General features: G+C 40.2%; 2 protein-coding genes across 2 annotated transcripts; one reads left to right on the top strand and one right to left on the bottom strand.

Annotated features, from left to right (window-relative positions):
* Nucleotides 1-3,521: 3,521 nt before the first annotated feature.
* LOC134795355 (ras-related protein Rab-10) lies at nt 3,522-13,542 on the bottom strand. The gene is made up of 5 exons (XM_063767183.1): nt 13,335-13,542; nt 12,929-13,128; nt 11,081-11,170; nt 7,605-7,729; nt 3,522-7,443 (listed from the first exon to the last, which is right to left on the bottom strand). Exons 1-5 carry the CDS (start codon nt 13,459-13,461, stop codon nt 7,374-7,376), a joined length of 612 nt encoding a protein of 203 aa, XP_063623253.1. The 5' UTR covers nt 13,462-13,542; the 3' UTR covers nt 3,522-7,373.
* A 539-nt stretch (nt 13,543-14,081) lies between these two features.
* On the top strand, nt 14,082-56,183 carry LOC134795385 (cohesin subunit SA-1). Its single transcript, XM_063767219.1, has 22 exons — nt 14,082-14,762; nt 16,475-16,645; nt 17,165-17,369; nt 17,796-17,923; nt 18,161-18,258; nt 19,082-19,205; nt 23,385-23,563; nt 24,917-25,139; nt 25,643-25,826; nt 27,020-27,240; nt 27,536-27,754; nt 28,279-28,437; nt 36,240-36,458; nt 37,014-37,173; nt 40,357-40,487; nt 40,967-41,137; nt 45,408-45,593; nt 46,124-46,262; nt 46,671-46,731; nt 51,179-53,269; nt 54,539-54,595; nt 54,875-56,183. Exons 1-22 carry the CDS (start codon nt 14,277-14,279, stop codon nt 54,939-54,941), a joined length of 5,679 nt encoding a protein of 1,892 aa, XP_063623289.1. The 5' UTR covers nt 14,082-14,276; the 3' UTR covers nt 54,942-56,183.
* The last annotated feature ends 988 nt before the right edge of the window (nt 56,184-57,171 follow it).

Below are 57,171 nucleotides of genomic sequence, written 5' to 3'. Positions count from 1 at the left end.
GATAGTACTCAGGGTCTGATGTTGGAGCCGGAAGGTGGTCACCGGTACCAATCAACCATGCAACTAAACCATTTCGTGTTTAGGCACGTTTTATTCATCTCAACAAGATCTTTGACACAAGGTAGTACTCAGGGTCAAACACGAAGTGGTTTAGTTGCATGGTTGATTGGTACCGGTGACCACCTTCCGGATCCATCATCAGACCCTGAGTACTATCTTGTGTCAAAGATCTTGTTGCGACAAATCAAACGAGCCCAAACACGAAGTGGTTCAGTTACATGGAAGACTGGTACCCGTGGCCACAGTCCAGCTCCATCATCAGACCCTGAGTACTAACTTGTGTCAAAGATCTTGTTGCGACGAATCGAACGAAGCCAAACACGAAGTGGTTTAGTTGCATGGTTGATTGGTACCGGTCACCACCTTCCGGATCCATCATCAGACCCTCAGTACTACCTTGTGTCAAAGATCTTGTTGCGACAAATCACACGAGCCCAAACACGAAGTGGTTCAGTTACATGGTAGACTGGTACCCGTGGCCACCTTCCAGCTCCATCATCAGATCCTGAGTACTATCTTTTGTCCAAGGTCTTGTTGAGACGAATCAAACGAGCCTAAACACGAAGTGGTTTAGTTGCATGGTTGATTGGTACCGGTGACCACCTTCCGGCTCCAACATCAGACCCTGAGTACTATCTTGTGTCAAAGATCTTATAGAAACGAATAAAACGAGCCTAAACACGAAGTGGTTTAGTGGCATGGTTGATTGGTACCGGTGACCACCTGCCGGCTCCATCATCAGACCCTGAGTACTATCTTGTGTCAAAGATCTTGTTGAGACGAATCAAACGAGCCTAAACACGAAGTGGTTTAGTTGCATGGTTGATTGGTACCGGTGACCACCTGCCGGCTCTATCATCAGACCCTGAGTACTATCTTGTGTCAAAGATCTTGTTGAGACGAATCAAACGAGCCTAAACACGAAGTGGTTTAGTTGCATGGTTGATTGGTACCGGTGACCACCTTCCGGCTCCATCATCAGACCCTGAGTACTATCTTAAGTCAAAGATCTTGTTGAGACGAATAAAACGAGCCTAAACACGTAGTGGTTTAGTTGCATTGTTGATTGGTACTGGTGACCATCTTCCGGCTCCATCATCAGACCCTGAGTACTATCTTAAGTCAAAGATCTTGTTGAGCCGAATCAAACGAGCCCAAACACGAAGTGGTTTATTTGCATGGTTGATTGGTACCGGTGACCACCTTCCGGCTCCATCATCAGACCCTGAGTACTATCTTGTGTCAAAGATCTTGTTGAGATGAATAAAACGAGCCTAAACACGAAGTGGTTTAGTTGCATGGTTGATTGGTACCGGTGACCACCTTCCGGCTCCATCATCAGACCCTGAGTACTATCTTGAGTCAAATAAATACATATAGAATGTCAGGTCGTTTCAAATATTTTTAATCCTGTCCGGTAGTTTATTAAACTGTACCATTATAAATTATAATACTATAAAAACAGTGCTAGGATCAAAGTCTCTCGTTGCGGTTTACACGCACACAGTATAGCGTTTTACACGGCGCCCGCCACACACAATGATAAAAAACCTCGTCGTCGCCGTTGAAAATGTGCGGAGCCGACCGACACACGTCCTGCCTCTACAAGCTCTGCCGGGGCACTGAGCTGGCGCAGCGCGCGTCATCGGTAATATAGAGTAGTTTTCAAAAAATTGCCAAAAAATTATAGTAGAATTTCATAAACACTAATGTATACCAACAGTATAAGCAAACGTTGCAGATTGCTTGAGTATGAAAATGACTTCGATATTAAGTAGATTTTCGTAGGAATTGACACTTGTTTCGGAGAGAAAATCGAGTTCGTTTTACTTTGATTTTCTCTTTCTCAAAGGTATGTAGGAAAAATATAGTTTGATATGCCTAAAGTACAGGGTATTAGTAATACAAAATAGCCAGGTTTAGCAGAGTAAAATTCTCAACATTTCCAAATAAGAGCTCGCCATTCAGTGCTTCACGGGGTTTTTCGGAAACGACCATCAGAAAAAAAATCATTACTAATTTAATAAGTCCTTTTTCTAATATTCACAACGATATTTATAAAGATAAGAAGACGCTTTTACTGGAACAAGTACTCATTGTTTCTAATAATGAGCGCAAAGTCCTGAATTTCGTCGACTAGTATCATCAATTTTGCATTATTTCGACTTTTCTTGTAAGAGCGCTCTTAAGACCCACCATGATATAGTATTGTTTGCAGACGACACCTCACTTATTTTCAAAGTCAAACGACAGCAACAAGCTTACAATGATGTAAACAATGCTATTTCAAAAGTAGTAAATTGGTTCAATGTTAATAATTTACTGTTAAATGAGAAAAAGACTAAATGTATTAAGTTTGTCACTAGTAGTAACGTAAGGCATGTGCATACAAGTGTCATTGTGAAGGATGAGGAATTGGAATTAGTTGATAGTACAGTTTTTCTTGGTATAACTTTAGATTCTAAACTCCAGTGGGGTCCCCATATTGCTACTCTTTCGAATAGACTGAGCTCTGCAGCTTTTGCAGTGAGCAAAATCCGTCAGTTAACTGATGTGAAAACAGCTCGATTAGTATATTTTAGTTACTTCCATAGCATTATGGCATATGGTATTTTACTGTGGGGCGGTGCTTCAGAGATAAATACCATTTTTGTTCTGCAGAAGAGGGCTATTCGAGCAATATACAAAATGAACCATAGAGACTCACTTAGAGATAAATTTAAGGAAATTGACATAATGACAGTGCACTGTCAATACATTTATGACAATATTCTGTATGTACATAAAAATATTGTAAATTTTAGGAAAAATTGTGAAATTCATAATATTAATACTAGAAATAAACATAAGCTCGCAGTGCCCTTCACTCGGCTCCATAAAATTAAAAAATCATTCATGGGTAATTGTGTAAGATTTTATAATAAACTTCCAAACCATATTACTGAATTATCTATTAATAAATTTAAGAATTATGTAAAGCGTAAACTTATTTCTAAAGCTTATTATACCACACAAGACTACATGAATGATATTACAACGTGGGATTAATTGTTATTCGAAATGATTATTTATTTATTAGGTATATTTGATTATTGATGAGGAAATGGATATTCCGATGTAATACTATCTACTTCTTTTGTTACTTGTGTTTTTTTTTTGACATTTAGATTTTATTCTAGAAATTCTAGACTAGTATTTTTTTATACAATCTTTTTAATGTTTGACGATCCTTTTGTGAAATTTTTAGTGTTAAATTTGATATGTATAATAATCCAATTTTATTATGGAATAATATTAACATCAATAAATTGCTCTGATAATTAGATTAAGATTAATTACGATTCATAAGAGCTTGTTGCTAGGCCTACATGAATAAAGTAAATTTTGTTTGTTTGTTTGTTTGTGTTTGTCATCTTGGCTAGGTTCCCAGGGATGAAGATCGATAGAAATAATACAACGAATTACGATAGGTAGTTTAATATGAACATAATATACAATGCTGATGTTTATTTATAAAAGCAGGTAAAAACCGACGACACATACACCGTACGATAAAATAGGAATTAAGGTGCGATGGGCCGACGCCGATATGTCAAATTTTCCATTCGATTTTTTATCGAGCGCATTTTAAGTTTACGTATATTTTGCAATAGCTGAAAGTTCTGAATTGTTACATAAAGTTCGCACGATAGAAAATAAAATCAATTATTTGACACTTCACCCTAATGCATAGCACGCATTTTTAACGGTATAACAGCAAAAGTAACTCAAAATAACATTATTAATATGATAAGATTGATAAGCGAAAATCATAGTCTACGTGCAGAATTTTCTACACTTAATTTGTTACTTTTGCTGTTGACAGAATATTTCGAGGTTGGGGTATGGTAAGACAAATTGAATAATACGCTATTGAATAATAATTTACATCAACGACAATATTGAAATTAATTTATGAATAATAATTCCATAAACAACTCGTCAGACAGACCGTACTTACAAAATTACTTTACTGACCGATCTAAAAGCTTTTTCGTGCAGATATATTATAGAAAAGTAGTCAGAAAAAGCGTTGCTATGTATACGTAAACCTTATACAATCTTGAGATAAATATATACAGCCGGGTAATAACATTCATAATAAATCAATGCTATAAAGCATATTGTCAGTCATAAGTGTCATAACCTTGACATTCAAATGATGACGTAAAGACGTTGTAATAAGCCATAATTTTAAATAGCAGTGCCGACGTCAGTTGTCCCTGATCTAAAGCTAACTCACGCGCAGTGTATTGCTTCTGAGATATGTTACGGTTACTCTATGAGTGGCCAGACACTAGACATTAATAAATAGGTACCTACCGATAATATACACGGAGTACCCAATATTTATGTCCATGAAACGTTCCATGTCGGCATCTCCTAATCTCATTGCTAAAATCAGCTTGAAAATTGTCAGTAAAGGTATCTTCGTATGTAAAATCGATAAGAATATGGGAGTCACTATTAAAATGATCGTCGCCACGTTGGTACTTTAAGTTACAATCCACGTCTATTTTAACGTAGGTATCTACTGTTTGTAAAAATATAAAACGTGTATTGATTTCAGTCTAGTGTCTTCCACTTTCACATGTTTCATGAATGACTTCGCAAAATGCATTAAGTAACAAGCAAGACCAGTCTTGGTCCGTTACTAACATAAATTAAGTAAAACGTGCATGAAATCTCATCATTTTATTGACAATATTGATATTGACCGCCACAGTCGGCCATGGCTGACACAGGATACAGTATAAAATTAACCTTAATACATTCTAATATAGTATACTATTGCATGTTATGTAAAATAGTTGTAGCGGTAAAAAAATTGGTCAGAAATAGACAGTGTCTTACCTTGTCACAGTGACAAACAATATGAAAGTCGATAGGGACCTCATACTAGTCACTGTGACAAAGTAAGAAATGGTACTGAAAATTTAATCGTTGCCCGTCCTTACATTACCAAACGTATGTGACAATTTCAACATCATATCAATGAAATAAGTCGTTGAAGTATTTTGCTGTTTGTACCAGTTAAGTCTTTGATGTAGCATTTTACATTTGCGTTACAATAACCCACATAAGCTTATCCGATCCAAAACTTGGTTAAAACGATTCTTTTTTTACATTATACACATGTCTGAATAACCAAAACAAACAGAAATTAGATTATTAGCCAATCAAAAAAGTCAACGTGATTGATATTAATTTTCGAGATTCTTGGCTCGGATTTGCCCAGCTAGTAAAAACTAAAATCCAAGTCGATTTTCTAGATGTTCTTTTTATTTTCTTACAAAGCAGTTTAAATAATTCTACGCATTATAGATACATAAATGCCTTAAAAACCGTTTTAAATGTATTTGTTTACCAAAGCGGACTTGATCTGCGTTTCATGAGTAGTTTTCAGACAATTTATAAAAGTATTAGGCGCGTTTACATTGGCAAGTTTATAAGTACAGTCAACTGAAGTTATATCATGTAGCTACTTTAGTAGCTGACAGTACTCCCGCTTTACGTTTTATTCAAACTAATAGCTCAATGTAAACGTACCCTTATAAATCTTATAATAGTGCATCCCTTGTTCAACTTTTCAATCAAAATACATGATATTGATTTTCTGGAGATACAGTATCTTTCAAGCTATTGATTATAGCGATTATTTATTGCACAATATACACATTTTCGTTACTGTAATAACCAAATAAATCTTAACATTATGAGTCTGTCCAGGTAAAAAAGGCTTTAAGAAGCAGTATGTAGAACCCTTTTTTATCTGCACGAAAGCCGAAAACGCTAGCAATATTCACATTCTCTCGCTTGACATACACATAGTATACACAACAATAAGTAGAATTTAAGACTAATAATTGATAGCATAGAAAAATCTAAAACTATGCGTGTTATTCTTATACAATCGTTTCGCCTCCGATATGAACCTTAAACGATTGACACAAAGTGCATTTTCCAGCGATTATGTACAGACAGATCGTCTTGTTGTAGAATACCTTAACCGTTTAACACCGTACAATATTATGACATTTACTTTACAAAGCGGCGTGTTTGGGCTATGAGTACTAAAATAAATGTGCATTTTTTTGACAACCTAACTCAAACCCAAAAAAATTAAGCACAAAACGCAAGCTAGTACGACACTATTTTGACAAAAAAAAACGCTTTTGATTTTTTCACCAACACACTTAACACATTCAACACCAAGAACCCGACTGTCGGGTACACTGTTCGTAGCGACTACGCGCTACATACGACGAAACCGTGGCTACGCGCTACGAGCGTAACCCGTAGCACTTAGTGGTATTGAATGTGTTAATTGACGATATATATGCACACCGAAGGGTGGTATTCCATCTGTCCAATATATGATCAAATTTGTATTTGCGTCTCACAATTTGCTTAATGAGAGAGTGAGACGCGATGCACATTTGATCAAATATTGGACAGGTGGAATACCACCCTAAGGCATGAACATTATCCAAACGTGACTTTTAGATAAGATTTTTTTTTGGTAGTAGTCATTTAAATGTGTCGCTCTAAGTAAAATTCATATTTCAGACCATTTGCATATATAACTTTAAAAACATGACAAACCTAACACCAAACCAAGCGACCGCTTCCAAGTAAGCCCGGCACCGAAGTGCGACTAGACGTCCACTCGCTGTACGCAAGCTCTAACGTAGGGATGGCCAACCTTTTAAATCTTGCTTTAAAAATATATGTGAACATTACCGGCCACCAAAATTATATGGATATAATAAATTGATTAAATTTGAACTAGGTTGGCCATCTCTACTTTAACATAACAAAGCATTACCTATACAGTTACATATAAATATTATCGAAAGCTACTGTCTGACCGCCCTCTGCACTTCTTACTAATTTAAAGTGGCCTATAGTGTGTACAAAACTGTTTATCCTTTAAAAATAAATTGCTTGTTTTAGGTCTCATTTCAGGAACGGTACAAGTGTCCGGTAAAAATATTTGTAGACATTTCGTGCTCAAGCTCGATTTTCAACCATGAAAGAGTTCCTAATTGTTTATTACAGAAAACGAATGTCACAACTATACATTTACAACCTAAGACTTGTACTGTCCCTCAAACGAACTCAGTGTAGTAACGGCGATGTAGTTTTGGGGCCACCAAAATGTCGTTCATAACTATCCGGGTGCGCGGTCCGCGGCCACTTCACCACCCTCGGCCTCGCGGCCTCCCGGGGTGCCGGGGTGCGGGGCCGGCGGCGGCCTCGTGCGGGGAGGCCTACGTGCAGCAGGCGCGCTGCTGCGGCGCGCGCGACGGCCGGCGCTCCACTGCGATGCGGGCGGCGTCGCTGTTTAAATGAAACAAATCAAGATTTAAATAAAAATAACGTTTTAAATAAATATTAATCAGAAGCGGAATTTTTGGTTTATACGATAACAAGAAAGGTTTCCTTCAATGTTCGCCTTCTATTTTATCCGTCAACTCATGGAGCTATTTCAAAAAACTCACCTGTCAGTGCCGCGGCCGGCAGTTTTGTCGAGGATAGCCTCCGCCAGCTCGGAGAAGGCGCGCTCAATGTTGATGTTAGCTTTTGCCGAAGTCTCCATGAAGCGGATGCTGTGCTCGCGCGCTATCTGCAGGATTAGGTAAATAGGCTGATGAGCAAATTACATTCATCGTTCGATCACAGAATAAATAATAGTACTACCGTACAGAAAGGACACTTCCTACAAAACAAACCCGAAGTTTGACAGCAGTTCAGGGTAGAATCATGCTATCCCTTTCTAATATATGGCACTATCCCTTTCGGCTATTTAGGGTTGTCAAAATTCAAGTGATTATCGTATCTGTGGTCATGTACGCAAAAGGAAGTCAAGTGGTGTCAACCCTAATAATTGCTCGGAGCAATGTTGAGCCGAACGGAGCCGAGTTCGACCGAAGTGAGGAGTGTCTCCACACTGGTTCGATATACAAGCTGCCATAGCACCCGAAAGGTAGCTGCTGTGCTATCTATTGGCTAGCTGAAAGTCATCAATGATTGAGCGTATTTGAAAGGCACATTAGTTAACTTTGAACCTTTTACCGGACTGATAGGTAGTTCAATCAGGAAAATCCTAACGGTTGGGTTTATTACACCGCTGATAGCTTATCCTATGCCAAGACCAAAATAAATAATCAATTCTAAAAAAAATTTGTTATCTAACTAACCACGCCCAAGTTGTGTAGGTATAGGTACTTAATTGTTAAGTCCCCTCCAAATAACCTATACTAAATATAAGTTTTCATGTCCACATGATCACTTTATCACGCATACGTTTTTGAACATGCACGATCAATACAAAAAATGCCGCTGCACTATCGATATTCGATACAATCCAGCAACTGTATGAGAAAGCGTAATTAGGCAGATTATGACTGATCCGTCATGCATAGCGACTGACAATGAAGCAGGTAATACTTGAGCTAAAATTGTGCAAATCGTCGATCAACTTGTTCAATCGCATTGATATTATAAATGGGCCTGACACTAATCTATTAGATCTCGTACTGCTAAGTAAAAACGATCTTGAGACTTTTGCTACTTTTAGTCTATGAATAGTATGAATCGACTACTTTTAAACTTATTGATGCTCTTAACTTTAGGGGCCTATCTAATAGGAGTGTTGTAAGTAATCAGAGAGGTAAATCCATTATTAGGGCATCAATCAAAGTGCGGCATTGCTATGATGCTGATAAGTGGGACAATTAATTTGGCCTTCTCTAGCGCCCGCATACGTGAGGCATTATTGTTTATTACGGATACTGAGTAATAAGAATAGGCATGTCCTCTACGCCCTCTGTGGGCGGAATGAGGTAAGACGCTAAAGAAAGGTTGTAGGTTTTAGCATATAAATAGAGTCAAACGTGTTTAACCATGTATATCATATCATAGACACATATACCTACTACGAACTGTGATCTATAGCCTGTGTGATGAAAATGAATTCAAGCGATATGTATGTATGAATGTTTGGAAGACCCTAATCCTGCTTGTTTGACCTTGATTTTATTAACAACATTAGGCTATTAATATAACATCTAATGATGACTGAGCAGATTAGATTACGTCCTACGAGTATGATCCAAACGGAAACAAAACGTTTTGATTTAACCAAATATTTCATGCGTCATTCTCTGTCAGGATCAACCATGTCTAATACCTAAAACGGCCCCTATTCCGCATGGAAGAGAGTTAACTTTTCAATGCTACATCAAGATGAGATACGATTTAGTATAATTAACTGCGTTAATATAATATAGGTCGCTTCCGAAACGCGTTGTGCGGAACGCTAATTATTCTAGCTTTGCTTTGCCTATTAGTGTGGTTCATGCTACAACATTGTTGGGATGCCGGCAGATTGATGTGTTCCGAACGTATCACATTTGATTAAATTAGATAAAGTCATAAGATCTTCACAATTTTATTTACTCTAGCTTTTGGCTAGAAGCCGACAGTTTTATAACACCTAATAAAATATATTTTCTTTCCTAGTGACTCCTGTTTTTTCATTGTTATAAATAGTGTAAGCCTGTACTGATATAAAAGCTCAAAATCCCTAAAATTCGATACGAGATATTTTTGACATATTCAAGTCATAAGTACATTGAAATGTAAATTTTTGGGGATAATCTTTTCTCTAAACTGCGTCCTACTGCGCGATGTATTATAGATCAGTCAACACGCAGATTTTATACTTGTTGGCAGGAAAAATGTGTATAAAGGACTTGTTATCACATTATCAGCACTAGCTAGTATATTTGGAGTAGATTTAAAAAGCTATTTTTAGCATCCTTGGCTTCCACAACAAACAAATACTTAAGTATCAAAAGTTTCCTTTGCCTACATTAGAGATGGACCGAATATTCGGTAATTATTGAGAACTGCCGAATATTTACCGAATAAGTATTTTTTTTACGGGCGTCCGCTAGTTAGCGCGGATGCACTTCGCGATCAGGCGGCGTAGCACGGTCGCGTTTTTATCCCTTGTCACCATGCCTGTCACGTTCTAACAAGTATGTAAGTGCGAAAGGGACGCGCATAGTGATAGACGATAAAAATGGAACCGTGCTGCGCCCACAGGTATGAGACGTTTCGGTTACTTTTCATAAACAATCCCAGTCGCTCGGGAGAAGGGTCAAAACACGTTATGAGTGCAGACCGCGGACCTGAAAGAACTTGTTACCGAATATTCGGTAAACTCCTTATTCGGGCCGTCTCTCGCTATAGGTAAATATATTTAACATTTTCGCAACCAGGCAAAATTTCAAACAATACCCCAGAAACCGGCAGTACTCGCTAGTCGGGCAACGACGTGCAACTCAATGCCGCACGCCGCGAACCCGCTAGTCGGGCAGGCGGCGGACGCTCAGGGCTGTGCCAAGTAACTTTCGTATAAGTACGTGGATAAAATTAAATCTTCTGTCTCATCTGTTTAGGCTCCCCGTTTTGTACTTCTCCTAATTCTAACTCCTATTGATACATACCCGTGTATGCAATTTCACGTAACCAACTAATAAGAATTTTTATTTTGTAATCGCATTAGGTAAAGTAAATAAAAATACAAAGTGAAGTAATAAAATATAATAATCAACTGTACCAACTTTTCGACCACATAATAATCAGAAGACTTACAATTTTTTCTGTTAGTGGCAGTGGCAGCCCTGAGGTAGTGAAGATGCAATGCTTGCCCGTCTGTCGGGCACTTCGGCGTCGCGTGTAGGTTTATAGCTCTTGCGCGACTAGCGGGTATGCCGGCATCTCTGAGTAAAGTTTACGAGTGCCCGAGAGTCGGGTACGCGGTGTCGAATGTGTTAATAAAACTGTTAGCCACTCACTTGCTTTTGGTAACTGTAGCTACCAGCTGTCACCCTTATTTTATTATAATAATAGAGGTCACTGTAAAATATCAAGCATGTGAGTGGTTATTTTACAAAAGGGTACTTACCGCCTCTCCACGCTCCTTGCTGACAACACGCTTCTCCTCCATGTCGCATTTGTTACCGAGTATCATCTTCTCCACATCCTCGTTTGCATGCTGGAATCACATACACACATGTTAGATGTAGAGTGCACAATCATGGATAAACTCGGTTGAGGTGCATCAGTCCATATAGAAGCAGATGTGCCGCGAGTGCACGCGTATGTTTTTTTTAATACTACGTCAGTGGCAAACAAGCATCCGGCCCGCCTGATGGTAAGCAGTCAACGTAGGCTATGGACGCCTGTAACTACAGAGTCTAGTGTTATTTGGCTGCGGTTTTCTGCTGTGCCCAATCACACAAAGCTAGATGACATTCACAGTGCCCATACCTCTCTAGGTATGCATCTCTTCTCTGGCTCTCTTTTACTTTAGATGCAAGGCTCGTATAAAGCGCGAAATCCATATCAAACATGCATGTGCACAATCACTGCGTATATTGGCTAGATCTGGACGCAACTTTGGAAATTTCAGATATGGTGGGGTGCTCGGGTAAAAGAGAACAACAGCATGTTTTATGATGACATGATGAGAATAGCAGTTGATGGAGAAATATTGGAAAAGGCAATGGTTTCATTGACAAAGCAGAGTGGGAGAAATACCTCAACCTACTTTCAAAGTAGGTTAAAAATGTATCTGTAAATAATCAATTGATACTTTACGAAAATCAGCTGAGTAATTTGGTGCAGCAGAACAAATGACACAAAAACCCATAGAAAAATATACAGACTGCTAAAGTCGCACTTTTTATAGTCAGACAAAAAAATTTATCTGTAGAGAACATAAAAAAAAGTTTTTTTTATTAAATAAAAGTTCCTTTTTTATATTTTTTTTATAAAGTAGTACTAGAAAAGAAGCTAATAAGCTACTACTAGAAAATAATTAATAAGGATAAACAGAAGCAGTTGGCACTAAACAACAGATAATATTTATCTCATAGTGTATAGGTCAGCAGTAGGCGCCCATTCATTATCAAAGCAGCAAGCAGGAAAGATAACATAGTAGGCGACTACCAGAGAAGCAACTGTCTAGGAAAACCATTGACAAATGACTGCTTAGTCATCATCATGTTTAATCGTGACAATAATAGCAATTTGTGGTAATTTGAATCATATGATACTTGAGTGCTTATCTGATATGTAGAAATGTGTTGATTTAAGGAAAACTGTATATCTGTATCTTAACACATAATGGTGCTTGTTAGGTTTTGAAAGCAAGAACAAACAAAAAAACACATTAAATATTTACATGTACCAGTCTCAACACTCTCAACCAATAAAGCCTTTTTGTTACACAGAGTATTCATGGTGTAAATTCCTTGGGTAATACACAACTATTCTTTAATATCTCGCATCATTTTATTTTCCCAATAGCCAACCATCTTGGCTACCCTATCTCACCAATTTTCAAAGACATACTAAGTTCTAATACTCCAATCCAGCCGGTAAAGAATCCTTGAGATCCAGGGTTTTTTCACATAATTCTATCTGATTTATTTTTTCCAAATTTGGAGGCCATCCAGAATGATCTGGGTGGGGTTTTTCAACTATGTACAACTAGGACACTTGATATCTGAGTACGTAAATCTCAACACTAAATTAAATAAAACAACTAAATTTGAATTGTATTATTTACAGGCATCCCAGTATGAAATTCAATTTCACTATAATGACTGTAGGTTTCTAAGCTCAGTTTGGTGTCTACAATTTTGATGAGCCTTATATGGGCATTGGGCAACTTGATTGTTCAATCTACCTGAAGTTCAAGTTACCTGAAGGTCACTAACTTTAATAAAAAAGTAAATAAAAATATTACCTCGTCTATGTTTCTGAGCCACTTGACGATGTCATCAAATGTTTTCTCGTTGGTGATATCGTATACAAGCATAATGCCCATGGCACCACGGTAGTACGACGTGGTGATCGTGTGGAAGCGCTCCTGCCCCGCCGTGTCCCAGATCTGCAGCTTTATCTTCTTACCCCGCAGCTCCACTGTCTTTATTTTGAAGTCGATACCTGTGGAACGGAATACAGAATGAATCAGCAGCGATTTACTATTTTTCTTAAGAACACCAAGAAATGGATTTAAAATAACACAGATTTAATGTCTCTTAATCACTTCACTTTTAATGTGTTTGTTTAAGTTGCTACTAGATCGTAAGAAGCGATGAAAATTTATACAACACTTGGATATTTTTAGTAGATACAAAAATGGTTCATACCGATAGTGGAAATAAAAGTGGTCGTGAAATGGTTGTCCGAAAATCTAAATAAAATGCAAGTTTTTCCCACGCCGGAGTCGCCGATGAGGAGCAGTTTGAACAATAAATCGTAAGTCTTCTTGGCCATTTTTTGTTATTTTACGCTTATTTGTAGGAAAGATGAGCAAAAACCAAGAATCACCCGATCCGAACGGAAATGTGACAGCTCACTGATCGTGTTGCCAGAGAACAAAAATAGTGATGTTATTGAACTTGAAAATCAAAGCGAATCTTAAAGCCGCTACAGACGGGCGTGCAAGACGGCGACCTTAGTGCGCTCAAAATATCTCTTTCTCGGCTCTCCCTTATAGTAGTAACAGACTGTCGCACCGCACCAAGGTCATTGTGCGACGCACCGATAAGTAAGAGCGAGAAAGAGATATCGCTTTATAGCTGCATCCTTAACTTTAACGGAAGTACGGCGGACCACGATCGAACGTGCCCTGTAGTGCTACCGCCAATACCGAAAATCGTCAATTGCGGGCATTTTTCTCTGTCACTCTAATTACGCCTTCATTGGAGTAAAAGAGTAAGATCCCCGCAATTTGCGAATTTCGGTTTTCGTGGTAGCCCCTCTGAACCGGATCAATTTCGCGATCCGGTACGGCCGTCTGTAGGTACTTTTAGGAGCTCAGCCATAGTAGACAATAGGGCAAAGTTGCCGTTTAAAAAAATATCTGGAATGTTTATGACTTTTTGTCTATGATAATCAAGTTTGTTTTTTTGTTATGGCTGTCTTGTGTGAAAGCGTCTGCGTTTGCTGTTTCTTTCCAAAAATCAATAAAATTTTCAATACGGTCAATACCGCTTTATAAAGTGAGCAGTGTTCGGGTTTGCTGAGTAACATGTAGTGATTTCCACAAGTAATAAGAATTTTGGTTAGGCGTAACGCACAACATCACCATGCATCGCCGTGGCGGGAAACGTATCCGGATGGATGATCCTCCACCGGAGTACGTGAATCCCATGACCCCGGCTACTCCCATGACTGACTACGGGGGGCAGTCTGTACATGAACCGGAGACGCCCAATGTCAACTACTCAGGGTTCAACGTCGGGACGGTGGCGAACTCGACTGCCGTTGAGCCGCCGCGGGAGGAAGAAGATTCTCATCATGAGGAAGATGATATGCGGTCACCCTCCCCAGCTCCTACTAAGCGTGTCACAAGAAGCCGTGGGCGCGGTGGAGATGGAGGCTACGTAGGGCGGCTAGCGGAGTCGCCGCCGCCGCCGCCGCTGCGGCCCCGGCGCGGGCGCGGGGGCCGTGGTCGTGGCCGAGGGCGGGGCGCGCCGCCGCCGCCATCTTATTCACCTCCACCAATGTTACTTCCTGGAGATGATGAGAACAGCCTTTACAATATACTTCGCTTCAATAAGACTGCTATCAATGTAAGTTATTGTTTCTTATTATGCCTTGTCCAAAAAATACTCTAGTTTTCAGAATCTGACAAAGATAACTCCAGGTTTCCTGTTTGCTCTTTATTCTTTATTCTTTATTCAAACACTATGTATAAGTTTACAGCTCAAGCCAAGGCACTTATACTGTTAATTAGGTACATATATGTTGTCAGTATCAGTCAGTATCATAAAATTAGTAGGTACACTTATTGTATTACACACTTATCTTTATAATTGAACATACATATTATGTATTACTAAGTTACATAGAGATAAAAAAAAGAATCTGATATTAAATAACATAGGTAGAGTTTAAAAAAATCCTGATACTACGTTGTAGGGACGGCCACTTGTCTGCGAATATGTCTGCGTTTTGGACTGTAGCTATGAAGTTATTTAGTAATTCTATTGCTCGGTACGTGGGTGCGTTTGAACCGTGATAGGTGCGAACATTTGGATATGCAAAAAGGTTTCTGGCTCTACGTGCGCTACGCCCTACTGCAGCTATGTAGTTGTCTGGGGTAAAAATACGCATACGCTCCAGAACGGATGGGTTGTCAATACGATTTCTTAAAAGCAGACAATAGTGTAAGGCAAGCGTTTGCTTACGCCTTAGCTCGAGAGACTCTAACCCTACCATTCCCAATACAAAGGATGACGGAAATAAGTATGGGTAGTATCCGTAAAAACGTAAATTTTGTAGGCACTTTTGCAAATATTTATAATGTGTGAGTGCATGTTTAGCTTAGTGTCGAGTGTTAACCCTAGATCCTTTATTTCTGTTACTCGGTCAAGGGGAATGTTAGTAAGAGTATATGTCTGGAGGATATAATCTACAGACCGGCTAAAACTTATTACTTTGCACTTAGATTCATTTAGGTACAAGCGGTTTGTTTTACTCCAGCTGTCAACCATGTTGATTGTTTCTTAATAAATAAAATACATACACTTACAAGTACTTCCATTGTCTGTATATTTGTAAGTATATATGTTACTGTAAAAGCCCGAAGTACGGCAAAACCTAGGTTTTACCGGTAAATCCTAGTTTTTACCGATGCCGATCGGTAAAAGCCCGAAATGTTAAATCTTACTAGTTTACTTCGGGCTTCTACCAACACCGATATGGTAAATCCTAGGTCTTACCACGGCGACCGGTAAAGTTTGAATCATGCACTGATTCTTGAGATTATTAGATGATAATTTTTAAGAAAAAAAAACCGACTTCTATGGGGCCCGATGAAAGATTATGGTAGATGGTGCACTACGTAGAAAAGGAGGTAAAAACCACCCACTTTTCTAGTAGCATTTCGTTTCTGTAAGGGTCGCAGTTCTAACCTAACCTAACCCACTTTTGTTTGGTTCTGAGAGGATCACAGTTCAAACCTAACCTAACCCACTTAACGGCGCATGTGGTGCGGTGTACGGGGGTTTGAGCAGGAGGGGTTGAGAATCAGTGCATGATTCAAACTTTACCAGTCGCCGTGGTAAGACCTAGGATTTACCATATCAGTGTTGGTAAAAGCCCGAAGTAAACTAGTAAGATTTAACATTTCGGGCTTTTACTGAGCGGCATCAGTAAAACCTAGGTTTTACCGGTAAATCCTAGGTTTTGCCGTACTTCAGGCTTTTACAGTAACATATACAACAATACCTTTGGTACTAAGTTTGGGTTGAGATGTTCATATTATTTTTCGCTTTTGCAGCAAGTGGTGGACATGTGGATTGAGCAGTACAAGAGCAACCGTGAGCATGCACTGGTGCAGCTTATGCAGTTCTTTATCAACTCTTCCGGCTGTCGGGGGAAGGTGACTCCCGACATGGCTCAGATGGACCATACTCTCATCATCAAGAAGATGACCCAGGAGTTTGACGAGGTAATTATATTATTAACATTTATAGGATTATGCTCAAATGGTACTAATAGCTACCAAGCGGTGTGACACCAGTAAGAGAGCTTTTAACTCGATACAGAGAGTAACCCCTGTGGCTTACTGTCCTCAGTCTTGAGAGAACGGCAGAAGTGAAGAGAAGAAAATGGATTAATTTAATGTTTTTGTACAGTCTACAACAGCGGTCGGCAACCTTTTAGCAGCCAAGGGCCACATTAGTAATTAACGATGCGGGCCGCACTTTGTTAATATGCATGACTTTACCAGTCATTGTCGTTGGACAATATTACATACAAAATAGCCAGGGGGGCTTGCGGGCCGCAAGTGAGAGCTTTGCAGGCCGCCTGTTGTTGACTGCTAGTCTACAACATACCTGCATATGGTTATATAGGACTAAAAATACAAAAAGTTCCTAGTTCTGTATACAAAGTATTAAACCTTAAGCTAATAATATGTTATGTAACTACAGGTTTGTTATTTACTAATTCAACAATTTTTGTCCAGGAAAGTGGAGAATATCCCCTAATTATGTCAGGACAGACTTGGAAGAAGTTCCGGGCAAATTTCTGCGAGTTCATCCAGACACTGGTGAAGATGTGCCAATACTCCATCATCTATGACCAGTATCTCATGGATAACATCATCTCCTTGCTCACTGGCTTGTCTGATTCACAAGTCAGAGCGTTCAGACACACTGCTACACTTGCAGGTTAGTTTGATGATTTTTTTCCTAAACAAATAAACGAGCTTGTGTAATCTGTACTTTGAAAAATACTTAAATATGTAAGGTCAGGCTTTTAAGTTTTGCATTAGGAAAAGGAGGACTTTCTCTTGTCATAGCATAATCTGACTGCTTGTAAAGTTTTCTACATATACCTAACTGGTTCCAAAGGTTTTCTGCATACAGAAAAGTATCAATGTTGCCTTTAGGGTTCCCCCACATGTCGACGCAAAATCGACAAAATCCGATAGGAAAAATCCTTGTCTGCACAATAAGAGCCAAAAAGTCATCGTTCGGCTCGGCTTTTCCTATCGGCTTTCGTCGAATGCGAGTCACAAGCTAGATTTTTCAGGTTGGTCTAATTAAGAGAGTGTTATAAAGTAAAAAGAACCTTAATCATGAATATTGTTACAGTGATGAAGCTAATGACGGCACTTGTGGACGTGGCTTTACTAACATCTGTGAACTGCGACAACTGCTTACGCCAGTACGAGGCGGAGCGGCTCAAGGCGCGAGATAAGCGTGCGAGCGAGAGGCTTGAGGTTAGTGTCGCTTTTTATCTTCTTTTGATTGTTGTTTCTTTCATTTAAATACTGAAATGAGCGAAACAGATCAGCAGTTTCCCAAAACCCTCAAAATTTTTAGTACAGTTATGAAGACACGACAGGATGAATGGGAGACCTTTATCCAGTAGTACCTAGAAAAGTGACTTTTGTCTCTTGGCTGTAGCCGCTGTAGGTACATAAACTGCAAAATTATTATTTATTGTTGTTTTTTAGGTGCTTGTGGCAAAGCGACAGGAGTTAGAAGAAAACATGGAGGAGATCAAAAACATGCTGTCCTACATGTTCAAGTCCGTGTTCGTGCATCGATACAGGTAACATACTATTTTGTTATTTTCACAAAAGTTTCATTCATCCTTTCTGTCGTAGCATCATGTTGCGGTGAAAGAGGGTGCAGCCGGAAATAAACTGCCTTTTCATAAACGCGTAATGGGTATAGTGTGAATCAAGCGATCTGAGCTAGTTTACTCAAAGAGTCTCAAGAATACAATACCATTGAGTGGTAAACCACAAATTAGGATAATCCCCTCGTAGTAAAAGCAGATTATAACCGCCTTGAAATGTTAGTATAGATTAACGACTCTATTTCTTTAAACAATAGACTACAAAATACACTAACTAAATAATGGCTAACCCAACTTTTTTTGCATTTAACAACCATCGACACCTGTCGTGACTAAGGTGCATATGACTATCCAAAAGATTGAATATGATAATATATTTTTAGACCATTTTAACCCCATTCAACAAGAAATAAGGTTTAGAATTCAATATACATGCAATGTACTTCTAACTTATTTTGTAAGTAAATTGGTTGGTGCCTACGAGAACAAAAGCAGATAATAGGATTGTAATAGAACAATGCCATTGTTAGTACAGGTAAGTGAACAAGCTCAGTTGAAAGAATTTTATCTATATTACAAATGGATGTCTGTTAACTGTTTCTAACAAAAATAGTCAAAAAATACTAGAAGCTCACCTTGTATAGAAATAAAGCAATTTTTACGCACAAGTTACGTCTATAAAGAGTGCCATGGCATAAGATTTATGACGCATTTTTGAGAGAACCGAATGAACTACGATTTCTGTACTTTTAATTTTATTCCAAGTTATAATATAACAAAAATATTATTGCAGAGACACGCTGCCGGACATCAGAGCCATCACGATGGCTGAGATAGGCATCTGGATGGAGAAATTCCCAGCGCATTTCCTTGACGATCTCTATCTCAAGTACATTGGGTGGACTTTGCATGACAAGGTATGTCCATTACTGACATCAAAGTTAAGTTAAAATGTCCAGTGAGAAAACATTGCAAGTTAAGATATTGGTACGTATCAAAACGAGATTATTGCCAGGAAAATATGACTAAATTTGCTTATTATCTCAGCAAACTTAATTTTGACGAAATATATTTAGCGCCTACCGCAAACGATTCATTTAATCATTTCTTGGAAATTTATAAACTTTTTTATGATCTTTGTTTCCCTATATTACAAGTAAAAATTTACACAACAAAAAAGCCGAAATGGATCTCACGAGGAATAAAACTATGCTGCAGAAATAAGAGGAAAATGCTTTGGACATATAGGTCAACTAAAAATGAAACACACAAAACTAAATACAAAACTTACTCTAAAAAGCTAAAACAAATTATTCAACAAACTAAGAAGTGTCAAAACAATTACGAAATCTTAGCGGCCAAAAACAAATCTAAAGCAACCTGGAAAATTATAAACAACTCTAAGACTTACTTCCCAAAGGAAAATATTGCAGCCATTATAGCGGATGGCCAAAAGGTTTTTGATGCAAAAATAATAACTGAAAAATTTAACGAGTTTTTTGCAGATCAGGTTAAAGATAACCCTAATAAATCAGTTAAAACAACTTTATCGCGAACCTATAATAAACATAATTCCATATTCATGCAACCAACAGACGCAAATGAATTTTTTAACATAATTAATAACCTTAAAAACACAACAAGTACAGGCTATGATAACATCACAACTAGTGTAGTTAAATCAACAGCTTACATAATCTCTCCATTATTAAGTTTCATACTCAATAGGTGTATAGAAGAAGGAACTTTCCCTGACAATTTAAAAGTAACTATCATTAAACCACTCTTCAAAAAAGGCGACAAATTAGACATGAATTCTTATCGACCTATTGCTTTGTTGACAATATTTTCCAAAATTTTCGAAAAGGCAATATATGACCGACTATATAAATACTTAGAATTTAATAATATTTTATGTGATGAACAAAAAGGATTCAGGAAAAACTTATCAATAAACATGGCCATATATGACTTTTTACATAAAATATACACTAGAATGGATGATAGTCTCCCAGTCTATGCTGTTTTCATAGATATGACCAAGGCGTTTGATTATGTTGACCACAAGATACTACTAGACAAACTATATTTATACGGTGTAAGAGGCAATGTACACAATCTGATTAAATCTTACCTTTCTGGTCGTACTCAACAGACAAATATAACAAGAATATCACCTCAAACCAAAACTGAATCAGACTTTCTTTCTGATAAAAAATTAGTTACATATGGAGTGCCACAGGGTAGTATTTTAGGTCCCCTACTTTTTCTTGTGTACATAAATGACCTCCCAGGAGCTATCATACATCCAACAGTTTTGTATGCAGATGACTGTACGGTTGTGCTTACACACAAAAATCAAATAACTAGCAGCCTAGAATCAATAGTACAATGGCTAAATAAAAATAACTTAAAAATAAATTTACAAAAAACTACAATAATGAGTTTTAGCCAAAGAAAAACTGAGGATAGCACTGCTGTAGCTTTTAATGATACCTATATTGCTAGCACACATGTTACCAAATTCTTAGGACTATACATAGATGACAAAATGAATTGGACGACTCACACTGACAATCTCTGTAAAAAACTTATGACATATTCGTATACCTTATATATGCTAAGTAAAGTCGTAAATCGCACTGCTGTTATGTCTGCTTATCACGGCTACATATCTTCTGCTTTAAGATACGGAATTATCTTCTGGGGGAACTCTAGCCAAGCCAATGATGTTTTCAAAGCACAAAAACGGTGCGTAAGATCGATCTGTAAGTTGAGGTACAATGCCAGCTGCAAACCATATTTTAAGCAACTTCACTTACTAACCGTGCCCGATTTATATATTCTGGAGACTACAATGTTCGTCAAAAAAAATCTACATCTTTTTAAAAATGTTGTAAGTGCACGACATTGTGATAAACTTTACCCAGTTCCTGGCAAATCAGCTCTTTTCCAGAAGAGTATTTTTGCAATGGCGCCGAAAATCTATAATGGTTTGCCAAAATCACTGAGGTTGGTAGATGACGAGATAGTTTTTAAGAATCTATTGGTTAAGTTTTTGAATGAGCACTGTTTTTACTCAATGACTGAATTTTTCAATATTAAGCAATGACTTGTATAATTTCAATTATTTGACATATTTAACAATTACATCCTTTTAAAATAAATTATTTCTCTTGACATTTGATGTATTCCGTTAACCTTTTTCTTGCTAGCTTTTAAATTGACCACAAATAACTTAACCATAGATGATCATAGACATAGCCGTATTTTCGTTTTAGTTTTGGTTTGACATGTTCTAATTTCAATTTTAAGTTATTTGTATATCTGTAAATATGTTTTTGTAAATATTTGTAAATATGTCTTATATTTTCTGATTTGCATGCCTTCTGGCTAAATGCGCTGATACCCACATTCTATTGTATATGACAACATCTAATATGTACGTGCATTTTTAGGCAAATAAAATTTTGAATTTGAATTTGAAAAAAAAAAGTCATCAGGATTTATGTAGTATAGGTATTGCAATCGCACTATAGTGAGAGGCCACGCATTCAACAGAACGTCGGGTAATAGACATGAAACTCGGCGCCTTTTTTTTATTATGTTCCATAAATTTCCTTTCGAGTCTCGCGGACGTTATATCGCATCGGCAGGAAAGTTACGTTAAGAGTCCCACGGACATCGCACACACGATTTCATACAAAATGTTTGAAAAGTTGCCCCTGAGACGGAGGTTTTTAGCATTGTGGCTTGGAAACGAATGGTTAATGCATACATCATTTGTTCCATTACTGCCTATAACTAAAACTGAATTACATTGGTCTATGTCAGGGTTTCTTAAAGTGGGGTCCACGGACCCCTCAGGGCTCCGTAACATGTATATCAAGGGTCCGCAGTGGGTCAGTTACCTACTGTAAACAGGTACTTATAAGGAAATCTTGTAGTAAAGTTAACGAAACTTAATATTATAATAAAAGTAAATTTAAAAAAAATATGTACACCGTGTTTTTTTTGATTTCCGTTAATTTCAAGGGTGCATTCCTGAGCTTAAATCAAGTAACTTTCTCGAAGACACCGATATTCTAATTAAGTCCATTTCGGAGATAATCCATAATTTATTTTTTTCCTATAAGGCCTCTACAAGCGTGTACACTTGCCTTAGGGCCGGCTTACATATTGATTAGTGTTTAGAATGAGTTCATACATTTGCTACTAAACTTAAGTACAATCTCGGTCGATTGATGTACGAAATGACATTGATATGTCACAGATTTCAATTGTTTGGTTGAGTTAAATGTAATGCCCGTGTTACAACAACGCTATATGCTACATTTAATTACTTTTTAAACGAAAAAAAAAACAAAAAAGAAAACAAAAACAATTTTTTTTTTTGAAAATTAACTATGCCATTTAGTTCTTATAAACGTACTTAACTATACCTCGAAGTTAACGGAATTCAATAAAAACACGGTGTATATTATTTTCCGAAAATATTTTTTGACGGGGGTCCGTGGAATTGTTTAAATTGTGTAAATGGTCCGTGACTGCAAAAAGTTTAAGAAACCCTGGCCCCAATTTCACCACGGTGACAGGGGCGACAATTGTAAAATCACTGTTGCTGACGTCACAGGCATCCATGGGCTACGGTTACCACTTACCATCGGGCGGGCCGTATTCCTGTTTGCCACCATCATTGTATTATTTAAAAAAACTTTATTATATCGGAAAAAAACAGATATTTCTTTTGCGAAGTTTCTGACAATTGTCAAGATTAGAAGAATTGTAGGTAATTCTTGACAGGTAATGAGTGATATGTCGGAATTTCGTGACAATTGTAGTGTTTCTTGTGACAATTGTCATAAACTTAGCAAGAGAAATATCTGTTTTTTTCCGATATAATAAAGTTTTTTTTAATAAAACAATGATGGTGGCAAACAGGAATACGGTCCGCCCGATGGTAAGCGGTAACCGTAGCCCATGGATGCCTGTGACGTCAGCAATAGTGATGTTTTACAATTGTCGCACCTGTCACCGTGGTGAAATTGGAGCCAGGTCTATGTCGTTTATTTTGTTGTTTTTTTTTTGTATTGTAGGTGGGCGAAGTCCGTCTCCGCTGCCTCCAAGCGCTACAGCCCCTGTACGAGTGTGAAGAACTCAAGGGCAAGCTGGAGCTCTTCACGAGCAAGTTCAAAGACCGCATCGTCGCTATGTCGCTAGACAAAGAAACAGACGTGGCCGTGCACGCCGTGCGACTTGTTATAGCCATTCTCAAGTTAGTTTTTTGATTTTATTTTCTATAAATTTTATATGATAAATATTTTACTATCTGTTTCATCCTTATTTTAGCATTTTCCCGTTCACATCGTAAATGAGCCCGGATTGTTGTGTTACGATTTTTTTGTTACAAAAACGACTGCCAATCTTCCTTAAGAACTTAAAAGGCTCAAGCCTCCTGAAGGCTTCTGATTTTGCAAAACAACTTTTGTCATAGATAGATAGATAGACAAGTGAAACTATCGCCATCTAAACACTTCCAAAGCATGGAGATGGCAGTTCTTGACAATTTCGTAGGTTTTTTGGGTGGCTAGGTGCGTTAAAACCTGGAGAACGTGTCCGATCCGCGCTGTAAATGCGCCTGTTTGCGTTAGACTTGCTAATATAGCGTGTATTACAATTAGAGATGCCCCGAATAGTGAATTTGGCCGAATACCGAATATTCGGCCCCTCTCGGCCGAATACCGAATATTCGGCGTGACATGCGAACACTTTGAGTCGCAATTATTATGAAAACTGTTCGCACAACATTTGCTAGGATATATTTTTATGTTGAACAGAATTAATGAATTTAGTTAGAGTCAATCAAATCAGACCCATGATAAAAAAATATATATTTTGTAAAACACTGATTTAAACTTTCACGATTATTAAACATTATCAAACTGCACAACGGGACTTAATCGCGTATTTAAGTTTTAAGATTTACCTCCGACGTTTCGAGGACGGCGTTGTCCCCGTGGTCTCGGAGAAGACTGGCTCAAGTTGACATCAACATCTTCTAGCCGCGCGAGTTTTTCGAACTACCCGCACTTGGTCTTGTTTATCAGTTTGAACGTTTTGCGCACTGATAAACAAGACCAAGTGCGGGTAGTTCGAAAAACTCGCGCGGCTAGAAGATGTTGATGTCAACTTGAGCCAGTCTTCTCCGAGACCACGGGGACAACGCCGTCCTCGAAACGTCGGAGGTAAATCTTAAAACTTAAATACGCGATTAAGTCCCGTTGTGCAGTTTGATATATATTTTGTAATCAACAAATGCTCAAAAACGTGCCTTCCTATTTAACTACTTACCAAGAATACATTTTAAATATTAAATATACCTAGTTTTTGGCAATTTTTTTGTGAAGTTTTTCTTTTTAGGTAGGTGCAACAGATATTCAGGATTCGGCCGAATAGTAGGCAACATTCGGCCGAATACCGAATAGTTCCCGAATATTCGTGGCATCTCTAATTACAACGGTTGCAGCAGCCGAGTGGTCCGCAAATGGCGCATACGCCAGATCTCAATCTACTAATCATCCGTGTGTATTTTAAAAATGACGGGGTAAACTTGGAGGTATATTCTCAGGATGCACCCGGACGTGCTGACCGACAAAGACTGCGAGAACGTGTACGAGCTGGTGTACTCATCGAACCGCGCGGTGGCGGCGGCGGCGGGCGAGTTCCTGAACGTGCGGCTGTTCCGCGCCGAGCCGCCGCCCGCCACGCCGCCGCGCTCGCGCCGCGGCAAGGAGCGCCTGCCTAATACGCCGCTTATAAGGGATTTGGTGCAGTTCTTTATAGAGTCGGAGGTGAGTAGCCGACGTAAGATGCATGCTGTTAACTTTTATGTCTTTTGTGGAGCGACACTGTGCAGTACGGTAACATTAGGTAACTAACTTAAAAATGAAGTGTAACTATTATACCTCTAGCTAGCTCAGCAGTCGGCAGCCTTTTAGCAGCCAAGGGCCACATAGTAGTTTAAGAAGTTGCCGCGGGCCGCACGTTAATATTTATGACTATCAGACATTGTCGTTTGTCAATATTACATACAAAATAGCCAGGGAGGCTCGCGGGCCGCCTGTTACCGGCCGCTGCTAGCTGATGAGAATTGTAAATAAAAAACTTGAAATCATTGTGGTTTGTAAAATCTTCTTTCGATAACCCTGAATATGACTTCATCGTCACATTCATCATTATAACCACTCATCCACCAACCACCAACCAATTGAGACAAGTCTCTTAAAAACTTGACTACCAGAATGATCTTAACATTATATTCCCAAGTATTTAAAAAGTGAATATTTTTGTTTAGTTACACGAGCACGGCGCATACCTAGTGGACTCGTTGATCGAGTCTAACCCAATGATGAAGGACTGGGAATGCATGACGGACTTACTGCTAGAGGAGCCCGGGCCCGGAGAAGAAGCACTTGATAACCGGCAAGAATCCTCACTCATAGAACTGATGGTTTGCTGTGTACGCCAGGCTGCTTCAGGTGAGTGTTGTAAAATAGTGAATTCACTATGTAGAAAGCTAAAATAATCATTGGCTATATACAAGTTCATAGACAGAGGGTAAAATTCACGAGCCGAGACGATTTATTTATTTATTTATACGTGCTAGCGCGGTGCGGCGAGGGAAAGACACGCTGGAACGCATTTAGAAACCATTTAGCTATCACTATTTAGAAACTATAACAGGTAATAGGCCTGATGACAAATTTTGAAAACCCTTTTAATATCGTCGGTACACTTGTATTAGTTCCGAAAAACACTATATTTCAGTTATACTCATAAGATTTAACATAGATAATTGCATTTTATTATAGCTACTTTAAACTTCGCGCGAAAACGCCTCGCATGCCATTTGTGACGTCATCATTTAGTTGGTGGTAGGGTGGTAGATATTGTTTACATACTTACAGTTACGAATTTCCCTTGAATCCGAATGATATTGTTAATTCAGCACCATATATTACGATTAGGGATGATAAATACATTACAAAAATTTATCACAATAACTCATTTTACACAAAACCTCTCACACGGTTGCAGTTTAAGATAAATTATTTAGATACATGTAAATTTTGAGTGAAAATCACCGAACGCCGGTTTTACTTTTTAATTTTTCATTTTTTCTAGTTACGACAGCCAACACGGCAATGATAGTTCCATTCAGCCAAATAATTAAAAAACTTTGTTGTTGAAATATAGTATTATTTAGCATTTTATTTAAATAATAACAAATAGATATCTACTTTATATCGTGTAATCATATTTTTTGGACGTAATAAATGTTTAGTGGCGAAATAACATTTTTTTTGCACCTTTCGAACTCTTTGGTGCCCACGCATAGATTTCGGTCAATGAGGTTGTCTATGTTGCTCTAAGAAATATGTTATGGGTTGATGACACATTCACACGCTGTTTATCTCAGGCGTAACGTAAACACTCATTTATGGGTGGTAGGAATACCACCTCTAGTATTTAATAGGTGAAAACCTATCAAATCTTTTTGTCCAATGTGTATTGCGTCTCACATTTTGCTTTAATGAGAGAGTGAGACGCACTGACATTGGACAAAGAAATTGGACAGGTGGAAACCACCCAAAGCAATAGCAGAAAATGTGATCAGTGTAAAGTTAGCTGCATTGTTTGCGTCGATTGCTGACTAGTTATCTATCTACAGGCGAGCCTCCAGTCGGCCGCGGGGCGGCACGCAAGCACGTCGCAGCGCCCAGCAAGGAACAAGCCAAGGCCGTGGCGGACGACCGCGCGCGCCTCACGCAGCACTTCATCGCCGTGCTGCCCGCGCTGCTCGACAAGTTCGGCGCCGACGCGGAGAAGCTGGCCAACTTGGTCGCTATCCCTATGCACTTTGAGCGGTCGCTCTACTGTACGGCTAGACAGGTGAGACCTAGAGGTTGTTAGAGGAACTCGATTTGTCAGGATCCTTGTTTTTTACTCCCTGGACTTTTAAAGACGGTTTTTGATGCCTTTCCGATTGGATCCATTGTAATCAATCTGATGGTGGAACTCTTCAAAATGTCTCGAAAAGAACCGTTGGAAATGGAACTGCTGACGAAGATGAAGATGAGAGAAGATGATACTCATCTCATGAGATGAGATAGAGGAGACGAGTCACTTCATACTCTCAACCGTAACCAATCCATAATCGCTCTAAATACTCTCATCTTGTCAACAGGAAACGGCGCTCCGCGAGCTGCTCGCGCGTCTTAAAGACATCGTCGGGGCTCAGACCGAGGCCGAAGTCCTAGAGACCGCCGGCCGCACCCTCGAGTACCTCTGCGAGGCCGAAGGCGCCGCGGCCAGGCAATGCGCTGTCGCCAGAGCGACCATCACGGACATGTGCGTCAACAGATACAAGGAGGCTATCGACGAGTATCGCTCGTTACAGCAAGGGGTGAGTTACGCTGCTGGTTACTGTTAGCAATTGTGTAACAATCCTCAGACATTCGTACAATCAGATCGAGGCCAAAGTCCTCAAAGTCAAAGTCCTCCGTACAAGGGCCCAAATCTGGATACAAACCAGCGTCTTCAGCATTGACGGCTTACGCCATATCCCCTAGGCCACCCGTCTTAATTATCTGCCTGAGAACATTTAACGAAGCCTCTCACGTAAAGTATAATGAAGCTATGTGGACACTTCCCTCCTGTCTAAATCATTTAGGGGTCCTTGGAGCCATTCGTTACATTGTTTAGTATGACATGTTTCAGTTTAACGCCTCCTTCGCGGATAAAGTTGCGAGCCGAGGCTATTCCCTATACTTGCTGCAAAACTAAGTTTTTAAGCGGCGAGTCAGGTCATAATGCCATCTCTTTCACTCTTGGTTAATCTGAACAAGGGTAAAGGAGATAGCATTATGATCTCAGTCGCTAGTTGGTATTGCGGCAAGTATGATAAAATAACAAGTAACCTCTTTGCAGGGTGAAGAGCCAGATGCGGACGAGACATTCAACGTAGTGAATTCACTCCGCAAGGTGTCAATCATGTACATGTGCCACGATCTGAACAACACCAACATTTGGGACTCCCTCTTCGAAGATCTACCTAAGTGTCTTAAGCCCAATGAGATGCCAGCGCAGGTTTGTAGTTTATATTTAAAGTTACAAGGTATTCAGGTGTCAAGGGATCGTGTAAATTTATGATTCTTGCATGGGATCGAAAACCTGCAAAGATTTTCGAGTGTTTTTTTCTGGTCTCAAATATTGAGAAACTCGATAGGAAATTGATTCATATCATGTTTTTAGGGTAAAATTATGCTTTGCCTTCTCATATTCCTTTTCAATGCAGCTGTGATTTTGGGTCTTTGCTTCAGCTGATATAGTTAAGTAGAAAAGTAAGATTTAAATAAATCATTTATTCAGGTTTTTCATGCGTTTAAATTTTTTTAAAGACAAATTATAAAATTATGATATCTTACCTCAGATAACCGTGGGAACTTTGTAACAGTTTACAGTTACTTTATTTTTAATTAGTCTTGCCAATATTGATGTATAATATTAGCTTTACGCCTATCTTTTAAACGTTGCGATCAAGTACATCGAAAACTAAACTTGTAAAAAATGTTCATTTTCGTTTTTTTTTTGACATGAAGGTTTGGTATGTTTTCTATGGAAATAGGTTAGTGTTGACTTTTTAAACCAATTTTCATTTTTGAGCCCTTGGTACCGTTTATTATCGAATGATCCGTAAGCAATATAAAGTAGTACATACCTAAATTAAATAGAAAGTCCATGCATTGTTCCTGATCAGCAAGGCAGTTTTCGTCAAGTGGACACAAAATACATTTACATACACTTATTGTACATCATTGTACACGTCAAGTCTGTGGGTTAGATATACTCAACGAGCTTACAATGCCTTGCGCATTCAATACAATAATGCATTTAGGATGCTGTTGAGACTGCCGCGTTTCTGCAGCGCATCGTCCATGTTCGCCGAGGCGCGCACAGACGGTTTCGATGCAGTGTGGCGCAAGAAAACGGCCTCACTGCTTGACAGAGTGCGCGGGAGTACTAACAGCGTTCTAAACATGATAGCTAATAAACTAGATTGTCCTCTGTTATGGGCAATGCGTGTCAGCGGACAATGTCACTTTTGTTTATAAATAAATTATTAAATATTTTATTAGGTTACTGTTGTTACTAACATAAATTATAAGCAATAACTAACAACTGTATGGATCATATGTTGTCGCTAATAAAGAAATTTTAATTTAATTTAATTTAAAAGGAAATCGGCTACAGGCTTCGTGAAATAAATTTGGTTATGATATGAATTATAATTTTCACTTTATATCTGCTGCTAGAAAATTGACACAGGAGTAGTGATGTGCCGTGGGAATTTCCCGGGAACAAGGAATATTCCCATATGGGAAATTCCTGGGATATTTCCCGGTGTTCCCGGGAATATTCCCCAAACAGGGGAATATTAAAACAGATTAAGTGTATTACAATTTTAATTAAAGCTACGACAAGTAACTGCGTTTAGTAAAATAAAGTAGCCAAAAACAGTAAAATACCAAGTGGCTTCCCAAAAAAAACTTGGAAAGTGGATTTGCATACAACATTCGACACTTTGGATGTTTAAAAAAAAATATATGGCATCACTTTAAGCCCCTGATGTACCTAAATGCGAAGTCAGATCATTTCGAAATTTTCTCCATACAAAACATACTTATTATTTTAAATCAACACGGTTTCTTACAACGTAGGTCTACTGTTTCAAATCTTGTGTTATTTAATGAATATGTATCTAAGGCAATGGATGACGGCTTTCAAGTTGACGTTGTCTACACAGACTACAGTAAGGCCTTCGATAAAATTAACCACCGCTTATTAATTTCTAAACTTGAAAATATAGGAATCAATGGAGATCTACTGAGATGGTTCACATCCTATATTGATAATAGATCTCAGGCCGTAGTTGTCAACAATTACATGTCAGGGTGGGTAACGGTTCCAAGTGGAGTCCCCCAGGGATCTTTACTGGGTCCGTTACTTTTTAATATCTTTATTAATGACATTGGGAACTGTTTCACTTACTCTAACCTACTCTGCTTTGCTGATGATATGAAAATTTTTATAAAAGTAAAGTATCACCATGATTCAAGTCTCTTACAGTCTGATTTGTTACGTCTAGATGAGTACTGCCTGGCTAATGGGCTTGACCTGAATCCTTCCAAATGTTTCTCAATGTAATTTTCGCGCAAATATAACCCAATTGTTACTTCTTACAGGCTTAAGGGTCAACTTCTTGTCAAAATACCCTTTATGAAGGATCTTGGAATCATCCAAGACTCCAAATTGCTTTATGATAAGCATATTGATAGTATAGTAAGCAGTGCATATAGGTCATTAGGCTTCATAATGCGTAATTCCACTCACTTTAAGCAAGCTAAAACATTGAAAGTGCTATATTGCTCATTAGTCAGAAGCAAGCTGGAGTACGCATCTCAAATATGGAATCCCTGCTATTCTACATATACTGAAAGAATAGAACGTATTCAACGTAAATTCATTAAATTTCTGTGTTTCAAAATTAAATCTCCTTATAGCTCCTCTAACTATCTATCTATTTGTAAAATACATCACTTTGTACCACTTCAAAAACGGCGGGAAATAGCTGACATAAGTTATTTACTTAGTATCACTACTGGTTTGGTGGATAGTCCTGAACTACTTTCCAATCTCTCTTTTAATACTCCCACTCGTTGTAAAAGGTATTATCCTCCTATTTCCATTAAATTTTCATCGTCCAAATACAGACGGAATAGTTTCTTGTCGCGTGCGAGTAGAGCTTTAAACAACCTGGCAAACCAATTAGATATAGATATATTTAATTGTAAGATACCTTTGGTTAAACATTATTTGACGCTAAAATGTTTTGATTGAGCATGTGTAATCAATCTTTGTTTGCTACTTTTCTATTGTATTTCTGATTGTAGGTGTTTTAAAATATTGTCATTTTTGGATTGTACTTAATATGTAGGTACTGTAAAAAACTTTATGTTGTGTGTTGCTGTGTCCGAGCGTTGACACTTTTCATTTAAGTAAACTTAAGAGCGCTCTTACAAGAAAAGTCGAAATAATGCAAAATTGATGATACTAGTCGACGAAATTCAGGACTTTGCGCTCATTATTAGAAACAATGAGTGCTTGTTCCAGTAAAAGCGTCTTCTTATCTTTATAAATATCGTTGTAAATATTAGAAAAAGGACTTATTAAATTAGTAATGATTTTTTTTCTGATGGTCGTTTCCGAAAAACCCCGTGAAGCACTGAATGGCGAGCTCTTATTTGGAAATGTTGAGAATTTTACTCTGCTAAACCTGGCTATTTTGTATTACTAATACCCTGTACTTTAGGCATATCAAACTATATTTTTCCTACATACCTTTGAGAAAGAGAAAATCAAAGTAAAACGACCTCGATTTTCTCTCCGAAACAAGTGTCAATTCCTACGAAAATCTACTTAATATCGAAGTCATTTTCATACTCAAGCAATCTGCAACGTTTGCTTATACTGTTGGTATACATTAGTGTTTATGAAATTCTACTATAATTTTTTGGCAATTTTTTGAAAACTACTCTATATTACCGATGACGCGCGCTGCGCCAGCTCAGTGCCGCGGCAGAGCTTGTAGAGGCAGGACGTGTGTCGGTCGGCTCCGCACATTTTCAACGGCGACGACGAGGTTTTTTATCATTGTGTGCGGCGGGCGCCGTGTAAAACGCTATACTGTGTGCGTGTAAACCGCAACGAGAGACTTTGATCCTAGCACTGTTTTTATAGTATTATAATTTATAATGGTACAGTTTAATAAACTACCGGACAGGATTAAAAATATTTTAAACGACCTGACATTCTATATGTATTTATTTGACTCAAGATAGTACTCAGGGTCTGATGATGGAGCCGGAAGGTGGTCACCAGTACCAATCAACCATGCAACTAAACCACTTCGTGTTTAGGCTCGTTTTATTCATCTCAACAAGATCTTTGACACAAGATAGTACTCAGGGTCTGATGATGGAGCCGGAAGGTGGTCACCGGTACCAATCAACCATGCAACTAAACCACTTCGTGTTTGGGCTCGTTTGATTCGGCTCAACAAGATCTTTGACTTAAGATAGTACTCAGGGTCTGATGATGGAGCCGGAAGGTGGTCACCAGTACCAATCAACAATGCAACTAAACCACTTCGTGTTTAGGCTCGTTTTATTCGTCTCAACAAGATCTTTGACTTAAGATAGTACTCAGGGTCTGATGATGGAGCCGGAAGGTGGTCACCGGTACCAATCAACCATGCAACTAAACCACTTCGTGTTTGGGCTCGTTTGATTCGTCTCAACAAGATCTTTGGCACAAGATAATACTCAGGGTCTGATGATGGAGCCGGAAGGTGGTCACCGGTACCAATCAACCATGCAACTAAACCACTTCGTGTTTAGGCTCGTTTGATTCATCTCAACAAGATCTTTGACACAATATAGTACTCAGGGTCTGATGATGGAGCCGGAAGGTGGTCACCGGTACCAATCAACCATGCAACTAAACCACTTCGTGTTTGGGCTCGTTTGATTCGGCTCAACAAGATCTTTGACTTAAGATAGTACTCAGGGTCTGATGATGGAGCCGGAAGGTGGTCACCAGTACCAATCAACAATGCAACTAAACCACTTCGTGTTTAGGCTCGTTTTATTCGTCTCAACAAGATCTTTGACTTAAGATAGTACTCAGGGTCTGATGATGGAGCCGGAAGGTGGTCACCGGTACCAATCAACCATGCAACTAAACCACTTCGTGTTTGGGCTCGTTTGATTCGTCTCAACAAGATCTTTGGCACAAGATAATACTCAGGGTCTGATGATGGAGCCGGAAGGTGGTCACCGGTACCAATCAACCATGCAACTAAACCACTTCGTGTTTAGGCTCGTTTGATTCATCTCAACAAGATCTTTGACACAATATAGTACTCAGGGTCTGATGATGGAGCCGGAAGGTGGTCACCGGTACCAATCAACCATGCAACTAAACCACTTCGTGTTTGGGCTCGTTTGATTCGGCTCAACAAGATCTTTGACTTAAGATAGTACTCAGGGTCTGATGATGGAGCCGGCAGGTGGTCACCGGTACCAATCAACCATGCCACTAAACCACTTCGTGTTTAGGCTCGTTTGATTCGTCTCAACAAGACCTTGGACACAAGATAGTACTCAGGATCTGATGATGGAGCTGGAAGGTGGCCACGGGTACCAGTCTACCATGTAACTGAACCACTTCGTGTTTGGGCTCGTTTGGTTTGTCGCAACAAGATCTTTGACACAAGGTAGTACTGAGGGTCTGATGATGGATCCGGAAGGTGGTGACCGGTACCAATCAACCATGCAACTAAACCACTTCGTGTTTGGCTTCGTTCGATTCGTCGCAACGAGATCTTTGACACAAGTTAGTACTCAGGGTCTGATGATGGAGCTGGACTGTGGCCACGGGTACCAGTCTACCATGTAACTGAACCACTTCGTGTTTGGGCTCGTTTGATTTGTCGCAACAAGATCTTTGACACAAGGTAGTACTGAGGGTCTGATGATGGATCCGGAAGGTGGTCACCGGTACCAATCAACCATGCAACTAAACCACTTCGTGTTTGGCTTCGTTCGATTCGTCGCAACAAGATCTTTGACACAAGTTAGTACTCAGGGTCTGATGATGGAGCTGGACTGTGGCCACGGGTACCAGTCTACCATGTAACTGAACCACTTCGTGTTTGGGCTCGTTTGATTCGTCGCAATAAGATGTTTGACATAAGATACTACTCAGGGTCTGATGATGGAGCTGATGATGATAGACAGGTACCCGTCGCCACCTTCGCGCTCCATCATCAGACCCTGAGTACTACCTTGTGTCAAAGATCTTGTTGAGATGAATAAAACGTGCCTAAACACGAAGTGGTTTAGTTGAATGGTTGATTGGTACCGGTGACCACCTTCCGGCTCCAACATCAGACCCTGAGTACTATCTTGTGTCAAAGATCTTGTTGAAACGAATAAAACGAGCCTAAACACGAAGTGGTTTAGTTGCATGGTTGATTGGTACCGGTGACCACCTTCCAGCTCCATCATCAGACTCTGAGTATCACCTAGTGTCAAAGATCTTGTTGAGACGAATCAAACGATCCTAAACACGATGTGGTTTAGTTGCATGGTTGATTGGTAATGGTACCTTCCAGCTCCATCATCAGACCCTGAGTACTGTCTTGTGTCAAAGATCTTGTTGAGACGAATCAAACGAGCCCAAACACGAAGTTGTTTAGTTACATGATAGACTGGTACCCGTGGCCACCTTCCAGCTCCATCATCAGACCCTGTGTATCTTCAGTGTCAAAGATCTTGTTGAGACGAATCAAACGAGCCTAATCATGTTACTACATGGTTGATTGGTATCCGTGACCACCTTAATCATCATCAGATCCTCAGTACCAGTTCGTTTTTAAACCCTCGTTGATACAAACTTTACAACCTATAGGTACCAAATGCAATGACGAAACATGTAAATAAGCGAGTAGGTACCTATAATTTCTTTCGAGTAATATACGTACGAGTACGAGTAACATAAGTACGAGTATGGGGCTATTCATAAATTACGTCGTTTCAAATGGGAGGAGTGGGGGGGGGGGGTCTGGACATCGGATGATGGTAACATGACGTAGGAGGAAACAGATTCATCCGAAGCTTGATTTTTGGATGATTTGAGGGGTGGGGGGGTCAAAAATCGTCAAAAATAGATGACGTAATTTATGAACAGCCCCTATGTACATTTGCGCTGCATTTAGTATTTTCGTACTTACCAAATAACAGTTTTAGAACTTTAAAAGTTAAGTACAGTTAGTGTTGTTATGGTTGATTTCAATATGCTTCGCGAAGGATCAAGAATGTTTAATCCATCATTGTAGTGCGAGTGTGGTAGAAGGGATCGGCATACTGAGCTCGCACGGCCTGCCGCAGCGCGTAAAATACCTAAACTCGCTCAACGCCGAAATGTAATAGCGCTCTTAAATGTAATAATCTGTAGCTACATGTGTGATCCTGTAATTGGCTTTCCATCTCTTATTAATTTGGCATACTCTGTATAGATAGCTGTTGGATCTCCATAATAACAATCTCCAGTAAATTATGGCTACTGATTTTTTTGTATTGGATATTTTGATAATGTAATGCAAAAACATTCACAAGAACCCGTCCTTAACACTCGTATGTAGAAGAGTTTCTTGGTAAAAAGCTTACGGAACTCCACTATTCTTATTAGTAGGTACCTAACTTATTTTGACCCTGATTAAACTGTGATGATTTGTATCGACTTTGTTGAATAATGGCGTATTATTGTTAAAAAAATATATTTTGGCCGAGAAATCATTCCCAGCAACTATGGGAAAATTCCCAGGAAGAATGGGAAATTTCCCGGGAAGAATGGGACATTTCCCGGGAGTATAGGGAATTTACGTAGGCGGATGAGATACAGTTTATAATGTTTTTAAAAAAAGTTTAAGATGCTAAGTGTTGCCTGAATTTCTGATAATAAAATAGTATATCTATGCACCATTTCAAAATTCCCCGGGAACGGCACATCACTACTCATGACTTTTGTTAACCCGGCTGTTACTTTAACCACAGAATAAATAATAGGGTTAGGTACAGAAGACTCACTCTAACAAAACGCGTCTGTTACGATCTGGATAGATATGGCCGCTAGGTGGCGACAGCGCCACGCGCGGCTTACGGCAAGCCACCAAAATTGGCGTGGAACGGATGTACTTTTACCTACCTGCAAAGCGACGAAATCGCGGAGTGAGCCACGCCTGCTTTAACCCTGTAGTTGTTTATCAGGCGCTGGTGTACGTGGTGCGCTGCCTGTTCTACTCGGTGCTGTGGTCGCTGCACGCGCTGGAGGAGCGCGCGGGCGGGGCGGGCGGGGCGGGCGGCGCGGGGGGCGGCGGGGGCAGCGTGGAGGCGGGCGCGGCGGCGCTGCGCGAGCGCCTGCAGCAGTACGCCGCGCTCTGCAAGGACATCGTGGCCAGGGGTGTCGAGCCGCAGCTGAGGGAGGAGGTACGCTATACTACACGAGAACCAAACTGACTACGGGGGTCATGTCTCTATCTCTCTCACCCTACCTTCGACCACGATGCGAGCGTGAATGAGAAATTTTACGACTTAGCCTATAGGCTACATGCCGTACTCTATGCTGTGGTCGCTGCATGCGCCAGAGCAGCGCGTTTTTTTTAAACTAAAATGTCACGTTTCTTTCACCGATTAACCTTTCGAGACCCGTCGGCTGCCTCGGTAGAGCGGGTAGCCAGCATTTTGCATTAAAATAATATACAATATACTAAATTTAAAACTGCAATAATGCCAAGGGGGTCTCGAAAGGTAAAATACTCCTACACAAGGTGACTTTGTGCCTTGATCAGTCAAACCATTCAAATCACCAAGTTTTTCTTTGTGAACGCTAGGAACCGCTATTTCGATGACTTCAGAGTTTAGGGTATTATGACCACTATCCTCATACTAAGTAATCTAGCACCTAAAATTTATCATTTCTTATCTGCGAAAAATTATAAAATTACATCCACGATGAACACTTTATTAATTTGTACAACCTAGGCATACACATCACTCTGCGACCTGTTGATCTTCTTCGCGGAGCAACTGGGCTCGCGCGGCTCGCCGGCGCTGCGCCCGCTAGTCTTGGAGCCCGACCCGGAGCTCTGCGACCTGCTCAACGACTTCATACAGGAGTTCGTGTTCGTACAGCACAACTACGGTAATTAACACGGCTTGCATAAACACTTCCCACACTCTGCGCTTTTTTGATAATAGCTTAACGTCGCCGTCAAATCAGTGAATCGACTTTTTCTTGTTACAAGACGTGATTACGTGTATTGTGGATGTCGTTATTCATGACAGAGACAGTCACTGTCTAATGTCTATAGCCGTACTGGGTCTATTTTACACCATGAATTTATAGAATTATAATTGATGTCACAAGTGTTCCAATATTTTTTTCTGACAGTGTTACCGTTTCGGCTAACGTCACAGAATAATAACAAGAAATAGTTGATCTACTAAGACATTGGAGCGAACACATTCGCAAAGGATTAGGATGCGTGTTTAGATAATTTTGACCGAGCTGTGTCTTATTGTGGATGCAGATATTTTTTTATGGAAACTAACTCACTTATAGTGAACATGATTAATACATATATGGAGAAAAACAAACGTCAAAAGGATTTTTAATACGGAAAGTTGTTTGAGTCAAACGTCACTTTTGTTTAACTACCTAAAAAACGTTTTTAAAATGAGATCAGTCGAAATCCATATAAATAAATATAATTCGTTATAAAATGTGTGTGTTCAATGGAAAAATAAATGAAGGGAAATGTTTGGGAAAAGTGAATATGCACAATGTTGAGTATGGGAACGACGGTGGAAAATTGGTTGAGTTCAATAATTAAAGGGACGGTTTTATAAATATCCGTTCGACTATAAGCATAAGGACCACCCCAAACTAGCGTCTCCCGCCGTCTAGTCAACTATGACTACGCAACTGCGCAGAGACGTCATTTTCCATAGCGCTGACGACGCCCACGCTCAAAAGACGCTAGTGTGGGATGGCCCTATGAATCAAGAAATGACGAAACTAATTTGATCTGACTGGTCGAATGGATCCTTACAAAACTGCGCCTTACCGGTTTGGATGGCATCGTACAGTTAGCAGCCGATATTCTATTCGAGCCAAAGGTATAAAAATCTACTGTCAAGGGAGCTTCTATAAATATTTATAAGCTCTTCATCTATGTTTATTCGCTGCTGACTGTACACTCGAAGGGTAACTGCACTGGTTTCTGAATCTCTTGTACAAAAACTGTCTGTTTCTTTCAAGGGTTTTAAATGTCGGCAAAATAATCAACGTAATCATGTGCTGAGCTAAAACAATATCATTTTATTACTAGCAAATGATTGCGTTAGATTTCAGTGTTTCGCTACGGTATAGTTAACCCTATAAACATCTGTGGAGAAAAAATATGCATTATTTTCGTTGAAAAAGTGTACAAGCGACTGTGGACATGGACGCCGCAGCTACCGACCGACTACTCTAGCGCCTCTGATAGTCTTTTTTTGAACAAAACTACGATTCAGATTTACGGGTTTGACATGTTGTATATGTTCGACATAAAAAAAAACATTTAAAATTTACATGTCTATGGTGTTACGTATCGGTTTTGGATTTTCGACAAATACCCGTGTACCCTGTTCTTAAATTTTACATTTGAGTGACATTTGTAAACCTATAGAAACTGCTGGTATAGTCAACATCAAAAGTACTCCACGTGTCAAATGACCTAAATAATATATTCTATTTTTGATATTGACTAAAGACTGACAAAGAGGTTTCAAGAATGGATGGGGATACCCGTTTCATCGCGAGTGCCCGTCACGCTCGAAAACGTGTGAATTAATCGGGTGTAACCATGGAGTTAAATACATATAGAGGGTTAATAAGTTAATATACACTTCAACAAGACACGCAGTTGAATTGACCATTTTGAAACCTCGAATATGGTTTACAAATGGCTACTTAGTTGTGTCCCAACGCACGACTGTGACCAAATACACGGGTCTCAACGCTGGCGTGGTGAGAGGTCGTGTAGGAGTGGTAGGGTTGGCGCTAGAGCGGTCGGAGCGGCGCGTAACGGAGCGTGTTTGGTTGCATGTCGCGTCCTGTCGTGTCGCGGACTTCGCGCGCCACTCCGGTAAGCACCACTCGCGGTCATCACCGACGGCGCATTTTACCTTAGTAATGCCCCGGGTGCACCCCGGCGGACGCCGTCCGCGGAGCGTCGCTTCCAGATTCGTGTCTTCGTCTCATGCAAACTTACCGCGTCGCTTGTCGAGCGAGTTGTGTGAGCTAGGTCGGTCGGTAGTCGGGCCGGGTCGGTGTCGCCGCGCAATAATGCATATTTTTGTCTCCGGAGCGGACGGTGTGGTGACATGACATTACTAAGGGAAAATTGTCGCGCCCGCTTCTCGCCCGAGCCCGCGCGCAACCGCCGTGAGCCGCATCGCGAGCGGTCTCGGAGCGTATTAACACAGTTTTGTTATTATTTGAGCATGTTTTGTGCGTGTACTCGTTTTAGTTGCGTCATTGTCATGGCTCTAGTAAGATCGAACCTTGGACATCCGAGAGTGTCACAGTCAAGCTTTTCTGAGTTTAACAAGAGGTTATTGGGATGCGCTCGTAGTGATAGGGCTCTCGGGCGGTTTCAAGTTTCTGTTTAGTATCACACAAATAGTACTAAATTTTGAGAGCATACACGGTTCTTATTGTGCAATACGGTTGAAATATTTAACAAATAATCCTGTTTTGTAAAGTGTCGTCCGAACAATCGTCCGCGTACACAATTTCGATGCACGGGTACTCTTGTGTGTAACCGTTACTCGAGAGCTCTAGTAGGGATGCAATGCATGACTAACGTAGTACACTGAATGCGCCGAGCGACTCACTTCATTGGTGGTTTTATAGCTAGTGGATGGTTTATTTTCTCGTTTCTTTTTAACATTTTTTTCTTTTTTCTAGGCTAGAGGTTTACACTCGCCATCGTTACATTTACACTAAGATGCAGATTAAAAAAAATAACCTATTGGGAACCCAACTCACAGAAGACATTACTTATCTTCTCAGGTTCTTTGTGCTATTTTTTCTGCACTTAAGGTGTACATTTCATAAAAAAAACTAGTTTTTTTTTTTGTTTTGTAGACGTGTCCAAAATGACTTCATGGAAAGTGCACTTTAAAATTTTCCTTCAGTATATTCTCAAAAGTACTAACTTCTTCCGGCAGCCTGTAATCTGCAACTTATGGCTTTAAAAATAAGGTTGCTTTGCCCGTGTCGAGTGTAACCCTCACGATAAATTCTCCGCATATTCTAAACACATTCGTATTGCAGATGGTCAAGACGAGAGACGAATCGAGGAGTTGCACAAGAGGCGTAACTTTCTGGCGGCGTACTGCAAGCTCATCGTGTACAACGTTACGCCGATACGGAGAGCCGCCGACGTGTTCAAGCACTACATTAAGGTATGTTTAAGTATGCTGATTGATAATAAATAATTAAATAATAAGAAAAACAGATACTTGTATAAGATCGGTAAATACGCTAGCAACTATAAAAAAGTCTGTATCTTTAGGTATTAGAATAAAAGTAAACAAACTATTTGTAAATTTTCGGGTAGTTATAAGTTATAACATTTATTGGTTAACCAACCAAATACAAAACCGCCTGGATCAGTCACTGAACGACTTGACTTTAACCTACATTATTTGATCATGTAATGTTTTCATCTACCCTCAACTGGCTTAAGGACCCATTTGAGGGTAGATTTTGTTTACTTTTATTTAAATACCTAAAGATTCAGAGTATAACTATGATCTGTCTTCATGTATCATGAAGCTCTGTAAATGTTTTTTGAGGGTGTGCAATAAAGAGGATTTGTATTGGGCCTTCTCTTGCCGCGTCTTTCGAATGAGATAATATTCTAACGCTTGGTTCTTTTCAGTGCTACAACGACTACGGCGACATAATCAAGGCGACGCTATCCAAAGCGCGCGAGATCAACAAGCTGTCGTGCGCGCTCACCATGCAGCTCGCCATGCAGGCGCTCTACACCACCATGCTGCAGCGGCACGCCACGCCGCATCGGCAGCTCCCGGAGTTATTGGAGCTCAAGGTGAGCTTTAAGCCCCAAGGACCCTTAGAACTCTTAACAGGGCCCATATGCAACTGTGGATGTATAGTATAATCAAGGCGACGCTATCCAAAGCGCGCGAGATCAACATACAAACCTCCTCAAGGTTTTGCCCACGATGGGTCTTGTAATAATAATGTACTTTGTCCTTCGTCCACAACGTCGTCAGGCGACGAGTTCGCAACGGCGCCTGACACAGACGGGTCCAGTGACGAGAGCGGGCCGCCGCCACCGCCGCCACGACCACCTGCGCGACGAGGGCGGCCACCGCTGCCGGCACGCTTGGGGCCTGCGGGACATCCTGCCCCGCCCACGGCTCCCGCTGCCGGTGGTATAGTGCGACGCATGAGATGGACTCGAAACATGAACGAGAATGTCATGCGCGCCTATTATGGGGCTACAGAGGGGGGAACACAGCTATCCGCCTATCGTTCGAGAATACTGCCTCTGTTTCAGGCTCTTGAACCTACCATCAACGTGTCGGAGCAGCGATTATCGGATCAGGTGCGCGTCATTCAGCGGCTAAAACGCTTGGATGACGCGACACTTGATCGGCTTCGCCAGGAGGCTCTCTCTGCTCGCGCGGACTCCACCTCGGTGCGAGATCTGCCCGCCACGTCGCCGGATCCGGTGCCCGCACCCGACCTGGCACCGGGGGCGCCGCGGGTTGATTTCTATACCGACGAGGGGGACTTCGCGAGTCAGAATGTGAATACAACTGCTAATGAGCAACTGAGGAGGACTTTGGAAGAGGCGATTACGCAGTATCGCGTCACAACCAACTCTAGGCCCCGATTACCACGTCTGCCTATGAATAGACGCAATCTAGCGCTAATGGGAGCCCTAAACGCTTTACTAGAACCACATTTGCGGACTAGTAAAGATTTAGATGATACGCACTCGATCATGTACTGCGGAGCCATCGCGGCGTGCCGTGTTGCTCGCGTCAAGTTCCCGGACACTGAACGTGCACCTAGGACCGTCGGAGGTGTCCCTGCATGGCAAGCGCGGATCGAGCGACGTATCGGCTCGTTTAGGACTCTCATCGCAAAACTAATCTGCTTCAGGGGGGGCAACAATCGCCCCCGAGTAATGCGCTTTGTGAACCAGGCGTTCGCGGGGACGGATATCAGGCCCCGCGACTACATGGCCAATGTCACAGAGCGCATCGACTTTCTAAAGCAGAAAGTCTATGCATGGGCAAACCGTATTCGCCGCTACAGAGAGCGTGTGGATCGATTTCAGCAGAATCGCCTTTTTCAAAGTGACCAAAGGAAGGTGTACCGAAAGTGGGAGGAAGCCAACCTTCGTGCGCCCGACACGCAGCCGCCGGATGCTACTGCCATGACCGACTTCTGGCGTAGCATCTGGTCGGTGCCTGTCGGACACACCGAGGGGGGTTGGATGAGTGTTGTCGAGCGTGAGTGCGAGTCCATCGAACCTATGGGGGCAGTCACCATCAGCCCCGATGACGTCAGTTGTGCCATCCGCACGGCCCAGAACTGGAAAAGTCCTGGGCCGGATGGATTGCACAACTTCTGGCTAAAGTGGTTCCGATGCTCTCACTCGCGCTTGGCAGTACAATTTCAACAAGCCCTCGAGCTTGGTTCTCTCCCACCTTCCTTAACAACTGGTGTCACCTTCCTGCTCTATAAGTCCGGTAGTACCACGGAAGCGAAGAACTACAGACCCATCACATGCTTGCCTACACTCTACAAGCTCCTTACATCCATTTTGAGAGCAAAAATCAACGCGCACATTGTCGCAAACAATATTCTGGCTTCCGCTCAAAATGGATGTAGGGTTGGGTCCCGTGGTACTAAAGAGCTCCTCCTCATAGACATGACCATTTGCCAACAAATCCGGCGGAACAAGCGTGCCCTCTCAGCCGCTTGGATTGACTACAAGAAGGCCTATGATTCGGTGCCTCATTCATGGTTGGGGAGGGTCTTAGAGTTGTATAAAGTTGATGCAGCTTTGAGAGCCTTCCTAAGCGCGTGTATGAGACAGTGGACCACAGTCCTTCGTCAACCAGGAGGCGGGGGTGACCGCTCTGGCCCGCAGGATTTTATAAGGATTGAGCGAGGAATCTTTCAGGGCGACAGTCTGAGTCCCCTGTGGTTCTGCCTAGCTTTGAATCCCCTCAGCACCCTGCTGAAGGATTTGGGACTAGGTTGCCGGCTTCGGAGAGAGGGTGAAGTCATTTCTCACCTTCTGTACATGGATGACCTCAAATTATTTGCACCAAATAGCCAAGACTTGTTGGAGCTACTGAAAACCACCGAAGTCTTCAGTAGTGCCATCCACATGGAGTTTGGTGTCGATAAATGTGCGGTTATGCATGTACAGCGGGGGAGGGTTGTAAATTCAACAAATTTACAACTTTCTGAGACAATGTCTTTCAGATCTATCTCTGAATCAGAAACCTATAAATACCTTGGTATGTCACAGTCGTTGGGTATTGAGGACGAGGGTATTAGACGGTCGGTGAAGGAGCGCTTTTTCAGTCGGCTCACAAAAGTCCTTAACAGTCTTTTGTCAGGAGGCAACAAAGTGCGCGCCTTCAACGCCTGGGTAATGCCCCTACTCACATACTCCTTTGGCATACTAAGGTGGACTCAGACCGAGCTGGACGCCCTGGATCGGAGGGTCCGATCACTGCTCACCGCACATCGCATGCTACACCCACGCTCGTCAGTTATGAGATTGTACATCCCACGGAAGTGTGGAGGCCGAGGCTTCCTAAACGCCAAGGATCTCCACAACCACGAGGTGTACAATCTCAGGAACTATTTCCTTAACAACGAGTGTGGGATGCATCGTGATGTGGTGGCAGTAGATAGGAACCTCACGCCGCTTTCCTTGGCAAACGAGAACTGGCGCAAACCTGTGGTACTAAGTACTGCGGATCGCAAGGCGGCATGGGAGAGTAAGGTGCTACACGGGCGGTTCTACAAGGCCCTCACGGGACCCGATGTGGACCTGCTCGCGTCGGTGAACTGGTTACGATTCGGGGACCTCTTCGGAGAAACCGAGGGTTTTGCCTGTGCAATTGCGGACGAAGTGATGATGACGAACAACTATCGGAAATATATCCTGAAGGACGGTACGGTCGACATCTGTCGGGCATGCCGCCGTCCCGGAGAGTCACTCAGGCATATCATTTCCGGTTGCTCTCATCTTGCTAACGGCGAGTACTTGCACAGACATAATCTCGTAGCCAGGATTATTCACCAGCAACTTGCTCTTCTATATGACCTTGTGGACCGCGAAGTACCGTACTACAAGTACTTACCTGCGCCTGTTCTCGAGAATGGTCGTGCCACGCTCTATTGGGATCGATCTATCATCACTGACAGGACTATTGTAGCCAATAAGCCTGATATTGTGATAATAGATCGATCGCAACGTCGGGCCGTGCTCGTTGACATCACCATCCCCCATGATGAGAATCTCGTGAAGGCCGAGAAGGACAAGTCCAGTAAGTACCTAGACTTGGCTCACGAGATAACCGCCATGTGGGATGTTGATTCGACGATCATTGTCCCGATAGTCGTTTCAGTAAACGGTCTAATAGCGAAGAGTCTCGACCAACACCTTGAGAGACTCTCGCTAGGTGGTTGGATCAAGGGTCAGATGCAGAAGGCGGTGATCTTGGACACGGCGCGGATAGTCCGCCGGTTCCTCTCTCTGCAGCCCTGACCACCGGTAGCTTGGGCCTTGCCCCGCTGCTGGCGGCACCCTAGGTTAGGTTTTTTATAATGTGTTTATATTAATTTTTATGGTTTTGTAAGTGTTTTTATATTTTACTTTTATATTCATATTATAAAATAACCTAACTTAAGATGAGAAATGAATAAAGAGAATGTACTTTAATTAGCTTATTGTTAAAAAAAAAAAAAAGAACAAAAAAACAAGCTGTCGTGCGCACTCACCATGCAGCTCGCCATGCAGGCGCTCTACACCACCATGCTGCAGCGGCACGCCACGCCGACAATATATATACATATATAGTAATCTAATACCTTTAAACGAGCAATTCTTGTATATTTATTTATATGTATATATATTTCGGGGATCTCGGAAACGCCTCTAACGATTTCGATGAAACTTGATTTATGGAGGTTTTCGGGGGCGAAAAAATCGATCTAGCTAGGTCTTATCTCTGCGAAAACACTCATTTTTGAGTTTTTATATGTTTCCGTGCATAGCTTAGTCTCCTAATTAATTATGACAAATACGTGTGTTGCAGGAGTTAGCGAAGCGTTTCTCGGTGATGTTCGGTCTGGACGCCGTGAAGAACCGCGAAGCGCTAACGGCGCTGCACCGCGCCGGTGTGGCCTTCGCGGCGCTCGAGCCGCGGAACCTGCTGTTCCTGGAGCCACTGGCCGAGCTCTCCAACAAGCTGCTACGACAGGACAAGCGGCACGTGCTTAAGGTATATTTTCCAAAATTTTATAAAGGTTTTAGTGCCTATAAAGGGGCCCACAGATTACCAGTTCGCCGGACGATATTAGCCTGTCAGTTAATCGCAAAAGGTGACAGTTCCTAACAACTGACAGGCTGATATTGTTAGGCGAACTAGTAATCTGTGGGCCCCTTAAAAGTTTATAAGTTTTTGGTCTCCGGTTGATGTTTGTTGGTTCGGTTTGATTGACACACAGCGTTATATGTCCGCATAAGTGATGTTGTAAGCAGCCTACTACAAAGTCTAAGGAAAATTACGAGACGACGAGATTAACTATGTGAAAAGATCGTACTCGCTCGACTCTTTGAGTCTAATGAATCGTGCTTTTTAGTCTAAACGAGGCTTTTAAAACGCGTGCGTCCAAATTATGGTTGCTTAGCGAAACTCAACTGTGTGATTCAATTACCGCTAGCTCCAGTTATTACAAAACCTTGTAAGAATGCAGGTATTTAGTTGTAAGTAAGATCGAGAATAAACGCTTTATTTTTTTGTTGATACAGTTCCTGGACGCGAAGATATCGGCGGGTGCGGGGTGGGGCGAGGAGTGGGCGCCGCTGCAGACGTACCGCGGCTCGCTGCTCACCGACGCCGCGGACGAGCGCCCGCCTCCTGCGAGGAGGCACTACACGAGGAAAAATAGTAAGCCCTCTAAATCTCCTGTGTCTAATTCCTAATTATATTCTTAAACCATTCCCTGACCTGACAGTGCGGAATCAGTGCAGTAATCGGTGCAGTACGTTAGATATATTGCATCGATTCCTTTGCCATATCAGGAAACGTAAAGAATTCCAATGTTCACTCAGATAACAAATGTTAAAATATTACGTTACCTACCTACATTATTTTGCATAAAAAGTTTTCTATTTAAGCTTTCGCCGCAAAAGAGAATATTGTATAGAAAACATAAATGAAGCGAAATAATTTAATAAACGACCATGATGTTGTTTAAAAATGTGTAGATTATTCTGAACAGTTTTAGCTTTTAAACTTTCAATAAACAAGAAAAACAATCCTATAAATATCCTAATCCTGTGTTATACTCCTCAGGAGGACCAGACGCGGAAGAAGAGGGCGAGGAGAACAACGACTCTGACGGCGAACAGGCCGGGTGAGCGCCACTACTATTGTAGCTAGCCATCGAGCCCCACATCAAACATACGACATACTATATAAATTATCATATGTTTAAGTATTACAGTGGCGATATATGCCGCAGAAATGCCTCCTAAGTCCTAGCGTAACAATCAAGTGCTTTTCCGTCGGCGACGCAAATGCGAAATGTTTTTTTTTTTTCGGTTTGAAGGAATCTTCAGTTTACCCTTTTACCGTCATATCCATAGTTGTTAAATATGGTGTCGAAAGTCTTTCGTATTTTTAACTGTATAAAATTACAATTAAAATATGTAAGTAACTTAATAATTAAAAAAGGATTAGGAAACAACTGGCCATTGTTCTCGCCTTGCCGATGGAAAAACACCTTTACAAATGGTTTATTAAAAAGTACAAAAATACGCCGGGACTTAAGATGATACATTGATATCAATCATATTATAACGTTTATCTACATATAACATGTCAAATATACTATGTATGTAATAATGTAAAATTTATACTTAATGATTTTAAACTACACTGACATCTGCCAAAATGTATACATTTGTAAATATAACATATTTATTATGACTATGTATGAAAAGGGGCCTTATTAAATTAAACACAATCATGGGGGATTCGATGAAGTAATATGTTAGTTAGTTTAGTTAGTGTAGAATAGAGTAGTTAGCCGCATAGTATCCTGTTCAGAGGTGGAAGTAGTGCGACTTCAGAAGAGTACAGACAGCTGACAGATTCAACAAGGATGAAGAACTTAATATGTAGATCTATTTACACAGTGAACACGAGAGCATGTTGCAGTGCTTTGGATTACTTTGTTCGGTAAGATATAGTTCAAGTTGTTTAAATTTAAATTGAGTCAGTCTCTAGCTATACTCTGTATCTTTAGGTACTTAAATAAAAGTAAACAAATAATTTGTAAATTTTCGGGTAGTCATACCATTTATTGATTAACCAACCAAATACAAAACCACCTGGATCTGTCCCTAAACGACCTGACTTTAACCTACCTATATTATTTGATCAAGTAATGTTTGTATCTACCCTCAACTGGCTAGAAGCCATTCGAGGGTAGATTTTGTTTACTCTTTTTTAAATACCTAAAGATACAGAGTATAGTGATGTCTACCGCTAATTCAGTTTGTCCAAATGTGAAAAGTCTGACCTGAATTCGTGCCATCATACCGAAATATTAGCTTCACTAGATGCCACTCACACGGCATCATATATTTTTAGGTTCGCAAGTTTGGTCAGTCGCTGCATGTCCTTCCACTGTGACAACTAATAATTTGCTCGTGTTTTCTTCCGACCTTGTAATTATAAATAAACGTTAACACTGAACTCACAGTATAGATTAAAATAGTTTAATTCACTTTTAAGCGCTAGTGCTGACACCTGTGAGAGTAGTATTCCACTTGTCCAATGTGTCTTGCGTCTCACATTTTGCTTTGTGAGAGAGTGAGATGGACAGACATTGAACCAAGATATTGGACAGATGGAATACCACCTTAACTGACTCAATGTAAATTCGAAAGGCGACCCAAATCGCTGGCCCAATATTACAGGGTTCTATGTTACATATTCAAGATAGTTGAAATTCGACTTAATGTCACTATGACAATGTTCAAATTTCAGTTCGATAAAAGTGAAACATAGAACCCTGTAATATTGGGCCAGCGAAATGGCTCTGGGAATTCACAATGACATCGTTCATTATCGTCCAACGACTTAAACCACATCGCAAACATAAGGCACGGCCTCTGGGCGGGCGCACTGCGGGATCCGTTGACTGTTTTTATTAAAATTAATGTTAGCGTAATTAATATATTTTTATAATAAACGAGTTTTGATATACTTTGTGTGTTTTTTGCTCTACCAACTCTGCTGAGATTGGCCTTTATCCGATGATAAATTTGCTTGGCAATGGCAAGGTAAGTATTTTTAATTTTGATTTTGTCTATAGAAACAGTTCGTGAAAACTAGTTGCTTAAGTAAGTTTTTCTAGTCTTTTCAATCCAAAGAGTCTGTTGCCCGGTACTTGTTACTAGTAAATCTTGAATTCAAGTGTTCAAAAAAATCGTATGAAAAAAGAGTTTCATAGAGGCTTATAAGGTTGCGTTATAAGTTATAAGCTTCCATGTAACAGACTCCTGGGCATGTTGCCGTGTTGCATAATAAACTACAACTAATATTACAAGCGGAACTCCTTTTCTACTAAGTGAAATTAGAAAAGGAGTTCCGCTTGTTATATTAGTTGTAGTTTATTATGCAACACGGCCCTGGTCAGATCATTTAAAATATTTAGAAATAACAGGGTATGATTTATGTTAATTTCGTAAAGTAAGAGAAAATAACTATAATAAGCCCGGTTTACATTATACGAGATTAGGTATAATTATTCAGGACGTAACGGTAACCAATTTAATAAATTTTAATTTCAAATTAATCTCACAAATGATACATTTTACAATATGTACGAAACTAAAACAGGATGTATTAGAAAAAAATATTTATTGAGCCTATAATATGTTCCATGTAAGGGTGGTATTCCACCTGTCCAATTTCTTTGTCCAATGTCATTGCCTCTCACTCTCTCATTAAAGTAAAATGTGAGACACAATAGGTACACATTGGACAAAGAAATTGGATAGGTGGAATACCAGCCTAAGACAAACGACCTTATAATCTATTCTTGGAAAACTGATACATCATTTCTAAGCGTTTTTCAGAGTGGGAATTTAGAAAACTAATGTTTGGTTTACAGATTAGAATATGACAATCGTGATGGAAAAAGGTCTTCGTTTTGAAACCTTTGTGGATTGAACATAAAGTCGAGAACGAATAAACATTAATTATAAACCGACACGAAATCGTAGAAATTAAACAGTGGCAACATCATAGTGTTGTCCCTTTCAAATCAATCTAAGAAAACGGGATGACACTACGATGTTGCCACTTTATAATTACTACAATTTCTTGTCGGTCTATAGGTACTCTCTGCAGCATAATGAGTCAAACTGCCAAACACCCCGCCCACGAGCACGGGCTACCCCAACCGCTCATATCTACAACAGAAACCACTATTTACACCTTAAATCGACCACATAAGGTTCTCATTGTTTGGTATTTCAGCATTTTCACACAGTTACACGAGGAAAAGTCAACAGCCGCTTAAGGACGATGACCAATTGTAATGACTTTACTTTTTTGACGGGTTTCCCTTCCTAGATTAGGTAACTGGCAAATTACCAACCGCGATGCAGCTGAAAACAAAAAACAAAATACCGCGTCTTAGGATGGTAATTCCACATACGTAATGTCCTATAATTCTATGTCCAATGGGTATTTGGCTCACATTTTGCTTAATGAGAGAGTGCGACGGAGACGCAATGACATTGGACAAAGAACTTGGACAGGTGGAATACCAAACGCCCCGCCAGGCCTATTTATCTGAAATGTATAAAAATAAGTTTTTCGAATCACGCTAAGGAACGACGAATGGGATGTCTTTAAAAAAAAACAAGAATAATCGACAGGTAAGCCTCGTAAGTACCTACAGTAGAATAGTAGTTATAGCATTTAAATATGTAGTGCATAGTCTAGCTTTGTAGATTTCATTTTTGTACATACCTGCATGCAAGCTAATTTATTGACAAAATACATCGAGGTGTGTCTTTATTTCTAATTTAGTGGGAGATGTAATGACCTTTACTTTATTAATTTGTTTTAGGCGATATCGCTTGACACAATCGTTATAATTAATCAGAAAGTGCATACAGATTTTTTAAATGCTCATATCAGCTTCGATTGACCAAAGCAACGTTTCCAAGCAGTTTCGCCTGAGACACCGCTGCTTAGCCACTGTTAATTTTGATTGTTTTGATATATTTTTTGTAAGTAAGTACCTACACGATTTCATGTTTACATATATACCTACCTTACAATTTTTTTGCAATTGCAATATTTTTTGTTATGTATTTTTTTAAAGGTTTTTCGTTTTCTAATTATTTGAGTGCGCACAGGAGAAAACAATCGGTTCATGGGTATCTAAAGAAGGACAATGATTACAAAGACACTGCACTCACTGCATAAATATTATTACCTACTGTCGCAAATTGAGTTTATTAATTTTATTATACCTATACTATAGGACAGGTACTTATATTACCTATACCTAATTACGATGCCGATGAATATATTGTTCACCTTAATATGCTTAAAGGGCTAACCCCTTTTAAAATACCCTGGGTTCGAGGTCTCTAATTAATGTTAACCTCAAAGGTAATAAAAAAATCGAGGAAGGACAAAGTTTTTCATAGAATATTCAGTTGTCATAATAATTTACTCTGAATACCTTTATAAACGTATGGTTAAAGTTAACGACACCTCAGGCCCACGGGTTTTAGTCCCAGACCAAATTGTAATAACCTCTTATGTATCAGTCGCAAACGGCGCCGCCTGCGCCTGCCCGTCTCCCACCGGCGCACGAGCCTGCCGCGCATCCGCCGCGCCTCGCGCACCCCCACCCCCACGACCACGCCCTCGCTCTCCATCGACGAAGGCACGCCCCGCCACACGCCCACTCCCGTGCGTCGCAGCCGCCGACTGCTCCGAACCTCCGAGTTCCAGCAAGATAATAGCGATACTTCTGTTCTTGAGAATCCTTCCCCGACCAGGAGTGACACTTCTCGCAAGGATTCAAATTTCGAATTAGGCGACGCAAAAGGATCTAAACCGGTAGACCAAAGAACTTCCCCGTCTAAAGAAAGCGACACGTCTCGTAAGGATTCGTCAGACGGTCCCATAAGGGGCGTAAATGTTACGAAGAGAACCATCACACGACATGAAAGTGACACATCCGAAGTTGACAAACGAACTTCACCCTCTAAAGGAGAGAGTGAAACATCTCGTAAGGATTCAACTTCGGATACCCGAGATGAGAATATTACAAAACGGTCTGTCCAGAGACAAAACATTGCGACGGAACTTGAGAACACTTCTTCTTCGAAGGAGAGCGATATTTCCCGTAAGAAGACTACTTCGGACACTAAAGATGCTAATGATTCTAAAGCCGACAGGCAAGTAAGTGATTCCTCCGAAGTAGTAGAAAAAGTTATATCTTATTCCAATTACGAAAGCGATGCGTCCCACAATTCCAATAGAACCATTGAAAACATAAACGTCACGAGACGTGGTCAAAACAGATACGCCGATGCTTCTAAAGTCAATAAAAACGTCAATCCTACTCTGAATGAAGACAGTGAGGAATCACGAAGTGATTCTGTTTCGGATACGACCTTCAAAAACTCTGGTAATGTTACAATTCGCGGTCAGAAGATGTATGCTGAAACACCCGTAAACGATGTAGCCCAATTAAAAAAACGGAGCTTTACCAGCGACGATTCACAAATCAATTCTGTTTCGGATACGGGCGTCAAACATGGGAATGTTACGAGTAGCGGACAGAAGTACGGCGAGAGACCAGATGCGGGTGAACTTGCAAAACTAAGTTCTATACCCAGCGAGGATTCACCAAATGGATCCGTCTCTGAAGAGGCCGTCAGAACTACGAATGTCACGATTCACGGCAAAAAAAGGGAAGTGAGACAAGAAGATGACGAGCTTGTTAAAAAACTCAGTTCTTTGTTCAATGAGGGGAGTGATGCCCCAGATACAATCGCTAGAAGTCTGAATGTCACCACTCGCGCTCCAAAGGCCACTGTGAACAAGAATTCGACAGCAGAAGAATCCAATATTGAGAAAAGTTTATTAGTTGACAAAGACATAAACGCCACAATTTGTGCTCCTAAGCTCGCTGCTGACAAAGAGGAGACTTTAGCAAACACGTCCACATCTGAAGATAACAATACACCAACTTCTCCAGAACATAGCTCCAATAAATTAGATAAAAACTTGGGGTCGTTAGCACTAAGAAGGCGACGTATGCAGGCGGGGGTAGTCGAATATAGACGGAACGCGAACACAGCGAACACTACCAGAACTGACGACTCATTCACCTCTCCGGACCGGAGCGTTCGCATATCCGAACAAAGTTTGGGATCTTTGGCTCCAAGGCGGCATCGAGGCGTGGTCGAATACAGACGAAACAAAATGAGTTCTTCCGTGAATACTACCAGACTTGACCACTCACTAGAGTCTTCGAAAGAAAGCGATGATAATGAACAAGATATAGGAATTAGAGCACCTTTGAGGCTTCGATCTTTGAGGAATCATCGTCGAGGCGTGATCGAATACAAACGAAATGCAAACGCAAGCACAATGAACAATTCACTAATATCTGAAATTGAAGTTCAAAGCTCAGAACAAACCGTAGTGGGAGAGGTGTCAGGTCGGGCTGGAGTAGTTGCCAGAGCAAATGTTGATCGGGAGTTACTTGAGTATGAACAAGCATTAAGGCCGCGGCGGGCTGGGGTGCAATATAAGCGTGGTGGCAGTACTCCGGGCGTGGCTGTGCTACCCAAACCCAAGCGTATGCGTGTGGACAGCGACACGGACTCGCAGGACGAGAACGGGTAACTATTATTCTAATATATCTATATTTAATTATGTATTCGAATAGTGTAAAACTTTCGGGCGCCATTGTATTTCGCTACAAGTCGCCATGAAAGTCAATACACAAGTATGCAAGTGGTCACCAAATTTTTAACAAGTTTTCATTGATAGCTCACATCATATTAATCAGTCAGTTATGGGCATGTCGCCGTAGGAACTAAGATTCTTCCGAAAAGACGCGGCACTGGTTGATTAATACGGATTTTCTAATGCATCAGATATTTCCTGGAACTCAATATTTGCATATTTTTTTTTTGTTCGTAACAGATTACAGAATTCACATGTGTGGGTCGAAGGAATTGAGATTAATAAAAATATTACGATTGTTCACAAGTAAAATATTTAAGCAGTATGTTGCAATCAAATTGACGAATTATTAATTTCAATTTTAATTAATGCATTTGCTGACCAATGAACCCTTTATTGGAAAATCAAAAGATGATCTTGTATGTAACGTACGTAATTGGGCTTCAAAATCCGAGTCGGAACGCCTGGAAAAAAATCTATTAATAGTCAAATGTACTACTTGATAAATAAATTGGTACGGTAGCGTGTGAACCAGGTTTAATACCTATTTATCAGTTCGGTTACAGCTCGCGAAGTGCCGATTTAGTCAATATTCTGATTGGCGTATTCTACTCGTATTTGTATTGGTTCGAATTCAACGTCCTGAGTGTCATGTCATGCATAACGGTCTCGTGGTAAAAAGGTCGCACTCAAGGCCGCCTGGTATTAGCAGCACCAAAATGAATCATCTAAACATTTCGCACGCATCGTAACAAGTATGGTATTTAGCTTATCAAAACATTGCTGTTTAAGCACATATGTGTCATTTTTAAGAAAATTTTATTTTACTGTTTCTAGTCAGTAAAGCGCTAATACTATAAAATTCAATAAGACATCGACAATGTGCCTAATAGCGTCACGTTGCAAGTGAACTTTTAGAAGTTTGAATCGGGTAGCATTTTAGAACACAAAAAAGAAGAAACTCAAAAAATATGATTTGATAACTTTTTCATAAACAACCAAAACAACTGGCTTCGTGCTCGTACGATGGTCAGCAGCAGAAGTAGATGGGCAGGCGAGGTGTTAAAAATACCAACAAAACTTTGCTTTATTGTTAGAGAATACTTCATCCGGCAGGTGATTTTGATTTGAACACCTCGCCAGCTTAGCCACCTCCGCTGCTGACTTCCTACGATAAAGTGCGTACTGCGTGTTCCCCACAGAGGCGGCGGCACGATTTGCGTACGCGCCGACGTGCATCGTCCATCAAGTCCGCAACGGTAAGTTAACTAGATCTTTTTTATATAAGAACATGAATTTAGTCGAACAAACTAGCAAAATATACCTACCTACTTAAGAATCTCTAACACAACTTCTTGTTCAGGTATCTATTAAATACTTTTCTGTGCGAATACATGTAGCTTAATATCGTACCTACTGGCTTATGTAACAAGTTGGAATCTGAAAGAAAACTTGCTTTTTTGCTTAATAAAGATTGCATTTCATATTTTATGTCTCTGAACTGATAAATAAGAAGGCCTTTTGATTCAATTGTGTAGGAGCGGTGGCAGCCTGCCCATGTCACTGACGCCTCCAGCTTCGGACCCCAACCAGACACTAGAATAACTCCTATGATTGCTCAATTTGGCGTATAGCTTAAATTAGCTATACGAAACTATCCACAATATAAGTGTGAACAAATATCAAATGTAACAAAATTTAAGACTTTTTGTTATTATTTGTCTTATGATTTGCTAAGAACTCGAGTCTTTTACTTAGAAGTTGTAATTTTTGAGTGTTTGTTTTATAATGTTGTATGTTAAAAGAACGCAAGTCCTGTTAGTAATTAAAGTAAACACTCCATCATCAATTGAAAACTCTATTTTGATAAAATATAATGAGAAATGTGTCGGTAATAGCTGCTCAGTGAGATTAATATCAGAGAACTAACTTAATATTTAACTTATGCGGGTCTAAAGATTTTCTATTACACACCTGACATAATAAGCGTTACGTAAATAAATAATGCGCGATAAGTATCATGCACCTTTTAGTCAGTGTATTTATCATTTAACTTGCAATGTCTGTTATTTTCTGATAGTTTCTGATAGTTCTGATAATGTGATAATGAAATTGAAATAAGTAGGTTATTAGGTAATACCAAATTCATTGATTGTATAAGATTGTGCAACTTCTAAGAAACAATCTTGCATCAGAGTTTGACAGCCGAAAAAAAAGGGTTAATGACGCCATATGTTTTGTGGTAACTAAATTGTCAAACGTCAACTTTTGACTTACGTACGGAGTAGTGTAACATAGCCGTACAGTGCCATCTACTCTAGCTAATGACCCTTGCACACAATGGGTACGAAAGCACAAAATTACTGTAATTATGTTTGAAAGCCGCTGTTGGGTAGGCATTCAGCTCATCCCGTCTGATAAGTAGTTCCTTAAGCCGACGGCATTTAAAGTCATAAGTTTGAACTACGAAAGTTCTCCTCACCTCAACGTTCTCCAAGTGGCGCATAAATAAACACATTCTTATATTTGAGAAATTGGCCACCATGCCAACACTTGCCCTCCTCCAGCTCCAAGTAAAAGATGCGCTTAGCCTAGCCATCCGATCCTCTGCCATCCTTGACACGTGGCCGCACCAACAAAATTGTCATGGCACAATATAAACATCGATCCTACCCACCTTTAATTATTTGCAAAACTTCAGTGTTCCGTACGCGATCGGACCAGCTCATCTTTAAGATTGTTTATGGCATTTCAATATCTTTAAGGCATTAAGTATACCACCACCTGGAAATACACATCTATGATAGTACAATCAATGAATCCTTGGTAATGTTTTGTAACTAGGTACATGAAATACTTTGATTTACGGTGCCTTACTTGAATACTTACTAATATTTAAATACAGTTGTATTTTGCATTGAGTGCATATTTTTGATGCGATTTTAAAATTGTTATATTATGTAAGGGGGGGGGGGTTTGTTATGTAAGGGGGAGGCCTATGTTCAGCAGTGGACGTCTTATGGCTGAGATGATGATACTATGAAGTATTTGAACAAATTAAATTATTTTTCAGAAAATATTTTTAATTTGTTTTTATCAAGTAGAAACACTACTATATAAATTATAAACTGAAATAAATGTCATATACTAAGAAAAATAGCAGCTATAGCAGAGGACGCTGGTTCGATTCCAGCCTGGGGCACTGGAGGCCTTGGTCACTTTTTCTTAGTATATGACATTTATTTCAGTTTGAGATGATGATGATGATGATGATGATATTACACGTTGTAAAAGAAAGTTGATATTAAATAATTGCGAAACTAGATGTTTGGTTATTACACCACGACAGCGTAACAGCGTCACTACTATCGCGGCAGGAAAATGGCGGGCGATTATTGTGGGAAATACCGTGATGCCATATTATGCAGGCTTTACGCCTGTGGAAACTGATGAGACATCTAGACCAGCATGGTGGGTACTGAATCGATTTTGTGTTCTTCCTGAACCATGTTATCTTTTGTAGCTTGATCATTAAAAAAAAAATAAGTAGCTTTTATTTTACAAAATAACGGTCTGAATGGTCTTCACCTTCAGTACTGATCAGAGCAGATGTTGGTACATCTACTAATAATAATATAAAATTTTCTCTGAACCATATAAATCAGTAGGTCTTTCAATGGTTTTCCTTTGAATGATAGCAAAGAGAATAGAGTATATAGAGAGTTACTGTCATGGTACCTACATTATGTAGCCACAGTACATTTACTGCCATCTTTCGACAGAAACCTTCAGCCTACTCTAGAGTAGATGGCGTTAATATTAATATTTAACAAAT

This window comes from Cydia splendana, chromosome 12, assembly GCF_910591565.1.
Source record: "Cydia splendana chromosome 12, ilCydSple1.2, whole genome shotgun sequence".
Lineage (NCBI taxonomy): Eukaryota > Metazoa > Arthropoda > Insecta > Lepidoptera > Tortricidae > Cydia > Cydia splendana.
The sequence above is the reverse complement of the archived record's forward strand: the minus strand, read 5'-3'. Positions and strand labels throughout refer to the sequence as shown.

Coding starts and splice junctions, on each gene's coding strand:
- LOC134795355 (XM_063767183.1), bottom strand. CDS start 13,461: ATGGCCAAGAAGACTTACGATTTATTGTTCAAACTGCTCCTCATCGGC. Junction 13,129..13,334: donor CACTTTTATTTCCACTATCG/GTATGAACCATT, acceptor TCCGTTCCACAG/GTATCGACTTCAAAATAAAG. Junction 11,171..12,928: donor GGCTCAGAAACATAGACGAG/GTAATATTTTTA, acceptor ATGTGATTCCAG/CATGCAAACGAGGATGTGGA.
- LOC134795385 (XM_063767219.1), top strand. CDS start 14,277: ATGCATCGCCGTGGCGGGAAACGTATCCGGATGGATGATCCTCCACCG. Junction 23,564..24,916: donor CTTGTTATAGCCATTCTCAA/GTTAGTTTTTTG, acceptor GTATATTCTCAG/GATGCACCCGGACGTGCTGA. Junction 53,270..54,538: donor GACTCGCAGGACGAGAACGG/GTAACTATTATT, acceptor TGTTCCCCACAG/AGGCGGCGGCACGATTTGCG.